Source organism: Mobula hypostoma, chromosome 5, assembly GCF_963921235.1.
Source record: "Mobula hypostoma chromosome 5, sMobHyp1.1, whole genome shotgun sequence".
NCBI classification, from domain to species: domain Eukaryota; kingdom Metazoa; phylum Chordata; class Chondrichthyes; order Myliobatiformes; family Myliobatidae; genus Mobula; species Mobula hypostoma.
The window spans coordinates 122,207,122-122,279,210 of record NC_086101.1 but is presented as its reverse complement, the minus strand read 5'-3'; the positions used below and the strand labels follow the sequence as shown (position 1 = coordinate 122,279,210).

Here is a 72,089-nt window from a genome sequence, read left to right as displayed (position 1 = left end):
TACATCCTTGCTTTTATACTCTAGTCGTCTTGAAATAAATGCTAACATCACACTTGCCTTCCTCACCACAGACTCAAACTGCAAATTAACCTTTAGGGAATATTCCAAAAGGTCTCATAAATCCTTTTGCACCTCAGATTTTTGTATTTTCTCTCTATTTAGAAAATTGAAGACATTTTCATTTATTCTCCTAAAATGCACTTGCACTTCCCAACACTGTCTTCCATCTGCCACTTCTTTGCCCAGTCTCCTAATCTGGAAGTCCTCTGTACCCTCTCTATTTCCTAAAAACTAACTGCTCCTTCACCTATTGTATCGTGTGCAAACTTTGCAACAAAGCCATCAATTCTATTACCCAAATCGTTGACATTTAATGCAAAGAAAGATTCAGTCTCAACACAGACTACTGTGGAACACCAATAGTCACTGGAAGACAACCAGAAAAGGCTCCCTTTTTTCCCACTCTTTGCCTCCTGCCAATCAGCCACTGCTTTATCCATGCTAGAATCTTTCCTGTAATGCCACGGGCTTGTAACTTGTTAAGCAGCCTCATGTGTGGCACCTTGTCAAAGGCCTTCTGAACATCCAAGTACACAACGTCAACCGATTCATCTTTGTCTATCCTGCTTGTTATTTCTTCAAGGATTTTGAACAGATTTATCAGGCAAGAATTTCCCTTAAGGAAACCATGCTGACTGTGGCCTATTTTATCATGTGCCTCAATTCTGGGGTGTACATCATCTGGTCCAGGTGTCTTATCTACCTTCAGTTTACAAAGTACTTTCTAGTAATGGTAACTTAACACACTTCATGACCCCTGACATCTTGAAATTCCAGCATACTGCTATTGTCTTCCACAGTGAAGACTGATGCAATTCATTTCATCTACCGTTTCCTTGTCTCCCATTACTACCTCTCCAGCATCGTTTCCCCGCAGTCCAATATCCACTCTTGCCTCTCTTTTACACTTAATGTATCTGAAGAAACTTTTGTTATCCTCTTTAATATTATTGGCCAGCTTACTTTTGTATTCCATCAGTAGCTTCTTAATGACTTTTTGCTACCTTCTGTTGTTATTTAAAAGTTTCCCAATCCCTAACTTCTCACTAATTTTTGCTCTATTATATGTCCTCTCTTTGGCTTTTATATTGTCTTTGACTTCTCTTGTTAGCCATGGCTGTGCCATTTTGCCTTTTGAATATTTCTTCCTCTTTGGGATGTATATATCCTGTGCCTTCCAAATTGCTTCCAGAAATTCCAGCCATTGCCGCTCTGCCATCATCCCTGCCAGTGTTCTTTTCCAATCAATTCTGGCCAGTTCCTGTCTCGTGCCTTTGTAACTTCCTTTACCCCACTGTAATACTGATACCTCTGACTTAAGCTTCTCCTTCTCAAATTTCAGGTTGAATTCGATCATATTATGATCTTTCCCCTAAGGGTTATTTTACCTGAAGTTCTCTAATCAATTTCGGTTCATTGCACAACACCCAATCCAGAATAGCTGATCCCCTGTTGGGCTCAACCATGATCTGCTCTAAAATGCCATCTTGTTTGCATTCTAGAAATTTCCCCTCTTGGAATCCCACACAAACCTGATTTTTCTAATCTGTTTGCATATTGAAATCCCCAATGACTATGGTAACATTGCCCTTTTGGCATGCATTCTCTATCTCCTGTTGTAACTTGTAGACTACATCTTTACTTCTGTTTGGGATCTGTATATAACTCCCATCAGGGTCTTTTTATCCTTGCAGTCCCTTAGCTCTATCCACAACAATTCACCACCTTCTGACCCTACGTTACCCCTTCCTAATGATTTAATTTCAGTTTTTTTTACCAACGGAGCCTTGCCACCCCTCTGCCTTCTCGCCTATTCTTTTACAGTGTGTATCCTTGGACATTAAGCTCCCATCTATGATTTCTTTCAGCCATGATTCAGTGATAATCAAGAATAATACCTCCTCTTTCAGAGGACCTGTCCGGGGGCCAACATTTAAGTGCAATTACGAAGAAAACATCGTAGCACCTCTACTACCTTTGAAGTTTGTGAAGATTCACCATGTCATATAAAACTTTGACTTACCTCTATAGATGCGTAGTGGAGAGTATATTGACTGGCTGCATCACTTTCTGGTAAGGAAACTCCAATGCCCTTGAACGTAAAATCCTGCAAAAAGTAGTGGATATGGCCCTCATTTGAGCATGATGAAAGACATTTGCTGAGACATTAACAAGTCCATCATGGTAGATCCCTACCCACCATTGAACAAATCTACACAGAGCACTATCACAGAAAGGCAGTATCCATCATTAAGGACTTCAACCACCCAGATCATGCTCTCTTGTTGCTGCTGCCATCAGGAAGAAGGTACAGAAGCCTCAGGACTCACACCACCAGGTATAGGAACAGTTATTACCCCTCAATCATCAGGTTCTTCAACCAGTGGGGAGAACTTCACTCAACTTGATTTGTCTCATCACTGAAGTGTTCTCACAACCTATGGACTCACTTTTAAGCACATTTCATCTCATGCTCTTGATATTTATAGTGTACTTGTTTACAAATCTTCTTTCTTTTTTCTTTGTTATTTGCACAGTTTGTTGTCTCTTGCACATTGGTTGTTTGTTCCTCCTTTTGGCTGTGGTCTTTCATTGATTCTATTATGGTTCTTGGATTTACTGAGTATGCACGCAAGAAAGCAAAGCTCAAGGTTGTAATGGTGACATACAGTGGCATGCAAAAGTTTGCAAAAGTAAGTGAGTAGAAGATGAACTGATCTCCAAAAGTCATAAAGTTTAAGATGAAACATTCTTTTCAACACTCTAAGCAAGATTAGTGTATTATTTTTGTTTTGTACAATTTTAGAGTGAAAAAAGGAAAGGAGAACCATGCAAAAGTTTGGGCACCCCAAGAGATTTGAGCTCACAGATAACTTTTACCAAGGTCTCAGACCTTAATTAGCTTGTTAGGGCTATGGCTTGTTCACAATCATCATTAGGAAAGGCCAGGTGATGCAAATTTCAAAGCTTTATAAATACCCTGACTCCTCAAACCTTGTCCCAACAATCAGCAGCCATGGGCTCCTCTAAGCAGCTGGCTAGCACTCTGAAAATTAAAATAAATGATACCCAGAAAGTAGGAAAAGGCTATAGGAAGGTAGCAAAGTGTTTTCAGGTAGCTGTTTCCTCGGTTCATAATGTAATTAAGAAATGGCAGTTAACAGGAACAGTGGAGGTCAAGTTGAGGTCTGGAAGATCAAGAAAACTTTCTGAGAGAACTGCTCATAGGAATGCTAGGAAGGCAAATCAAAACCCCCATTTGACTGCAAAAGACCTTCAGAAAGATTTGGCAGACTCTGGAGTGATGGTGCACTGTTCTACTGTGCAACAACACCTGCACAAATATGACCTCATGGAAGAGTCATCAGAAGAAAACCTTTCCTGCATCCTCACCACAAAATTCAGCATCAGAAGTTTGCAAAGGAATATTTAAACAAGCCTGATGCATTTTGGAAACAAGTCCTGTGGACTGATGAAGTTAAAATAGAACTTTCTGGCCGCAATGAGCAAAGGTATGTTTGGTGAAAAAAGGGTGCAGAATTTCATGAAAAGAACACCTCTCCAACCGTTAAGCACGGGGGTGGATCGATCATGCTTTGGGCTTGTGTTGTAGCCAGTGGCACGGGGAACATTTCACTGGTAGAGGGAAGAATGAATTCAATTAAATACCAGCAAATTCTGGAAGTAAACATCACACCGTCTGTAAAAAAGCTGAAGATGAAAAGAGGATGACTTCTACAACAGGATAATGATCCTTAATACACCTCAAAATCCACAATGGACTACCTCAAGTGGCGCAAGTTGAAGGTTTTGCCATGGCCCTCACAGTCCCCTGACCTAAACATCATCAAAAATCTGTGGATAGACCTCAAAAGAGCAGTGCATGCAAGACAGACCAAGAATCTCACAGAACCAGAAGCCTTTTGCAAGGCAGAATGGGCGAAAATCCCCCAAACAAGAATTGAAAGACTCTTAGCTGGCTACAGAAAGTGTTTACAAGCTGTGATACTTGTCAAAGGGGGTGTTACTAAGTACTGACCATGCAGAGTGCCCAAACTTTTGCTTCGGGCCCTTTTCCTTTTTTGTTATTTTGAAACTGTAAAAGATGGAAATAAAGAAGTAATCTTGCTTAAAATATTAAAGAAATGTGTCATCTTTAACTTTATGCCTTCTGGAAATCAGGTCATCTTTTACTCGCTTAGCTATTCACAGTAACAGAAATTTTGACTGGGGTGCTCAAACTTTTGTATGCCACTGTATATGTACTTTGATAATAAATTTACTTTGAACTTTGAAATATACTCAATAAATTGGAATCCATAACTGTTTTTGGCAATGAATTTCACGGATTCCTCACCCCCTGGCCTAAGTAATTCCTCCTCATCTCTTTTCCAAAGGTATGTCCTTTTAACCTGAAACAGTATTTCTCTGGTCCTAGGCTCGACCACTACTGGATACCTCCACTCCACATCCACTCTATTTATGCCTTTCCAGAAGATTAAATTGTATAGGATTTACGGTGACTTGGCCACTTGGATCCAGATTTGGCTTGCCCAGAGAAGACATAGAGACTTATTCTGACTGGAGATCCATGACAAGTCATGTTCCACAGGCATATATTCTGGGACCTTGGCTATTCGTAATATATTTAGTTGACTTGGTTGAAAGCATCGGTTTGTAGGTGTGCAGGTGACAAAATTTGGTGGTGCTGTGGGTAGTGTAGAAAAGCGCTAAAGGATATAATGGGATGTAATCAGTTAGGGACAGAAATGACAGATAAAGTTTAATCCAGTCAAATATGAGCATTGCATTTTGGAATATCACACATAAAGGAAAAATTCACATTTACTGGAATGATTCTTAACAGTATTGATCTACAGAGGGATCTTGGACTCTAGGTCCATAGATCCCTGAAAGTGGCAGCTCAAGTTTATCGTGTGGTAAAGAAGGTGTATGGAATATCTGCCTTTATTGGTCAAGGCACTGAGTTTAAGATCAGGAAGTTATGTTTCAGCTTTATAAAACTCCAAGAGTGACTACATCAAGAGTAGAGGTTCCCAACCTTTTATATACCTTTGACCATTAAGCAAAGGATCTGTGAACTATAGGTTGGGAACCCCCGATCTAGAGTATTGCATTGACTTCTGGTTGCCCCATTGAAGGCAGGATGTCAAGGCTTTGGAGAGGCTGCAGAAGATGATAATCCAGGATATTGCCTAGATTAAACGGCACTAAGGGATAATTGGACAATCTCTGGTTGTTTTCTCTGGTGTGTTAGAAGCTGAGGAGAGACCCGATAAAAGTTCATAGAATTATGAGAAGCGTGGATAGACACCTGGTATCTTTTTCCTGAAATGTATAATACTAGAGAACATGCACTTAAGGGGAGAGGGGAGAAGTTCAAAGGATACATACATGGCAAGCTTTTTTACACAGAGTGATGGATGCCTGGAATGCATTACCAGGGATGGTGGTGGAGGCAGATACAATAGAAGCGCTTAAAAGGCTCTGAAGTAAGCACATGAATATGCAGAGAATGGAGAGAAATAGAGTGCAGGCAGAAAGAATTAGTTTAATTAGGCATCATTAGGCTCATTGGTTTGGCAACAACATTGTTGGTTGCAGGGCCTGTTCCTGTGCAGTTTTGTTCTATGCTCTATGTTTTCTGATTCAGCGTTGGAGCATAGAAGGGGATCTTCAGCTCATCATGTCTGAACTGACATGGTGCCACTCTAATTAATTCCATTTGCCTGCATGGTTCATTTCCCTCTATTCGGTGCCTGTGCGTGTCTGCTTAAATGCTGCATGAAGATTGCTATCGTATCTGCTTCAGTCACTTCCCTGGCAACAGATTCCAGGCACCTAACAACATCTGGGTAAGTGAATCTTTATTTGTAAATCCACATTAAACTTTTCCCCAGATGCCTTACATCCTTTTGACATTTCCATCTGGGAATATGATTCCGACCATCTACATATCTAAGTCTCTCATTATTTTATATACTTTTATCAGGTCTTCCCCCCACCCCCCCCCCACTGCCCCACAGCCTTCAACACTCCAGAGAAAACAATCTAAATTTACCTAACCTCCTCAAACCAGGCAATATCCTAGTGAACTTCGTCTGCACCCTCTCCAAAGTTTCCATATCCTTCCTGCAATGAGGCAACCAGAATTGCACACAATACTATAAATGTGTCTACCCAAAGTTTTATACAGCTGCATAATAAGTTCCCAACTTCTATATTCAATTCCCTTGCCAACAAAGGCAAGCATGCCATGCACTTTCTTTGCCAGCCTATTCATTTATGTTGCCACATTCAACAAACTTGCATCCCAAAATCTATGTGTCCATGTTGTGAATGACTAAACTAAGTCATACAGGAGATGTAACTGGGAGATCTGCTGTCCTCCAATGATGTTTTACACCAGGGGTCCCCAACCTTTTTTGCACTGCGGACCGGTTTAATATTGACAATAAGCTTGCGGACCGGCCAACCGGGGTGGAGGAGGGTGTTCAAGTAGGGTTGCCAACTTTCTCACTCCCAAATAAGGGACAAAAGTAGCAGTCAAATACAGGACACTTGTGTTTACCCCGAGAAAGACTACCATGACCATGAAGCCTTGCACCGGCACCTGTGTGTGCATGCGTGATGTGCGCATATGTGACGTGCGCATGCATGTACGTGCCGATTTTTTTCTACAAATCGGTTTTGGCTTAATCTTCCCAATTCTGTTCAGTGAAACTACACTGTACATACATTACTTCTACTTTATATAGGTGTGTATTTATCATATCATTCCTGCTTTTACTATATATTACTGTTATTTTAGGTTTTATGTTTTTTGGTATGATTTGGTAGGTTATTTCAGGTTCAACAGTGCGTGACAGGGAATGTGAAAGGTGCAGTTGACTCATATCGTTTCATATCGCCAAATCATATCGTTTCCTTGTGGCCCGGTGGTTGGGGACCACTGTTTTACACCTTTTAAACACATAGAAAGTAGCAAATAATTAGCAATCGTTTCAGTGGTTATAATCAGTTACTTAACTTTAACATTCTGAATGTACATAGTTAACTTTGCAGAGTTACATATTTACAATGAGGGAACATCTTAAATGGCAGAACTCCTTTGAATATTCAATATTGATGCTTCTGAGTACAAATTCCAGTCACCCAAAATGTACCTCTTTTATTATAGTGTTGCAGATTGACTCCCTGGATATACAACTCACCAGAATATTAAGTGACAAAAGGGGTCAGTGCTGAACTACAAATGGAGTGACAGGGATATGTCTTTATCAATGTATTAATACAGGTGAGGGCCATACCTTCCCTGGTCTCATCATGAAGTTTTCAATGATCACCAATGAACATGAACAGTCATGCACTGACTTCCCCTGCTTTGTTTCAATGCGACAGAAGTAGAATGTTGCACACCCAGTAATTGATTTCAATAGTCTTAAAGTATAATTTGAAGTTAAGTAGTGAGCATGTTTTATTTTCTGAAGATCAGTTCTTATGTTTATTAATCCATTATAATGTTATCCATAATTTCATAACTCCAGAATAATCCCTATCACCTCCATAAAACAATGCTGTTAAATGCTTTGACCAGGTACTTTAATTTTGCATTTGACCTTCCAAAGTGTCTCACCTCACACTTGTCCAGATTAAACTCCATCTGCCTTTTCTCTGCCCAAGTTTCCAATTGTTCTTTATAGAGTCATAGTGCTGATCCCTTCAGCCCAAGGTGCCCCTACCAAGCACAGTGTTTATCCATCTAGTCCCAAATTCCTGCATTCAGCCCGTATCCCTCTAAGCCTGAATGTACCTGTCCGAGTGCTTCTTAAATGATGCTAGTGCACTTGTCTCAACCATTTTTTCTGGTAGCTCATTCCATGTACATGTTGTGTGAAAAATTATCCCTCAAATGCCTTTTAAAATTTTCTCTTCTTGCCCTAAATCTAAGCCATCTAGCTCTAGACTTCCCTATCCTGGGGAAAAGACCATTACCAATTACCACATCTCTGCTGCTTATGATTTTATAAAACTCTATAAGGTCACAACTCATTCTCCAAGGAATAAGTCATAGCCTGGCCAACCCTTCCCTACAATCAGGTCCACCAGGCTTGGAAATATCCTCAAAAATCTTCAGCAACACACATGCTGGAGGAACTCAGCAGGTCAGGCAGCATCTATGGAAATGAATAAAGTCATTTCAGGCTGAGACCCTTCTTTAGGACTGGAAAGGAAGGGGGAAGATGCCAGAATAAAAAGGTGGGGGAGGGGAAGGAGGCTAGCACATAGATTATAGGGAGCCAGGTGGGTTGGAATGAAAAAGGGCTGGGGAGGAAGGAATCTGATAGGAGAGAAGGGTGGAGTGTAGGAGAAAGGGAATGAGGAGGGACCTGGAGGTATGTGGAGGCTCATGGGATGGTAGGTATGGACAAGAAGAACTCTATCACTGTTAAGGCGATGGGAAGATGGGGTGAGCATGGATGTTCATGAAATGGACGTTCGTGAAATGTTCCTTCCTTCACCATTGATGCTGCTCTCACCTGCATCTCCTCCATTTCCCTCAATAAACACCAAGGATAAATACTTACTAAAAATCTCACCTACCTGCTGTTGCTCAAGACATAGGTGGCCCTGCTGAATTCTAAGAGAACCTACTCTCTCCTGAGCCAACCTTTTACTCTTGATATAGCTATGGAACCTCTTGGAATTTTCCTGAACTTAATCTGCCAGATCCATGTCATACCCTCCTGAATTCCCTCTTAAGAGTCTCCTAATCTCTTTATCGTCATCAAGGGGTTAACCCATCATTTATCCCCTAAACCCAAGATATGCTTCAATCTTTTTCCTGACCAGAGTCTCAATTCTTATTAGCCAAAGTTCCCTAAAGTAGCAGGTTTACCCTTCACCCTAACAAGAACACATAGCTCCTGGACTCCTGAAATTACTCTCGATTATCCTTCTGTATCCTTTGACAACCTTTCTCACTGTCTACAATGCCACCATTTTTTAATATCATCTGCAACGTTAATCAGGCAAGACCATAAGACCCTAAGACATAGGAGCAGAATTAGGCCATTCAACCCATCTAGTCTGCTCCGCCATTCCATCATGGCTGATCCCGGATCCCACTCAACCCCACACACTTGCCTTCTCGCCATATCCTTTGATGCTCTGACTGATCAGGAAATGATCAACTTCTGCCTTAAATATACCCACAGACTTGCCCTCTGCCGCTATCTGTGGCAGAGCATTCCACAGGTTCACTACTCTCTGGCTAAAAAAACCTACTTGTCATCCAGACCATTGATACATATCTTATATGTGTAGATGTATGTAGGTAGAAATGAGCACAATGATTTTGCGTGATTACAAAGTAAACCAAAGCAGAGCTTCAATTTGCCTGTATTATTATCGATGGATGGCCTGCTACACAATTGTGACATCATACAAAAGCAATTTATAGATCAGCTTTAATTACAGCAACACTGTTGCAACAGGCAATGACCTGTACTGACCTCAGCAGCCTAACTAGAACACAGGCTCACTTCAGTGCAGCAGCTTGTTCCAATTTTGGACTCATTATAAAGTCAGAAAGCAAAGTTTTATGAAAAACAGTCCACAAGCATATTTTCAATTCACAATGTACACGGAATACTTTTGGCAACATTTAGACTTTTATGGGAATCCAATCAAGACTTCTTTTTTTTGAAAGGTACTGTCAGAAATAGTTTCAGTTTAATTTATAGAACAGTACAGAGAGGAACAGGCCAATCAGCCCACAATGTTGTGCCAGACTAATTAAATGAGTAACCCATCTGCACGATGTCCATATCCTATCATTTACTGCACATTCATGTGTCTACCTGAGAGCCTCTTGAACGTTCCTATTTTATTTACCTCCACCGCCATCACCTCTGGCAATGTTTTCCAGGCACTCAACACTATGTACTGTATGCAAAAGCTTGCCCCAGACATCTCCTTTGAATTCAACCCCTCTTGCCTTCAATAGATGCTCTCTGGCATTAGATATTTAAACCCTGGGAACAAGATACTGGTTTTCTATCTATGCCTCTGGTAATCTTATAAAAATCTCTGACACATCTCTGCTCAGACTCTGCTGCTCCAACAGAAAACAACATCTCTTTGTAGCGTTATGTCCTATAATCCAGGCAACATCCTGGTAAACCTCTTCTGCACTCTTTCCAAAGGTTCAGCATCCTCTGCATGAAAGTCGCAATACTCTCAATGCGGCCTATCTAGAGTTTTATAAAGCTGCAATATAACTTCCCGACTCTTAACTCTAGTGTTTTCAATATTTGAGAAATGGTGCAAACATATTGTTTGATTGAGCGTTCTTTGTTTGTTACACAATTCATTGGGGGTCATATGTAAGAAATACATGAAAGGCACGTGTCGTTGTGCCACCATGTCATATGTGAGTGCCTCACTAAAAGAAAGGGGAAAAGAAAAACTTATGTTTTCTTTCCAATTAGTTTAGTCATAGAAAACCACAGCACAGAAACAGGTGCTTCAGCCTATCTAGTGCTGAACCATTTAAACTGCCTAGTTCAATTGACCTGTACCCAGACCAAAGACCTCCATAAACTTCCCATCCATATACCTGTCCGAACTTCTCAATTGAAATCACATCCACCACTTGTGTTGGCAACTGGTTCCACACTCTCAGGGCCCTTTGAGTGAAGACGTTTCCTCTCATGTTCCCCTTAAGCATTTCACCTTTCACCCTTAACCCATGACCTCCAGTTCTAGTCTCACCCAACTTCAGTGCAAAATCCCTGCTTGAATTTACCCTGTCTATACCCCTTATAATTTTGTATACCTCTATCAAATCTTCCCTTAATCTTCTACATTCAAGGGAAAAAAATTCTAATCTATTCAATCTTTCCTTATAATTCAGGTGCTCCAGTCCTGGCAATACCCTTGTAAATTTTCTCTGTACTCTTTCAATCTTAAGGCTGATTTATACGCCGTAACCTACACAAGTGGCCTACATGCATTGTGAGTATTTATACTTGTGCGTTGGTGTGTCTGCGTTGCTCTGCAATTCGTGCACATCACACATGCGTACACACCTGCCCCCACAAGGCTTCATGGTCATGGTAGTCTTTCTCGGGGTAAACAAGTTTAAAGCGAGTGTCTTTTTTCATAAAAGCGAAATGTGTCCTCCATAATTTCGGAGGTCCGTAAAGCTTTATGGAAAGCACTGCAGCCAGAGTTCCTTCCCCGCCCTTCAGTCGGCCAATGGGAAGCTATTGCAGTGTAGGAGGAAATGTGATGCTACCAGGCAGACCAATCACAGTTGTTGGGGTCTGCATTGCTGCAGTGCATAGTTACATTTTGGGAGAGGTGTGCGTCAGGCTATGGTGTAGGGATCCGCGTAGGCTCCGCGTAGGGTTTGCGGCAACGCCATACCTACGGTGTCAAGTTGACGCACAAGTATAAATCAGCCTTTACTTACATCTTCCTTGTAGATAGATGGCCAAAACTCAAAGGATTCAAAGTACATTTATTATCAAAGTATGTGTGTAGTATACAACCCTGAGATTCGTCTTCCCAACAGACAGCCACAAAACAAAGAACCATGGAACCTGTTCAAAGAAAAATCATCGAACCCCCCTCCCATCCATGCGCTGAACCCCTCTGCTCCCCCTCTGCACTTGCTTCGATGATTTAAATCTTCCTTGGTGCTTTAGTTGGTGCAATCGGCAAGAGATGGAGTTGATGATGGGCTCGTGCCCTGTCTCCAGGCTTCTCTTTTCCAGACCACTTGCTGTACTTGCAGCCTCGTGAAATCCTCTTGGAGACAGCAAAGCACCAGATCGGCCAGAAAACACAGCACCAGGATGTAGCTAGCAGGCTCTAACTGTAGCAGAACCACACTTGAAATACAATGAAGACATAGAAGAAGTGAATGGAGTTGTTCTGTGAATTCTCTTGAGGATGTTGCCTTTGTTTGTAGCATTGTTTGCTGGCACCATCTTCTTACGATACTGCACACAGTACTTCAAATTAGTCCTCACCAAATCTTACACAACTTCAACATAATCATAAGACCATAAGATATAGGAGCAGAATTAGGCCATTTGGCCCATCAACTTTTCTCCGCCATTTCATTGTGGCTGATTCAAATTTCCTCTCAGCCCCAATCTCCTACCTTCTCCCTGTATCTCTTCATGCCTGACCAATCAAGAATCTATCAAATTCTGCCTTAAGTACACATAAAGGCGTGGCCTTCACAGCTGCCTGTGGCAAAGGATTGCACAGATTCACCACTCCCTGGCTAAAGAAACTCTTGCTCATCTCCTTTCTAAAAGGACGCCCCTCTATTCTGAGGCTGTGTCCTCTGGTTTTAAATTCTCCAACCATAGGAAACATCCTCTCCACATCCACTCTATCAAGGCTTTTCACCATTTGAGAGACTTCAATGAGGTCATCCCTCATTCTTCTTACTTCCAGTGAATGATAGCCCAGAGCCATCAAACGCTCTTCACATGACAAGCCTTTCAATCCTGGAATCATTTTCGTGAACCTCTTTTGAATCCTCTCCAGTTTTAGGACATCCTTTCTAAGATAAGGAGCCCAAGATTGCTCATAATACTCCAAGTGAGATCTCACTAGTGCTTTATAAAGTCTCTGTATTACATCCTTGCTTTTATATTCTAGTCCTCTTGAAATGAATACGAACATCACATTTGCCTTCCTCACCACAGACTCAACCTGTAAGTTAAACTTTAGGGAATCCTGCAGAAGGACTCCCAAGTCCCTTTGCACATCAGTTTTTGCATTTTTTCTCCATTTAGAAAATAGTCAATCCTTTCATTTCTTCTACCAAAGTGCTTGACCATACATTTCTCAACACTGTGTTCTATCTCACATTTCTTTGCCCATTCTCCTAATCTAAGTTCTTCTGTAGACTCTCTACTTCCTCAAAACTACCTGCCCCTCCACCTTTCTTCATATCGTCTGCAAACTTTGCAACAAAGCCATCAATTCCATCATCCAAATTATTGACATAAAACATAAAAAGAATGAGTCCCAACACAGACCCCTATGGAAAACCACTAGTCACTGGCAGCCAACCAGAAAAGGCTCCCTTTATTCCCGCTCTTTCCCTCCTGCAAATCAGCCACTACTTTACACATGCCAGCATGTTTTCTGTAATACCATGGGCTTATTAAGCAGCCTCATGTGTGGCACCTTGACAAAGGCATTCTGAAAATCCAAACACACAACATCAATCAATTCTCCTTTGTCTATCCTACTTGTTATTTCTTCAAAGAATTCCAACAGATTTGTCAAGCGAATCCCAAATAACATCCCAATTCCTGTAACACGCACAAAATGCCAGACTGAGTCCTGCTGAAGGATCTTGGCCCAATTTGTCGACTGTCCTCTTTTCCATAAGTGCTACCTGGCCTGCTGAGTTCCTCCAGCATTTTGTGTGTATTGCTTGGATTTCCAGCATTTGCAGATTTTCTTTTGTCTGTGATCCCAATTCCTGTATTCAGTACTTTAATTTTTGAAGGCCAATGTGCCACAAGCTTTCTTTACGACCTATGTCACCACTTTCAATCAATTATGAGCCTATATTCCCAGATCTATTTGTTCTACCAAACACTCACTGTTCTACTATAGTTTGTCCTCCCAAAGAGCAACACCTCACACTTGTCTGCATTAAATTCCATCTGCCATTTCTCACCCCATTTTCCCAGTTGGTCCAGATCCCACTTCAAGCTTTGATAGTCTTCCTTGCTGTCTGCTACATCCCTAATTTTGGTGTCATCCACAAATTTGCTGATCCAGTTAACCACATTATCATCCTGATTGTTGATATAGATGACAAACAACAATGGACTCAGCACCAGTCCCTGCGGTACACCACTAGTCACAGGCCTCCAATCAGAGAGGCAACCATCTACTACCAATCCCTGGCTTCTCCCGCAAAGCCAATGTCTAATCCAATTTTCTACCTCATCTTGAATGTCAAGTAACTGAACCTTATTGACGAACCTCCCATGTGGGGACCTTGTCAAATGCCTTACTGAAGTCCATGTAGACAATATCCACTGACTTACCTTTATCAACTTTGCTGCTAACACCCTCAAAAACTCCATAAGTTTGGTTAGATATGACCTACCACGCACAAAGCTATTGCTGACTATCTCCAATCAATTCATGCCTATTGAAATACTCATCTATATGGTCGCTTAGAATCCTTCCAATAACTTTCCCACGGCTTTCTGGAGTTAGAAAATATAACAGTGGCAAAGAGGAAGTTTTAAAACAAACCCGAGATAACTACCAACCCTTTGAAGCACAGCACGTTTTTCTTCAAAAGGGGAGAGAGATGTTAGAGTTAAAAAAGGTCATGGGTTCATAAGCAGAAAGCAGTGGGGAGGGATGAACAGACAAGGGAGGGATGAACGGACAAGGAAGGAAAGCCCCTTCTTTGAAGAAGGAGAACATCTCATTAGTTCTGGAATGAAAAGCCTCATCCTGAGAGCAGATACGATGGAGACGGAGGAGTTGAGAGAAGGAGATGGCATTTTTACAAGTGACAAGTTGGAAAGAGGTACAGTCCAGTTTGCTGTGAGAGTCATCATTCTCTACACGTCTCCCTTGTCTGTTCATCACTCTCCGCTAATCTCCCTCCTGCCACTTATCCTCGCAAGCAGAACAAATGCCACACCTGCCCCTACACTTCCACCCTCACTACCATTCATGCCTCCCAAACAGTCCTTCCAGGTGAAGTGACACTTCACCTATGAGTCTGTTGGGGTCATCTACTGTATCTGGTGCTCCCGATGTGTATCAGGAGACTGCTTTGCTGAGCAGCTATGCTCTGTCCACCAGAAAAGGCGGGATCTCCCAGTGGCCACTGATTTCAATTCTGCTTCCCATTCCCATTCCAACATGTCAGTCCATAGCCTCCCCTACTGCTGTGATGAAGCCACACTCAGGTTGGAGAAACAACAGCTTATAGTCAGTATGGATACCCTCCAACCTGATGACATGAACAACAATTTTTCAAACTTTCAGTAATTGCCCAGCCCTATCTCCTTCACAATTTCCCTTTCCCATTTCTTTGTCTCATCTTATCTCTTCACCTGCCCATCACCTCCCACTGGTCCTCCTCCTTCCCTTCCTTCCATGGCCTGTTGACACCTCCTATCAGATTCCCCCTTCTCCAGCTCTTTATTTCTTTCACTAATCAACTTCCCAGCTCTTTACCACCACTCCCCCTCTCCCGGTTTCACCTATCACCTACCACCTTGTACTTCTTCCTCTCCTCCCTCCACCTTCTTACTCTAATCTTTTCTTTCAGTCCCAAAGAAGGGTCTCAGCCCAAAACATTGACTGTTTAATCTTTGCCTGGCCTGCTGAGTTCCTCCGGCATTTGGTGAGTATTACTTTGACTTCCAGTAATTGCAGATTTTCTCTTGTTTGTCATCCGGTGAAGCTTGCCTGATATGCTTTGCCTATGGTATAGATCAGTGGTCCCCAACCACCGGGCCGCGGACCGGTACCGGGCTGCAAAGCATGTGCTACCGGGCCATGAGGAAATGATATGAGTCAGCTGCACCTTTCCTCATTTCCTGTCACACACTGTTGAACTTGAACATGGGGTTGCCAACGGTCCTGTATTTGCTGGGACATCCTGTATGTTGGGCTAAATTGGTTTGTCCCATACGGGACCGCCCTTGCCCCATATTTCCCCCGCTAAGGTAGAGTGTTCCTATGAAACCTTTCATGCCGAAATGGTGTAAAGTGAAGAAGCAATTACCATTAATTTATATGGGAAAAATTTTTGAGCATTCTCAGACCCAAAAAAAACCTACCAAATCATACCAAATAACACATAAAACCTAAAATAACACTAACATATAGTAAAAGCATTAATGATATGATAAATACACAGCCTATATAAAGTAGAAATAATGTATGTACAGTGTAATTGGGAAGATTAAGCCAAAACCGATTTGTGGAAGAAAGATCGGCACGTACGCGCACATGCACATCACATATGCGCACATCACGCATGCACACACAGGTGACTGCGCAAGGCTTCATGGTCATGGTAGTCTTTCTTGGGGTAAACACAAGTGTCCCGTCAACACACACAAAAAGTGCTGGGGAACGCAGCAGGCCAGGCAGCATCTATAGGAAGAGGTACAGTCGACGTTTGGGCTGGGACCCCTCGTCAGGATTTGACTGCTACTTTTGTCTCTTATTTGGGAGTGAGAAAGTTGGCAACTCTAACTATAAAAGACATGTTGAGGTGAGTTTAACCCTACTTGAACACCCACCCTCCTCCCCCGGGTCGGCCTGTCCGCAAGAATATTGTCAATATTAAACCGGTCCGCGGTGCAAAAAAGGTTGGGGACCCCTGGTATAGATGCAGTCGTGTCACATGTTTTAATTGGTGGAAGCCCCACAATGTTGGCCCTCCCGTTTGTACCACATACAAGCCCAATGTTGTATCTCACTGTTACAAATGTCTTTCCCACAGGAGTTTTCTTTTCTCCAGTACAAGTTCTTAGCTGGATATCTGCAGGCTTCAGTTCAGTATCTTTGAAATGTCGTTTAAAGGAATTTTGTGGAATGGCTTTTGCATCATATTCCCTTATCATTGCAGAAAAAAATTATACACAGATTGACAGAGGTGCTTTGAGTCTGGTTTGGTGTATAAAATGTTTCTACAAGTATCGGTATGGGAGAGAGTTTACCCTCACTATTGATCATCAACCACTAGTATCCATTTTCAATACACAGAAGGGTGTTCCACTAACAGCAGCAGCATTAATACAGAGATGGGCTCTGTTTCTTGGAGGACGCAAATACAAGATTGAATTCAACAGGACAACTAACCATAGAAATGCTGATGGATTATCCAGTTTACCCTTGGAAAAGGAAATACATGAAAAATTAACAAAAAAAGATACTCCTCTTGACCTATTCTTCCTAATGCAAATTGAAAGTCCCCGTATTTCGGCAGAGATGATCAAAAGGAAAACCAGAAAAGATCTGACACTGTCACAGGTCTACATGGCAACCCAAAATGGCAGGACTGTGGGGAGTGGGAGGAGGAGAGTTGATGCTTCTGCTGCTCTTTGTGTGTGGGAGGGGGAGGAGGGGCTTTGTAGTTCTGATGTTTCTATCATTTATTCTATTGGGTTTCTTGTTTTGTGGATGTCTGTGAAGAGTAAACAGAGAAAACTACGGATCCCATCCAAAGACAATCGTGAACTCCCGAACAAAAAAATAAATTACGCAAACAGCAACAAGAAAATCGACCACCCCCACACGCAAAAATAACAAATTGTGCAAATGGCAACAAGAAAGAATGAACAAAAACGCAGAAAATAAAACATAAAATCTAAGGAGTCTGTAGTTCAGTGGTCAATAGTCCAATCCACAAACAGTAGACCCAGGGCTCTGGTACCATCCTCCGACAGCACTGAGAGAGAGAGAGAGACCATTCAAACACAGGGACCTTCCCTCAGGAGCAACAAGCGAGAAGGAGAGAGAGACCACAACCTGCAGACAACTTCCTCTGGCAGCAGCAAATGAGGGGCTGGTATACATCTCTGAACATTCACTCACCTTCCACACTCGCCTTGATGTTTCTGTCTTCCTTGAAGCTTTAATCGGTGACATCATCAAGAAGTGGAGTCGATCATGGGCACGTGCCCCATCTCTATGCTTCTTAGCCTCAAGGCCACTCCCTCCTGAAATCTTCTCGGGGATAGCAAAGCGCCAAATTGCTCAATTGGCCTGAAAACACACCATTTAACTGTAGACCACAGGCTCTACAGGATCAGAACCACATTTAAAAGAAAAAGAACATGAAAAAGAAGTGAAATAAATTACTTCATGGACCATCTGGAGAATTTCACCCATGGTAGCATTGTTCGCTGGTGCCATCCTCTTCTGAATCATAGTATGGTAGAATTCACCCTGCAGTTTGAGAGAGAGAAGCTAAAATCAGATCTAGCCGTTTTACAGTGGAGGAAAAGGAGTTATAGAGACATTAGAGAAGAGCTGGCCAAAACTCATTGGAAGGGGACACTAGAAGGAATGGTGGTAGAACAGCAATAGCTGGAGATTCTGGGAGCAATTCGGAAGGAACTGGATAGATTTAACCCAAAGAAGAAGTATTCTAAAGGGAGGTTGAGGCAATTGTGGCTGAGAAGGGAAGCCAAAGACAACATAAAATCTAAAGAGTGGTCATATAATATAGCAAAAATTATTGGGAAGCCAAAGGGTTGGAAAGCTTAACAGAAAAAAAAGCAATAAAGAGATAAAAGATTAAATATGAAGATAGGTTAGAAAATAATATAAAAGAGAATACCAAATGTTTTTCTTTAAATATATTAAAAGTAAGAAGGAGGCGAGAGTGTGTATCAGACCACTGGAAAATAACGCTGGAGAGGTCGTAGTGTGTGTGGCGGGGGTGGGGGGGGGACAGAAGAATGGTAGTCAAGCTCAATAAGTACTTTGCATCAGTCTTTACTATGAAAAACACCAGCAGCATGCCAGAAGTTCAAGACTGTCAGAGGCAGAAATTACTATGGTCACTATTACTAAGGAAGAGGTGCTTGGGAAACTGAAAGGTCCAAAGGTAGATGCTGTAAGTCACATAGAACAGATGGACTACACACCAGGGTTCTGAAGGAGGTAGCTGAAGAGAATGTGGTACATTAATAGTGAACTTTCTGGATTGATTCTGGAGGTCTGTAATTTTGGAAAAATCACTCCACTCTTTAAGAGGGATGGAAGCAAAAGATAGGAAATTATACTCTCGGTCTGTTAGCCTGACCTCAGTGGTTGGGAGGAAGTTGGAGTTTATTATTAAGGATGAGGTTTCAAGTTACTTGGAGTCACATGATAAAGTAGGCCAAAGTCAGCATCATTTTCTTAAGGAAATCTTGCCTGACAAGTTTGTTGCAATTCTTTGAGGAAATAAGAAACATGGTAGATAAAAGTGAGTCAGTGGATGCTGTTTATTTGGATTTTCAGAAGGTCTTTGACAAGATGCTGCACGTGAAGCTGCTAAACAAGATATGAATCCATTGTATTACAGGAAAGATTCTTGCATGGATAAAGCATTGGCTGGCTGACAGGAACCAAAGAGTGGGAATAAAGGGAGCCTTTTCTGGTTGGCTGCAGGTAACTAGTGGTGTTCCACATGGGTCTGTGTTGAATCTGCTACTTTTCACATATTTGATGGCTTTGTGGCTAAGCTTGTGGATGGTACAGAGACAGGTGGAGTTGCACGTAGTTTTGAGGAAGCAGGGTATCTGCAGAAGGACTTAGATTAAGAGAATGGAAAAGAATTGGCAGATGGAATACAGTTTAGAGAGGTATATGGTCACGTACTTTGGAATAAAGGCATAGACATTTTTCTAAGGGGAGAAATTTCAGAAATCAGAGCTGCAAAGGGACTTAGGAGGCCTTATGCAGGATTCTCGAACGGTTAACTTGCAGATTAAGTCTGTGGTAAAGAAGGCAAATGCAATGGCAGCATTCATTTTGAGAGGACTCGAATACAAAAACAATGCTGAGGCTTTATAAGGTACTGATGAGGTCTCACTTGGAGTATTGTGAGCAGTTTTGAGCCCCTTGGCTATGAATGGATGTGTTGGCATTGGAGAGGGCCCAGAGGAAGTTGATGAGAATGATCCTAGGAATTAAAGGGTTAATATATGAGAAGTGTTTTATTGCTCTGGGCCTGTACTCACTGGAGTTCAGAAGAATGAGGGAGGATCTCATTGAAACCTATTGAATATTGAAAGGCTTAGATAGAATGGACATAGAGAGGAATTTTCCAACAGTGGGGTAGTCTAGGACCAGATGGCACAGCCTCAGAATACAAGGATGTTCCTTTAGAACAGAGATGAGGAAGAATTTCTTTAACCAAAGGATGACAAATCTATGGAATTCATGGCTGCAGACAGCAGTGGAGCCCAAGTCATTGGGTATATTTAAAGCAGAGGTTGATAGGTTCTTGATTAGTAAGGGCGGCAAAGATTATGTGGAGAAGGCAGGGACTGCAAGTTTGCCCTATTAACTGCCTGTCCTTCCTCACAGTCTCTCCACATGCTGCATCTAGCTGTACACCTATTGTGTATCACTCTAGCTTCCATCCTTCTGTCAAACTAGTTTTAAACCACCCGCCCCCCACCAACAGGTCTAGCAAACCTACCTGCAAATTTCCCTGAAGTTCATGTGTAAACCATTTGTTTTGTACAGGTTATATCTTCCCCAGACAAGATCCCAATGACCCAGAAATCTGAAACCTGCCCCCGGCACCAGTTCCTCAGCCACATATTCGTCTGCCAATTCATCCTTTTACCTCTGGTGCATGGCACAGGTAGCAATCAAGAGCTTACTACTCTTATATTGTATTCCTTTTTCTATTTGGGTAGCCTCCAACCTGATGGCATGAACATCAATTTCTCGAACTTCTGGTAATATCTCCTTCCCCCGCCCTTCGCCATTCCCGATTCCCATTTCCCTCTGTCACCTTATCTCCTTACCTGCCCATCACCTCCTTCTGGTGCTCCTCCCCCCTTTTCTTTCTTCCATGGTCTTCTGTCCTCTCTTATCAGATTTCCCCTTCTCCAGCCCTTTATCTCTTTCACCAATCAACTTCCCAGCTCTTCACTTCACCCCTCCCCCTCTCCTGGTTTCACCTATCACCGACTACCTTATACTTCTTCCACCCCTCCCCCCACCTTCTTACTCTGATTCCTCATCCTTTTTTTCCAGTCCTGATGAAGGGTCTCGGCCCGAAACATTGACTGTTTTACTCATTTCCAGAGATGCTACCTGGCCTGCTGAGTTTCTCCAGGATTTGTGTGTGCTGCTGCTCTTGAGCTCCTGCATTTCAGATTCCTATCTCACTCCCTTTATTCTCTCTTCAGAACCTCATCTGTTTTCCTACCTATGTCATTTGTATCAATATGTACCACAATGATTTGCTGCTCACCCTCCCCTTTTAGAATGCTTTGGACCCAAGCTGAGATGCCCATGACACTGGCACCTGGGAAGCAATGTGTCTCTTTCATGTCCAGAGAATCTCCTGTCTGCTCCCCTAACTACTGAATCCCCATTCATCACTGAATTCTGCTTCTCCCCACTCACCTGCTTCCCTTCTGAGCCACAGAGCCAGACTCACTGCCGGGGACCTGGATGCTACGGCTTTTCCATGGTATGTTGCCACCCCCTCCCCAATAGTATCCGAGGCGTATGCCTGTTATTGAGGAGAACAGGCAAAGGGAGCTCTGCACTGTCAGTGTATTCCCATTCCTGCCTGTCTCCTGTAACTTAGGTGTGACTACCATCCTATGGCTCCTATCTATAACCTCCTCATTCTCTCTTGAATGGGCCGACTTATTCCCTAGTTATCTTCTTGCTCCTGATGTACGTATAGAATGCCTTGGGATTCTCTTTAATCTTACTTGTCAAGGAATTTTAATGGCCCCTCCTGACTTTTCTAATTCCCTTCTTGAGTTCTCTTCTGGCTTCTTTATAATCCTCAAGGGCTCTGTTTGATCTTATATTCTTAAACCTTACATACACTTTGTTTCAACTGAATTCACCCTCTCTCTTGATATCCAGGGCTCCCCCACCTTTCTGTCCTTGTCCTTCCTTCTTACTGAAACATACCTGTCCTCCACTCTGTGGAATTGGCCACCCACATGTCCAACCCACTGCAAAACAAGTCTAGCCTCTCTCGAATAAAACTTCTCAGACAAGATATTGGTTGCTCTCTACTTAAGATGCAACCCATCCCTCTTGTACAGGTCATCTTTGCCTCAAAAATGATTCCAATGATCCAAGAACCTGAAATCCTACTTCTCGGGTCAGTTCCTCAACTACACGTCCATCTGGTCTGTCTTTCTATTCCTGCCCTGACTAGCACGTGCAGCAGGAGTATTGCAGAGATTAATACCTTCCAGGTCCCGCTTTTCAGCGTCTTTCCTAAATCCTTATTCTCACTGTGCAGAATATTTTGCAGTTGCTCTGGGGCATCCGCGCCCCTTGCACCTGCGAGGAAATGCAGTACCCTGGTGTCTCTTTCACTGCCTCAGAATATCGGTCTCCCTATCTACTGAACCTCTGATGACAATTTCCCTGCCTAACTTTACCCTTACCTGCAGAGTCTCAGAGCCAGCGGTTTGCAAAGAGGTACACTTGCTGTTGAAGGGAATGGCCACAGGGACACCCTGCACTAACTGGTGACCCCACTTCCTTCTCCTGGTGGTCACCCATCAATCTGAAACCTGCACTGTGGGTGTGACCATCACAGTGAAATTTTCAACCCATGAGTTTAGATGGGTTGCCACATGGAAACTCCACGTCAAATTGACCCGATTAGTTCCATCCATATTGAAAATAAAACATGATTAGTTCTGTTAGCTTATTTGGAAGGATATTAGATTTCTGGCATATGAAATGGAACACTTTTTGAGTCCTGATTTGAAGAAACATGCTGGCTCATCACTGACAGTCACTAAACAGTGCCCTTATGCTGCCAGAAATATGCTGTCATTTTCTGTGCAACAGAGAGATTTCAAGTGTCAACGATTGCACTGAGATATTGATTAAAGGTTTGAACAACAATATAATTGTCACTCACTTCAGGTGTTGAGTGCACTTGCTGAGAGTCTCAATACATGTGCCACAGACACCTCGTCATTCTTGGTTTTCCTCTGATAATCTGTCCCTATGTAGAGTTTGTATCTGCCACTGTAACTACCAACTTCTTTCTCGTACCACAACCTGTGCTTATTCTTTGGCTTTCTATATGTCAATATCTTTCACATTCATTTCCTAGTTTTAGTTCAGTCTCAGTCTGATGTCCTGAAAAGTTGCCAATTCCTTTCCACCCATAGACACGGTTTGACTCACTATGTTTCTCTAGCAGATTGTCTTTTGCTCCAGATTTCAGCATCTGCGCTCTTTTGTGTGTCTGACTAATTTCTTTATCCTAGCTTCACAGGTTTAAAAACTACTATCTACACCGATACAGGTCTGTCATGTGGATGTCACTAGATCACTTTATCAGATTCATTGTAATGTTCCCCAAACTTTGTAATCATTTCCTGTTGGAAATTAGATAAATGCAGTTGTTTAAAAAAATCAGAATTATTTGGACTCATTATATCTGAAGACGTACATGCAATTATCTAGTAACACACACAAAACGCTGGAGGAACTCAGCGGATCAGACAGCATTTATGGAAATGAAAATAGTCAATGTTTCAAGCCGAGACCTTTCATCAGGACTGGAAAGGAAGAGGGAAGAAGCCAGAATAAGAAGGTGGGGGGAGGGGAAGGAGTACATGCTCGAAGGTGATAGGTGAAGCCAGATGGATGGGGGAGAGGGAATGAAGTAATAAGCTAAGAGGTGATAGGTGGGAAAGGTAAAAGGCTGAAGAAGAAGGAATCTGATAGGAGAAGAAAGTGGGCCAAATAAGACAGAGAAAGAGAAGGGGATGTGATAGGCAGGTGAGAAGGGAAGAGGTAAGGGGGAGCCAGAGTGGGGAATGGAAGAAGAAGGAAGTGGGAGGGAGAAAAATTACCAGAAGTTAGAGAAATCAATGTTAATGTCATAAGGTTGGAGGCTACCCAGATGGAATATGAGGTGTTTCTCCTCCAACCTGAGAGTGGGCTCATCATGGTCCACAGTCTGACACGTCAGAAAAGGAATAGGGATTGGAATTTAATTTGATGGCCGCCGGGAAATTCTGCTTTTTGCATATGAAGCACAGATGCTTGACAAAGCTGTCCCCCAGATCTACATCAGGTCTCATTAATGTAGAGGAGGCCACATTGGGAGCACCAGATGCAGTAGACGACCCCAACAGATTCTCAGGTGAAGCGTTGCCTCGTCTGGAAGAACTGTTTAGGTCCCTGAGTGGAGGTGAGGGAGGAGGAGAATGGGCAGGTATAGCACTTCTTCTGCTTGCTGGGATAAGTCTCAGGGGACAGGTGTGGGGAGGGATGAATGGATAAGGGAATCACAGATTTGTTAGGATCCCATTGAAGATGGCAGATGTTGCAGAGAATTATGTGCTGGTTGTGGAGGCTCATGGGGTGATAGGTGAGGGTTAAGAGGAACTCTATCCCTGTTAAGCAGGTGGGAAGATGGGGTGAGGGTGGATGGCTGGGAAATGGAGGAGATAAATGTGTCAGCGGAATCAGTGGTGGAGGAAGGGAAGCCCTGTTCTTCGAAGGAGGACACCTCCGAAGCTCTGGAAGAAAAAGCCTCATTCTAAGAACAGATGCAATAGTGACAAAGTAACTCAGAAAATGTAGAACTGAGCCATGCAATTCACTGTGTTTTTGGAGCCTTGGACTGGATACAATTGGCAGTGGACATACAGGTTTCCATGTTGCATCTTCAAACATGCAAGCCCAATTTCAAGTCATATTCCACCTTGGAGGAAGCAAGGGAAGACATCCTCCTCAATTTTACAGTCTGTCCTGAGCAGCATGTCTTGACCATCAGTGGCCAACTTTACAATTACGCCCACCTGGACAAGCCAGCGAGCACTGTGAGGGTCATGTTTTTTGACTTCTCCAGTGCGTTCAACACCATCCGCCCTGCTCTGCTGGGGGAGAAGCTGACAGCAATGCAGGTGGATGCTTCCCTGGTATCATGGATTCTTGATTACCTGACTGGCAGACCACAGTACGTGTGCTTGCAACACTGTGTGTCCGACAGAGTAATCAGTAGCACTGGGGCTCCACAGGGGACTGTCTTGTCTCCCTTTCTCTTCACCATTTACACCTCGGACTTCAACTACTGCACAGAGTCTTGTCATCTTCAGAAGTTTTCTGATGACTCTGCCATAGTTGGATGCATCAGCAAGGGAGATGAGGCTGAGTACAGGGCTACGGTAGGAAACTTTGTCACACAGTGTGAGCAGAATTATCTGCAGCTTAATGTGAAAAAGACTAAGGAGCTGGTGGTAGACCTGAGGAGGGCTGAGGCACCGGTGACCCCTGTTTCCATCCAGGGGGTCAGTGTGGACATGGTGGAGGATTACAAATACCTGGGGATACGAATTGACAATAAACTGGACTGGTCAAAGAACACTGAGGCTGTCTACAAGAAGGGTCAGAGCCGTCTCTATTTACTGAGGAGACTGAGGTCCTTTAACATCTGTCGGATGATGCTGAGGATGTTCTATGAGTCTGTGGTGGCCAGTGCTATCATGTTTACTGTTGTGTGCTGGGGTAGCAGGCTGAAGGTAGCAGACACCAACAGAATCAACAAACTCATTCGTAAGGCCAGTGATGTTGTGGGGGTGGAACTGGACTCTCTGACGGTGGTGTCTGAAAAGAGGATGCTGTCCAAGTTGCATGCCATCTTGGACAATGTCTCCCATCCGCTACATAATGGACTGGTTGGGCACAGGAGTACATTCAGCCAGAGACTCATTCCACCGAGATGCAACACTGAGCGTCATAGGAAGTCATTCCTGCCTGTGGCCATCAAACTTTACAACTCCTCCCATGGAGGGTCAGACACCCTGAGCCAATAGGCTGGTCCTGGACTTATTTCTTGGCATAATTTACATATTACTATTTAATTATTTATGGTGCAACTGTAACGAAAACCAATTTCCCTCGGGATCAATAAAGTATGACTATGACTAAAAGGACCCCCAGCTCTGCAAACTGATTTAGTGTGTTAGTTAAATCCACCTCAGATCCCATCAGCATTTCCTCTCTCAAGCCACCAGTATGGAGGGTTACTTTTTGCTTGTCCATTGCACTAGTACCACAATTATAAGCTTTGCAGTTTGACTCAAACGCTGCTTGGAAGTGAGTCCCACATCCTCCCCCTACCACTGGCATGTATAGAGAGCACTTCTCCAGAACTCTTTATTCAATTTACTAGTGACTTTTCTGTATCTTGCTCATTGACATTATATCTCTAAACCCAGTAGCACCACTTTAAAGAATGCTTTAAACTCAACAAGAGCAAGCCACCTCTCTTTAATAAGATTCAGCTGAAAAATATCCCACTCACTCTGACTTAAATGCAGCAAATGTTTTATTACGTGGGGAATCCAAAGTTCATTCTTTAATTGTCACTTTGCCACTGCACGTTACACAATGGTGAAATTTGTGGAACATCCAACCTCAAGCTGCATTAATACAGTGGTTGAGAAAAATGATACAAATAGGAAGAAGACTACACAATGCTGGTAGTGAGGTAGCAAAGCAGCAGGGATGCTTTAGGTGAATCAGAACTGGAATCTTCCATAGAGAGAATCAGAATGAGAATCAGGTTTACTATCATCGATTTATGTCATGCATTTTGTTGTTTTGAGGCTGCATTTGTGGAAGAAATACGTAATAAAAAGAAAAAAGTATGAATTACAATAGGAAATATACATATAATTAAGTGAAATAAGTAGTGCAAAAAGAAAAAAAAAGTGAGGAAGTTTTCTTGGGTTCATTGTCCATTCAGAAATGAGATGTTGGAGGGAAAGAAGCAGTTCCTAAAATGTTGAGTGTGTGTCTCCTGGATCTTGTACCTCCTTCTTGATGGTAGCAATGAGAAGAGGAGACGAAGGCCTGTCCTGAGAGACTGGGGTCCCTATTGGTGGATGCTGCCTTTTTCAGGCATTGCCTTTTGAAGATGCCTTCGATGCTGCGAAGACTTTCATAACAACAGGTTTGTTCTCTACATGAAGTTTCCTCCCAGTTCCCTTCTTTTCATCCATCAGCATGCCCTTTGCCTCCTTATGTCCACTTTGAGCTTCCATTTAAGTGCTTCTCTGCAATTCGTCCTCAACCACTTTACTGTACAGGAAAAGAAGCTTCTTCTGAAGCTCCTATTCAATTTATTTGTAACTATTCCACGTCTAAGGTTTCGCACAGAAGTAAAAGCATTTTTCCTTTCAACCCCGTCATAGATTTACTGACACGCATAGTGTCATTTGCGTTTAAAGCAGATTCAGAGGAAAGAGGGGTGAAGAATTGGTGCAAGGGGCAGGGTTTCAGATTTCTGGAACATAGGGATCTCTTCTGGGGAAGGTATGACTTGTACAAATGGATGGGTTACACCTGAGCTTGAGGGGGACCAATATCCTTGTGGTCAGGTTTGCTAGAGCTGTTGGGGAGGCCTTAAGCTAATTTGGCAAGAGGATGGGAACCGAAATGACAGGGCTGAGGATCTGGCAGTTGGTATACAAGATGATGCATTGTGTAGAGAGACTGTGAAGAAGAACAGGCGGATGGTAGGACAAGATTTCTGTTGGTGGGATGAGTAGAAGTGTAACATGGGGACAAAATCGAAAAGGGCGATGAATACAGGACTGAAGGTGAATTTGAATACACACAGTATATGGAATAAAGTAGATGATCTTGTAGTGTAGTTAGAGATTGGCAGGTATGATGTTGTGGACATCACTGCGTCGTGGTTGAAATAAGATTGTAGCTGGGTACTTAACATCCAAGGACACACTTTATATCGAAAGAACAGGCAGGTAGGCAGAGGAGGTGGCACGTCTCTGTTGATAAAAAATGAAACCAAATCCTTAGAAAGAGCTGACGTAGGATCAGAAGATGTAGAATCCTTGTGATTTTTTTGACCAGGTCATTTCCTTGGACGGTTCCTTGAAATTTAATAACATTTGGATAGGACTGTGGACGTTGTCTGTGTGGGTTCAGCAAGGCCCTTGATAAGGTTGTCATGGCCGCATAGTCTGGAAGGTTAGGTTGAATGAGATCCAGGGGACGATCACGAGTTGGATTCATAGTTGGCTCACTGGAAGGAAACACAGGGTGATTGCTGAGGATTATTTCTTGGACTGGCGGCCCGTGTCTAGTGGAGTGCCACAGGATCAACATTCAGATCTTTGTTGTTTGCAATTGACTTCAATGATTTGGATGTGAATACACAAGCATGGTTAGTAAGTCTGTGAAAAGTTTACTGATATTGCAGAAAGTTATGAAAAATTACAGAGAAATATTGATTAGTTAGGTATAGAATCATACAGGCAAAAAAAGTACAGCACAGAAGCATGGCCTTTGGCCCATTTAGTCCATGCCAAACCAATTGAACTGCCTAGTCCCATTGAACTGCACTGGAACCATAGCCCACCATACCCCTCCCATCCACGTACCTATCCAAACTTTTCCTAAATGTTGAAATCGAACCTGCGTCCATCACTTCCACTGGCAGCTCGTTCCACATTCTCCCCACACTCTCAGTGAAGAAGATCCCCTCATGTTTCCCTTAAATGCTTCACGTTTCACCCTTAACCTATGACCTCTACTTCTTGTCTCACCCAACCTCAGTGGAAAACGCCTGCCTGCATTTACCTATTTATACCCCTCATAATTTCATATACCACAATGTAATCTCCCCTCAGTCTTCTGCATTCCAAGGAATAAGGTCCTAACCTATTGAATCTTCCCTTATAACTCAAGTTGCCCAGATCCAGCAACATCCTTGTAAAGTTCCTCTGCACTCTTTCAACCTTGTTTACACCTTTCCTGTAGGTAGGTGACCAAAACTGCACACAATACTCCAAATCCTCACCAATGTCTTACACAACTTCAACATAACATCCTACTTCCAATACCCAATATTTTGACTTGCGAAGGCCAATATGCCAAAACCTTCCTAAAGACCCTGTCTCCCTGTGCCACCACTTTCAATGAATTATCGATTGTATTCTCAGATCTCTTTGCTCTACCGCACTCCTCAGTGCCCTACCGTTCACTGTGTAAGACCTACCTTGGTTGGTCAACCTCACACTTGTCTGCATTAAATTCCATCTGCCATTTTTCAGCTCATTTTTCCAGTTGGTCCAGATCCCACTGCAAGCTCTGATAGTCTTCCTCGCTGTCCACTGTACCCCAATCTTGGTGTCATCTGCAAATTTGCTGACCCAGTTAACCACAATATCATCTGGATCATTGATGAAGATGACAAACAACAGCAGACCCAGAACTAATCTGTGTGGCACTCTACACTAGTTACAGGTGTGCAGTCAGAGAAACAACCCTCTGTTTGGCTTCTCCCGCAAAGCCAATGTCTAATGCAATTTACAACCTCATCTTGAATGCCAAGTGACAGAACCTTCCTGACCAAGTAAGATGCGGACTGATCCAAAGGCACTGTCAAAGGCCTTTCTAAAGTGCATGTAGACAACATCCGCTGCCTTGCCTTCATCAATTTTTCTGGTAACTTCCTTGAAAAACTCTATAAGATCGGTAGACAAGACCCACTACGCACAAAGGCATGCTCACTATCCCTAACCAGTCCCTGTCCAAATACTCATATATCCGGAACCTTAGAATGCCTTCCAATAACAGTTACACTACTGATGACAGGCTCATTGGCATTTAATTTCCTGGTTTACATTTAGAGCCTTTCTTAAACAGCGAAACCACATTAGCTATCCTCCAATCATCTGGTACCTCACCTGTCACTAAGGATGATTTAAATATCTTTGTTAGAGCCCCTGCAATTTCTGCACTTGCTTTCCACAGGGTCTGAGGGAACACCTTGTTAGGCCCTGAGGATTTATCCATCCTAATTTGACTCAAGACAGCAAACACCTCCTCCTCTGCAATCTGTACAAGGTCCATGATCTCAATGCCACTTTGCCTCACCTCTATAGACTCTGTGTCCATCTCCTGAGTAAATACAGTTGCAAAAATACATTTAAGATCTCCCCCATCTCTTTTGGCTCCATGCATGGATTATCATTCTGATCTTCCAGAGGACCAATTTTGTCTCTTGCAATTTTTTGCTCTTTTCTGTGGAATCCCTTAGTATTCTCCTTCATCTTGTCTGCTAGGGCAAATTCATGCCTTCTTTTAGCCCTCCTGATTTCTTTATTAAGTATTCTCTTGCATTTATTATCCTCCATAAACACCACATTTGTTCCTACCTGCCATGTGTCTAATTTTTCTTCTTAACCAGGGCCTCAATATCTCTTGAAAACCAAGGTTCCCTAAACATGTTATCTTTATCTTTTATTCTGACCATCACATACAAGCTTTGTACTCTCAAAATTTCACTTTTGAAAGCCTTCCACTTATCAAGAAAACCTTTACCAGAAAAAAACCTGACCCAATTCACACTTTCTGGATCCTTTCTGATACCATCCAAACTGGCCCTTCTCCAGTTTAGAATCTCAACCTGCAGACCAGACCTATCTTTTTGCATATTTACTTTGAAACTAACAGCACTGTGATCACTAGATGCAAAGTGTCCCCCTACACAAACTTCTCTTATTTGTCCTGTTTCATTTCATAATAGGAGACTAAGTATCGCACACTCTCTCATTGGGACTTCTGTGTAAAAGTGAAAACGAAGCAATCTAAATTAATTACAAATATAAAGCACAAAATAATTGATTGCATAAGTATCCACCCCATTTAATATGACACCTGAAATCATCACTGGTGCAGCAAACTGGTTTCAGAAGTCACATAATTGATTAAAAGAAGATCACAGTGTGCAGTCAAGGTGTTTCAATTGATTGTGGTAAAAATGCACCTGAATCTGGAAAGTCCAATTGCTGGTGCGTCAGTACCCTGACAAAAACCACACCAAGAAGATAAACAAACACTCCAAGCAACTCCACGAAAAGGTTATTGAAAAACACAAGTCAGGAGATAGATAAAAGAAAATTTCCAATTCACTGAATATCCCCTTGGAGTACAGTTAAGTCAGTCATTAAGAAATGGAAAGAATATGGCACAGCTGTAAATCTGCCTAGAGCAAGCCATCCTCAAAAACTGAGTGACAGTACAAGAAGGGGACTAGTGAGGGAGGCCACCAAGAGACCTATGACAACTCTGGAGGAGTCACAAGCTTCAGTGGCTGAGATGGGAGAGACTGTGCATAGGACAACTGTTGCCCGGGTGCTTCACCAGTCACAGCTTTATGGGAGAGTGGCAAAGAGAGAGCCACTGTTGAAAAGAAATATATGAAATTTTGGCTAGAGTTTACCAGAAGGTATGTGGAAGACCCTGAAGTCAGCAGGAAGAAGGTTCGATGGTCTGATGAAACCAAAATTGAGCTTTTTGGCCATCAGACTAGATGCTATGTTTGGCGTAAGTCAAACACCACACGTCGTCAAAAACACACTATCCCTATAGTGAAGCATGATGGTGGCTGCCTCATGCTGTGGGGATGCTTCACTGCAGCAGGCCCTGGAAGGCTTGTCAAGGTAGAGAGTAAAATGAATACAACAAAATACAAGGAAATCCTGGAAGAAAACCTGATGCAGTCTGCAAGAGAACTGTGACTTGGGAGAAGATGTATATTCTAGCAAGACAATGACCCCAAGTATAAAGCCAAAGCTACACAGGAATGGCTTAAAAACAACAAAGATAATGTCCTGGAGTGGCCAAGTCAGAGGCCAGACCTCAATCCAATTGAAAATTAATGGCTGGACTTGAAAAGGGCTCTTCACTCATGATCCCTATGCAATCTGACAGAGCTAAGCAGTTTTGTAAAGGAGAATGGGGAAAAATTGCAGTGTCTGATATGCAAAGCTGATAGTGACCTATCCACACAGACTCAAGGCTGTAATTGCTGCCAAAGATACATCTACTAAATACTGACTTAAAGGAAGTGAATACCTATGCAATCAATTATTTTCTATTTTCTATCTGTAATTAAATTAGATCCCTTTATAGAGATCTATTTCCACTTTGACTCAAGAGTTTTTTTCTCTTGATCAGTGTAAAAAAAAGCCAAATTAAATCCACTGTGAAACAATAAAACATGAAAGCTTCCACGGGAGTGAATACTTTTTGTAGGCACCGTTCATGGGATGACGAAGTAAATGTTTGGCTTGCTGGCCTTCATCAGTCAGAGCAATGAGTACAAAAGTTAGGAAGTTATGTTGCAGTTATGTAAGACATTGGTGGGGCCGCGCATAGAGTATTGTGTACAGTTTTGGTCACCCTGTTACAGGAAAGATGTTAATGAACTAGAAAAAGTGCAGAAAATATTTACCAGAATGTTGGCAAATCAGACCTTGGGGCCTGAATTACAGTACAAGAAGAGGTTGTATAGGCTAGGATTTCTCCAGAATATTGGAGATTGCAGATGGTCTTTTTTCCTAGAGAGGAACTGCAATAAAAGGCAATGTTTTAAGATCGGGGCGAGAGATTTACAAGGGCCACTAGGATAGCTCCTTCATGCAAACAATAGTGTGCATTTGGGATAAGATGCCAGGAACAGTGGCTAAGCACACTAGCAACATTTAAATGCCATCCAGATAAGTACACGGATGGGAGAGGTTTAGAGGGTTATGGACCAAGCCTGGACAGAGAGAACCAGAAAACTGAGCTGAAGGGCCTGTTCTCCGCTAGGTGTCATTGTGTTCCATTAGTGGAGAGCAAGTTTGCTGGAATCTCCATCAAGTCCGTCTGAGATGAAGGTCAGCTGCACACTCATTCTGTCAGAAAAGTGGCTCCTAGATACCAGCTCTGAAGCAACCTTCCTGCTAGAGGGTTTCACCTCTTTTCGAGCTGAGAATTCCCAGGATCTCTGGCAGGACCCACAGTGGAGGTTGATCTATCTATTTTAAGGAGAACTGGTGTGCGAGTACTTCAGTAGAGACAACCCACGGTTCACCTGTGGTAGAGTTCTTAATTCTGTAATGATGACTTGCAAACTGCACACCCTGATGGTTTCTTTATTGTTGTTGGCAACTTCAACCATGCTAACTTAAAAAGAGTCCTGCCTAAATACTATCTGCATGTTGACGTTGCTCCCAGAGGTATTAGACCTTGTTTACACCAACGTCCCTGGTGCATACAAAGCTGCTCCCTGCCCCCACCTCAAACACTCTGTCCACGTATCTGTTATGGCACTGATTCGACCAGTTAAACCAGTTCACAAGGGAATAAAGATCTGGCCAGAAGGAGCAATCTCAGCATTGTGGGATTGTTTTGAACACATGGACTGGAACATGTTCAGATACCTGGCTACCTATGACCGTCATATTAACTTTGATGAATATATGAGATCTGTGCTTGGCTTCATAGAGAAGTGCATTGATGATATCACTGTTATTAGACACAACCATGTGCGGGGAAATCAGAAACCACGGGTGACAGTAGAGGTCCAGGAGCTCCAGATATGGCTGAGAGACCTGACTGCTGCCTTCAGGTCAGGGCATAAGGCAGCTCTCGGTTCAGCAAGAGCCTAAGACTCTTGCCCAGTACTGTAGTAATTTTATGTATTGCACTGTACTGCTGCCGCAAAAAAAAACTAATTTCATGACGTATGTGAATGACGATAAACCTCAATCTGATGTGGGTCCCTGCTGTAGACAGAGAGTGGGAAGGGGTCAGGGAGAGGGGAATCATGGCTGGGAAAAGGGGAAGTGAGAAGGGAGGGAGCAGGAAGCTTCAGAGAGATATTCTGTAATTATCAATAAATAAATTGTTTGGAACCCTGTGCCCTTGCCCGGTGTCTCAGGGCTGGGTGTGTCTGCACCTGTACCACCCTCTGCCCCTGGCATTCTCTGCCACCCGTCCCACCCCCCTCCTGTGGCACTTCACCATTCCCAACATCCTTTGTTCCTGCCAGATTTACAAACTCACTCTCTGCTCCTCATTGACAAATACAGTATTGTGCCAAAGTCTTAGGCCCCCAAGGTATTTACATGTGCCTAAGACTTTTGCAGAGTACTGTACAGCCATTTCAGTGACACCAGAGGCATGAGGTACATTTGGCAGGGCATTCAGACCAGAACAGGCTACAAGTCCACCCTGCGCACCAGCAACAGTGACGTTTCTCTTCCAGATAGGCTGCGTGTCTTTTACACTCGGCTTGATGCACAGAGCGATGTGCTGGAAAGGAAGCCCCCCCTGCCCCCACAGATACTGTGTGTGTGGCCACAGCTGATGTGGGGAAGATCCTAGCCAGGGTCAACCACGTCAAGATATTGGGCCTGATAATGTATCTGGTCAGTTGCTGAGGGACTGTGCAGCCCAGTTAACAGAAGTTCTAGCAGACATGTTCAACATCTCTCTGGAAGTGCCCACTGTCCCCATAGGCTTCAAGGTGGCCTCCATCATCCTGGAACCCAAGAGGGTGACAGTAACCTACGTTAATGACTACCTTCCAGTGGCACTGACCTCAACAATAATGAACTGCTTTGTTCAGCTGGTCATGAATCACATTAAATCCCATTTTCCTGCTACATTGTACCCATCCCAGTTTGCTTATCGCTCACATTGGTTCACTGATGATGCCATAGCCTCTGTACTACGCACTCCACTCTCTGTCCTGTCACATTTCTACCCCCCCCCAACTTCTAACCAATTTTTATAGGAGTACCATTGACAGCGTCCTGACCAACTGCATCACCATCTGGTACGAATTTGTAAGGCATCTGGCCACAACTCCATACAAATGACTGTGAGAACTGCTGACAGAAACATTGGGGTTTCCCTTCCACCCATCAGAGATATTTATCAGGAGCACTGTGTACACAAGATCCTTAGCACTGTCAATCATCCCTCCCTACCGTTCAACAATATCTTTGACCTCCTACTATTAGGCAGGAGATACTGTAGCATTAGGATGAGAACTGTTTGGATGGGAAACAGCTTTGTCCCCCCACACCATGAAGCTACTGAACTCCCTGCCACCAGCCAGGTCACATTGTGCATGAAGCACCAGTAACATTATGTAGTTTACTTTTTAGCTGGTGTTATTGTCTGTTAATTTATTTGTGGTAATGTTACTTTGTGTGATACGTGTGTGAATTATACTGTACCATGTTGTGCAGCTTGTTCTGTATTGTTTGGCGGTGTACGGTTGAATGACAATAAACTGAACCTGTATCGTGTTGGGGATTCTGCCGTCCGAACGAGGTGATACCAGCCTTAAGATCAGAGACTCTTTACAGGTGAATGGAGAAATGATGAATCTGAGGGATGAGTATGAGATAATTTATGTACATGAATAAGTTTTGTTTTAATGTTTGATTACCTGTAAGTGCTTCATTATGGGACCTAAATTGCAGTTTTTTTGATTATTTTAATATATAGACATTTTAAATCTTAAAATTTACAAGACATATTTCAATATTTCTAAAACCCTTCATTGCTCAATTAATTTGCGATAGTTTTAAAGGATGTCAAGGATATGGAGAAGATTTAAGGTCCCTGACAAGGTTGAACATGGGCTGAGCCTTCATTTGCTTTTTTATTTATTGACCAAATTGATGGGATATTTGACCTTGCTAGGTCTAATACTGCCGCACTCAGCAGAAAGGGTACCCAGCCTTGAACTCCAGACCTAACCTCCAGCTGACCTACTGGGCTAGATTCCAGGCCACCCAACAACCTGGCCGAGGTCTAACCCTACCCACCCAGTGGTTCAGATTCTCAGCCTGGATCCCCCACTATCTAAAAATCTATAGATCGCTGCCTTGAGTATGCACTGCGACTGAACTTCCACAGTCCCGTGAATGAAGAATTCCAACATTTGGATTCCGGTAGGACGGGGGCGCATTCGGACGCAGCGGCCTCTCTGGTTCCAAACAAAGGTGCAGTTGCTCGTCCGTTATATGTTTCTTATGATTGAAAGACACTGCTGGGTATTAAGAGTTTTAAGTATGGGGGGTGTCTATCCCACTAGCGAGTTTCTTGATAACGGCGGAGCTGGACTTATTGCACACCGTGTTGCAGCCTGCTTCAGCCGCCGGGGGAAAACGGCAGCAAAGGTGGTGTGCGGAGGCAGTGCATCATCCAGCAAGTGATGGAAATGATCGGCTTGGACGGTTGTATTGTGATCGCAGGACCCTGTTGGGCATTGGTAATGTGGAATACTGCTGGTGTGATTCATTGGTTCATTGCTGAGACTGATGGCAGTGGTGGGGGGGAGCTGTGTGGCCACAGGGTCGCCCGTTCAGCCGCTGGGGAGGGAGGAGCCAGAGCTGACTGTGTGCGGCTTGATCCCATACTGGGTTGGGGGTCACCCCTCCCATCGGTGCTGCTCTCCAGTTTTCGCTCGTTGGAAGACAAGCTGCACTGTGTTCATCTGCAACTGCACTTGCACAAGGTGAGGAACTGCTGGATCTTGTTTTCGCAGAAATATGACTCCATCAATCAATAGGCCATGGCGCTCAGGGTCCTGGGCTATATGATGATTATTTTAAATATTTTTTGTCACTATGTTTTTCTGCTGTCATAACTGCGGCCCCGGCAGCATGGCAGCTAGTGGGAGGCTATTACAGCGCAGGGTGTCGGAGTTCAGGGTTCAATCCTGGTGACAAATGCAAGGAGTTTGTACATCCACCCCTGGAATGTGTGGGCTTTCTCCGGGTGCTCCGGTTTGCTCCCACAGTCAAAAGATGTACCAGTTAGAAGATTAATTGGTCATTGGAAATTGTCCTGTCACTAGGTTAGGTTTAAGTCAGGGTTTGCTGGGCAGTGTGGCTCGAAGGACCAGAAGAGCCTATTTTGTGTGGTATCTCTAAAATAAATCATTGTATGTGCTGTGTGTTGTGTGTGACTGCTGGAACCATGCTTTGCACCTTGTCCCCAGGGGAACGCAGCCTCGTTTGGCTATATTCATGTGTATGGTTGAATGACAATTAAATTTGAACTTGAAAGTTACCACCCTCTGAGTAAAGGAATCTTCTTATCTTAGTCCTGAACGACTGGCTCTCCATTTTTTGACTATGACCTTTTGCCCTGGCATTTAATCATCAAACATTAATCCTGATCCATTTAAGAACTTACTTTCTTTCCACTGAGATTGTCATCCATTGTTTGAGCCTACTGAGAGTGCAGGCCTGTCTGTTGGCCCTCATCCAAGGAATCAATCTGGTAAAGCTTTGTTGCTCTTACTCTTTCATAGCTCTATCCTTTCTTAGTAGGGAGTCCAGCCCAGTATATAGTATTCTAGGTACAGTCTCAGTATAATTGAAGCAAGCTATCTTTCCTCTGTACTCTAATCCTCCTGCAATAAAGGCCATATACTCTACCATTGTTTTTCTCATTGCCTCCTGCACCTACATGCTCACTTACCGTGACTCATCTTAATATTTTTAAAATAACATTACCTTTTTGCCTTTTCTGCTAAAGTGGATGACCTTGTATTTTTCCACATCATATTCTATTTCTCATATCTTGATCATTCACTTAGTCTATCTACTACCTCCTGAAGCTTTTCTTAATCTTCCTGATAAGGTACATTGGCTTTGTGTCATTAGCAAAGCGGGATACATTTTGTTTGATCGCCAATTAGGGCCAATATTAGATACTGCAAATTCTGGAGGACACAATCACCCTCATAGTTATGGTGTTGCACGGCACAGAAACACGCAGTTCAGCCCACAAGTCAATGCTGACCTTCAAATATCCATCCATACTAAACCCATTTTGCACAGCCTTCTATGTTGATTCAAATGATTATCTAGGTATTTTTTAAGTTTAGTGACTTTGTCTCCAACCCCTGTCACGCTCCATTAATAAGTTGCGCTCTAAGTTGCAAAGGGCTCCAATGGGAGTGTGAGATGGGCCCTCAATCTGCACTAGGCATGTTCTTTGCCTCACAATTGATTTGCCAAGAAGACATTGTAACTATGAGATGACCTTTGAATGAAATGTTTCTGGAAGTGTTTCTGACAATCCCCAAGCTAAGAACCTTTTCTGACATGCTGATGAAAAACCAGTAATATTCCCATAAACTCTGACCCAAATTTTGCACAAATAGACGTGTCCTGGTCCTCAGTGATAAAGAGGGCATTCAGACAACACACTGAAGAACTATGACCCACCCTTCACCTTTATTTTGATACCTTATAAATTTCACTTGGGTGAGTTTTCTTTTGACTCGTCTAGTATCCGGGTCATATTTGTAATTATGTGATGATTTTCAGTCTTCAGCTATGTTTCCAGTTAAGTAATGGTTTCAATTTAGCTGATCATATTTAGCAGATGCTCAAAAACCACATCAGAAAAAAACTGACTTTTTAATTTGACCTTTGTTAAAATGGCAGACCTCACTAGCCTGACAGACCTGCCACAGATTTTTAATAGCCCTTCCTTCAAAATATTTGATTTACTTATTGCTGTTCAAAATAATCCTGTTTAATAATTGTTCTGGGGGAAGATTCCCTTTGTGTGTAATGTCCAACAAAATCATAATAATTTATAAAGAATACTTTGAGGATTTTTTTATGTACAGTACATGGAGGAAATCTTTTCTCTTGCATTGGTTACATCAATTAGAAGAGGGTAGTCACAGAGCATCACTGCAACAAAACATTTTCTATGTTAAGTAAAGAATTGCGTATTTTAACAATTTAAATACTATATAAATTCAGATAGGTCTTTCAAGAAATCTGCTCAATATACATAGCCAGCTTCTTGAATCTTCAAAGGAGAATAAAAAGGGACAGATATGTTATATTGAGTCAAAGGTACAATTACAGTTTAAATCTTGTTTTGTGTTCATTTAACCCAAATGATCTTTTCACTTTTTCACTATCTCATCCCAAACTGCCCACAATACCGAGGGCAATAAATCTTTGTCAAGAAATCACTTTGTGGGGTGAATAACCAGCATTGACGCCGATTCCCTACAAAAACTCATTTCTGGTAACGTGAGATCAGCTGGGGACAGTCATGTCAACTTATCAGACTTTTTACTCTCCAGTATTGATCCTGTTCTACACCGGTGTAAGTCATATTGCTGGCTAATGCTATTGACTAACTATCAGTCTTCCTCCAGAAGTGTAGAGGTTTGCAGCTCTTTCTAAACCACAGAAACCCATCAATGGACATTGATGGAAAGGCTACAAAGATGCAAGCACAGCACTGAGTACATCTCTCATCAAAGATGTTAAAAAGAGATTTGTCCATATGGCCCTGTTTGTTCACTTTCACAGTATGTATGACAAGTATGCAATAGACTCATTGGTTAAATATTCCTCAATAGCAGTTATCTACGGTCAGTGACTGGTGACTGGTCAATTGAATGGATAATGTTCACTACAATTAACCCTGCAGCTGCATAATGCCAGTACTACAATTAGTAGCCATTGCTAAGGCATGCAAGACCACCTATTTAGTCTATTAAATGCATTCCACCCTTCAATGAGATCCCATCTGATTGTAAACCGAAACTAGATTTTGTCTGCATTTGCTTAGCGTAAAACTATTCGGTTGTGGATTTGGAATGATTAACTAAGCTGGGGGATCTATTGTTTCTAACGTGAGGAAGTTCCATTTGTTGTGAGGAAATTTGCTTCTTGGTGTTATTCTAGTATGGTTCAGTGCTGACTTTATGTCATGCTCTCTTGTCCGAAGTGCACTCTCAGTTTAAATTGTTTCTTTCTAACAACCTCACCAGTTCAATTCAAACCATCCCTTATTTGGTCTCATGTTCCAATTAATGCAGTTTTATAACCTCTTCTCATGATCTGCCAAATGTGCTTTGATAGCTTCTCATTGTCTCAGTAATTCCTGTTTGGGTTCACCCATTCAATAAACAGATGATCAGATGTTAATCTCAGATTCAACACAACTAAATCACGGGATCAATTAATTTTTATTGTAAGATCTTAATTTTTTTCCACTGTAACTTGATTCAGAATCAGGTTTTGTTATCACTGTTTTATATAAAACATAGAACTTAGAAATCTACAGCACACTACAGACCCTTCGGCCCACAATGTTGTGCTGACCATGTAACCTACTCTAGAAACAGCCTAGAATTTCCCACCCACAGAGCCCTCTATTTACTGAGCTCCATGTACCTATCCAAGGGTCCCTTAAAAGACCCTATTGTATCATGAAATCTGTTATTTTGTGGTAGTAGTAGAGGCAGAGACATAACATTACTGCAGATGACAAAATAAGTAAATTAATAGTGCAAAGAAAAGGAATAATGAGGACAACAAACAACAGGAATTCTGCAGATGCTGGAAATTCAAGCAACCCACATAAAAGTTGCTGGTGAACGCAGCAGGCCAGGCAGCATCTCTAGGAAGAGGTGCAGTCGACGTTTCAGGCCGAGACCCTTCGTCAGGACTAACTGAAGGAAGAGTGAGTAAGGGATTTGAAAGTTGGAGGGGGAGGGGGAGATCCAAAATGATAGGAGCAGACAGGAGGGGGAGAGATGGAGCCAAGAGCTGGACAGGTGATAGGCAAAAGGGATACGAGAGGATCATGGGACAGGAGGTCCGGGAAGAAAGACAAGAGGGGGGGCCCAGAGGATGGGCAAGGCATATATTCAGAGGGACAGAGGGAGAAAAAGGAGAGTGAGAGAAAGAATGTGTGTATAAAAATAAGTAACAGATGGGGTGGCGGGGCACTAGCGGAAGCCAGAGAAGTCGATGTTCATGCAATCAGGTTGGAGGCTACCCAAATGGAATATAAGGTGTTGTTCCTCCAACCTGAGTGTGGCTTCATCTTTACAGTAGAGGAGGCCGTGGATAGACATGTCAGAATGGGAATGGGATGTGGAATTAAAATGTGTGGCCACTGGGAGATCCTGCTTTCTCTGGTGGACAGAGCGTAGGTGTTCAGCAAAGCGGTCTCCCAGTCTGCGTCGGGTCTCACCAATATATAAAACCCCACATCGGGAGCACTGGACGCAGTATATCACCCCAGCCGACATACAGGTGAAGTGTTGCCTCACCTGGAAGGACTGTTTAAGGCCCTGAATGGTGGTAAGGGAGGAAGTGTAAGGGCACGTGTAGCAATTGTTCCGCTTACACGAATAAGTGCCAGGAGGGAGATCAGTGGGGAGGGATGGGGGGGACGAATGGACAAGGGAGTCGCGTAGGGAGCGATCCCTGCAGAATGCAGAGAGAGGTGGGGAGGGACAGATGTGCTTAGTGGTGGGATCCTGTTGGAGGTGGTGGAAGTTACGGAGAATAATATGTTGGACCCGGAGGCTGGTGGGGTGGTAGGTGTGGACCAGGGGAACCCTATTCCTAGTGGGGTGGCGGGAGAATGGAGTGAGAGCAGATGTACGTGAAATGGGGGAGATGCGTTTAAGAGCAGAGTTGATAGTGGAGGAAGGGAAGCCCCTTTCTTTAAAAAAGGAAGACATCTCCCTCGTCCTACAATGAAAAGCCTCATCCTAAGAGCAGATGCGGCGGAGACGGAGGAATTGCGAGAAGGGGATGGCGTTTTTGCAAGAGACACGGTGAGAAGAGGAATAGTCCAGATAGCTCTGAGAGTCAGTGGGCTTATAGTAGACATCAGTGGATAAGCTGTCTCCAGAGACAGAGACAGAAAGATCTAGAAAGGGGAGGGAGGTGTCGGAAATGGACCAGGTAAACTTGAGGGCAGGGTGAAAGTTGGAGGCAAAGTTAATAAAGTCAACGAGCTCTGCATGCGTGCAGGAAGCAGCGCCAATGCAGTCGTCGATGTAGCGAAGGAAAAGTGGGGGACAGATACCAGAGTAGGCACGGAACATAGATAGATAATGAGGAAGTGTTTATGGTTTCATACACCGGTCAGAATTCTGCTAACACCAGGGAAGCAGCTGTTCCTGGGGCTTCAGGCTCCTGCACCTCCTCCCTGATGGTAGTAACGAGAAGAGGGCATGTGCCAGATGGTGAAGGTCCTTATTGATAGATGTTGTTTTCTTGAGGCTCTGCCGCTTGAAGTGTCCTCAGTGATGGAGTGAGTTGTGCCCACGATGGAGCCGGCTGAGGCTACAACACTCTGCAGGTTCTTGTGACCCTCGCACCGGAGTCTCTAGACCAGGCCATAATGCAACTCAGAAGAATGCTCTCCACCGCACAGCTATAGAAATTTGCAAGCGTCTTTAAGGACATACCAAATCACCTCAGACTGCTAACGAAGTGCAGTCACGGGTGCGCCTTCTTCATGATTGTATCAATGGGGTGGCAGGGTAACGTAGTGCCAGCGATTAGCAATCGTGGTTCAATTCCCGCTGCTGTCTGTAAGGAGTCTGTATGTTCTCTCCATGACCATATGGATTTCCTCCAGGTGCTTCCGTTTCTTCCCACATTTCAAAGACGTACGTTGGGGTTAATAAGTTGTGGGCATGCTATGTTGGCACCAGAAGCTGGCAGTATTTGTGAGCTGCCCCTAACCCATCCACGGACTGTGCTGGTTGTTGTTGTGAACAACATAGTTCACTGCATGTTTCCATGTTTAAGTGTGTCTCAGACAAATAAAGCTCTTCTTATGTGTTTGACCCAGGACATATCCTCAAAAATGTTGACACGCGGGAACTTCAAGATGGTCACCCTTCCCACCACTAATCCATCAATGAGGATTTGTGCGTGCTCTCCTGACTTCTTCTTCCTTAAGTCCACGATCATTCCCTTGGTCTTGCAGACACTGAGTACAAGGTTGTTGTTGTGAAACCACTCAACTAGTTGATCTACCTCATTCCTGTTTGCCTCCTTGTTGCCACCTGATACCTTACCAATAACAGTAGTTTCATCTATGAATTTATAGATGGCTAGCCACACAGTCATGAGTGTAGAGAGATTAGAGCAGTGGGCTAAGCCACCATCCTTGAGGTGAACGTGTTGATTGCCAGTGAGATGTTATTACTGATCCGCACTGACTGAGGTTTCCCAATGAGGAAGTCAAGGATCCAGCTGCAGAGGAAGGTCCAGGTTTTGAAGCTTGGTGATTAATACTGAGGGTACGATGGTGCTAAACACTGAGCTGAGCTGTAATCAATAAGCCTGACATATATTTCACTGTTGTTAAGGTGCTCCAAAGCAGAATGGAGAGCCAGTGACAAGGCATCCACTGTAAACCTGTTGCGCTGTGGGCAAACTGCAATGGGTCCAGTCCCTGCTCAGGCAGAAGATAATTCTTGCCATAACCATCCTCTTGAAGCACTTCATTATAGTAGATGAGATGACTACCGGTCAATCATCACTGAGGCAGCTTACCCTGCTCTTCTTGGGCACTGGTATGATTGCCACCATTTTCACCTTAGACTGCAGCTAGAGAGAGATTGAAGAGGCTTTGGAACACTTCAACAAGTTTGTTGGCACAGGTTTTCTGTAACCTATCAGAAACACCATCAGGGCCTGATGGTTAGTGAGTGTTCACCCTCTTGAGGGAAGTTCTGACATTGACCTCAAGACAGAGTTCACGGGGTCACTGGATGCTGCGGGAATTCACATAGGTGTAGAGTTATGTTCTCTTTCAAAGTGTCCTTAAAGGCTTTGAGTTCATCAGGAAGTATCACTGTCATTTATGCTGTTAGTTTTCGCCTTGTAGGAACTAAATGGGATGCAAACCCTATCACAGCTGTCGCGCATCCGATTGTTTCCCTAACTTCACACGGAATTACATTTTTGCTCTCACAATGACCTTCTGTAGGTCACATCTGGATTTCTTGCAGGATTCCAGATCGCTGGACCTGAATGTCACAGATCTTGCCCTCACCGGGCTGCAAATCTCCTGGTTCATTCACGACTTCTGGTTCAGGGAAATTTGGTGTGTTCTCGAATGCACAACCTCACTCTATATCATAACTATTTGTACAAATACATGTACTGAAGGCAAACTATTCAAAATAACAATGTGTCCAGGGAAACTAAGATTGAATTTAGATCTTGATTATCTGTTGATGGGAACCTCTTTGTGCTTATGGTCTGAATATTTTATTTTATTTAGAGATACAGCACAGAAGAGGACCTGCCAGCCCTTCGAGCCACACCACCCAGCAAGCTTGATTTAACCCTAACCTAATCATGGGACAACTTACAGTGACCAATTAACCTACTGGTACATCCTTTGACTGTGGGAGGAAACCGGAGCACGCAGAGAAAACCCACATATTCCTCTGGGAGGACGTACAAACTCCTTACAGAGGACACCAGGATTGAACTCTCAACTCCGACATCCCAAGCTGTAATAGCGTCGCTCTATCCACTACGCTACTGCGGTGCCCTGTTCTTCCTGCTAAGAGTTGGCCTTGGCTCTAACAAAAGAACAATTGGATTTCTATAGCACCCTTTACATCCCTAAGAAATTCCGGAAACCTTTTGCAGCCAAAAAAGTGAAGCATAGTTGCTGTGGATTGCGGGAAACACAGCTGTTGTTTTGTGACCAAGATTCTGCAATAAATCCTGCCTGAGCAACCTGACGTGAAGATGTAACAAGTGAAAACTGTCTGTCAAACTATGAACACACCCGTCTGGTTGACAGGACTTCATCGTAGTCAGGTGGAAACGGTATGAAATGCCTTTTCAAACAGCTTCAAAAAAGTGAACTGAGTTGGAACATGCCATTAGAAAACAAAGGAACAATATTTGAAATGTTGTTAACAATAACCTTGAGGACCAAATGGAGTAACATAAATTGCTCCACTCCTGGCAAGCATGGACAGGATGAAGTGAATGGTGGTCTTCTATACAAATATTTTCCATAATTGTGTACTGGAATTCAAGTTACAGGATTTCAATTGTTGATCTGAACACTTTAGTTCAAATTTCACCATGGCAATTGACACGAAAACGCACTAAGTGCAACATGTGAATTTTGTTTTCTTACTTATTCATTTTGTATTCACAGGCAAGATCAACATTTGTTTTCCACCCCTTGAGAAGCAGATAGTGTATATGAAGTTCTGACGAAGGTACTTTCACAGTGTTTTTGGATTGGAAATTCCAGGATTTAGTTCTGTTAATACTCTATAGCAATAGTAATATGTTTCCAAATCAAGACTTGGAGGATAAATCACAGGTGATGGGGTTCCCTAGCTGTTCTTGTCCTTGAAGGTTTGGGAACAGGTTTCAGAGGAACTGCAGTGCACTTTGTAGGTTCTAGACACTGCAGCTAGGGTGCACTGCTAGTGGAGGTATTGCATGTTTAGGGTAGTGGAAGGGATGACAATCAAGTGGATTTCCTTGGACTGCATGGTGTTGAGCTCTGTAAAAGTTATTGCTACTGCACTCATCCAGAAAAATGGAGGTGAAATCATCAGGCTTAGATTGTAAGGTTGGGAACCACCTGATGACATCTGCTCCTGGCTGAAGGCTACGGTTACCTTATAAGGTAACTGGAGAATGCACCCTAACAGGCGTATGTAACAAGTAACAAGTAAAAGACCTTCAGGTGTCAGGAGGTATAACCGGTTCTGACTCTGACCTGCTCTTGTTGGAGTTGTTTATGGATATGTACAATAATCACTCAATATTCCCTCTGACTTTATGATGGATGAAAGAGCTGGAGTTGGTTGGGCCTAGGAAATTCTGTGATGCACCACAACTATTTTCCTTAGCACAAGGTATGACTACAACCACTGAGCGTTACCTCTTTGATATCAGATTTACCAGGGCTCTTTCATGGTATACTCCAGAGTTACCTTGATGTCCCCCACAACCACCTCCACATTTCCCAACATGGAAGAATATTGCTGGATTGAGATGCACTCTGGGGCTCCCTGTCCACCTCCTTTCATCAGTTTGGAAGTTAGATATTCATTCCCACTTCGACTGCATTTCTTTGAACTGTGGTACGTCCCCTTGTAGACATGTGCTATCCATACCATGCTTAATCTTGTGAACACACTGTGGTGTTTCCAGGTAATATAGAAGCTTCGAGATTTGGTGCTCACCCTAGCCAGATTGGATCTTCTCCCATAAATGTGCTCATTCGGCCCAGAAGGGCCATCTTGAAATTCAGTAATCCAAACAAAAAGGAATTCCTGTAAAATTAAGTTCCAAGTCATCAACACCACCCCATTACCTTTAGTTAAAGAATATTAGGGTCCTCATTCCACCACAAATACTATTTACTATATTGCAAAGTCTTTATTTTATATTTATTAATGAATTGTGGGAGCAAAAATAGCAGAAATGCCCCCCGATTCGAATTACAACTCACACTTTAAGGAACTGCTCACAGTTTGTGCAGATGTTCCCACGCAGTATTGAACTATAAAAGTACTAAAGGCTCACTACCCACCTACAGGCCTGGCACCATATCAAACTGTCAAACCGAAGGTTTCAATCCCATCAAGGAGGAGGCTATGTAGCGTCCACACCAAGACCAACAGATTCAAGTTACTTTCCCCAAGCAGTAAATCTGATCAAGAACACCTCTACCCACTAACCCATTGCTCCACACTCCCCACCATGACTACTTGATCATTTCCTGTCAGCCATCTTATGTACCAGCATTCCTATGCCTGGTGTCACTTTATGGACAAACAATCAATCTACCTGCATAGACTATATGTGTATTTATATTTACTGTGTTTTTTAAAAATTATTGTGTTCTTTATCTTATTGTGTTTTCTTTTGTACTATCTGGAGTAACAATTATTTTGTTCTCCTTTACACCTGTGTACTGTAAATGACATTAAACAATCTTGAACCTTGAATCTTAAAGGCCTCGTCTAAGAACCTCTCACGGATCCTATTCACTGTCAACCCTTTAATACTCAACATGTACAGCACTCCAATAGCCATTGTTGATAAACCACACTGTGAGTACTTCAGTCTTATCTTTGGTACTCATGTTCTGTGCCCTGCCATCTTTGTGGATGTGGATATACTTCGAGACTCTTTCTCCTGTTAATTATCCGACAACATTCACAACCAGGCTGCAGGTTCGGAACTCCACAAAGTTGGCAACACAAGCAGAAGTGGTGCATAGAAAGTGTCCGGTAAGCTTGCCTTCATCGTTGCCATTATGTTTAAGAGTCAGGAAATCATGTTGCAATTGTATAAAATTTGTTTAGGCCACATTTCGATTATTGCCTTTGGTGGTTCTGGTCACCCTTTTACAGAAATGATGTGAAAACTTTGAAGAGGGTGTAGAGGAGGTTTCACCAAGATCCTATCAATTTACCTCCTGAGTGGCTGTTACCTGTACTCAATACACTGACTTATGGAGGCCAGTCTGCCAAAAGTTCTTCTTATGACCTTATCTTCTTGTGATGTAATTTTCAAGGCATTATGGATCTATATTCCCCAATCCCTTTGTTCTACCGCACTCCTCAGTGCCCTACTTCACTGGGTAAGTTCTACCGTGGTTTGTCCTCCTAAAATGCAACACCTCACACTTGCCTGCATTCAGCCATTTTTCCCAACTGGTCCAGATCTCACTGCAAACTTTGATATACTTCCTCACTGTCAACTATGCTCCCAATCTTGGGTGTCACCTGCAAATTTGCTGATCCAGTTTACCACATTTTCATCCAAATCATTAAAAGAGAACAGCACTGATCCCTGTGGCACACCATTAGTCGTAGGCCTCCTTTCAGAGAGGCAACTATCTACTACCACTCTCTGACTTCTCCCTGTAAGCTAATATTGAGTCCAATTTACCATTCATCCTGAATGCCAAGCAACTGAATGTTTTGGACCAGTCTCCCATGAGGGACTTTATCAAAAGCTTCGCTAAACGTCCATGTAGTCCACTGCCTTTCCTCCATCAATTTTCCTGGTAACCTCCTTGAAAAACTGTAAGATTGTTTAGACTCTACCTACTACACATAAAACCATGTGGGCTATCTCTAATCTATACTCAAAATACTTATATATTCTGTCATTAGTTATTGTCTAGTCCTCTGGCACTTCACGCATGATTAAGGATATTTTAAGCACCATTGCCAGGGTTCTTGCAATTTATGCACAAGCCTCACTCAAGGTCTAATGGGCACCTTGTCAGGCCTTAGGGACTTATCCTAATTTGCCTCAAGACAGCGAGCATCTCCTCTTCTGTAATCCAGATATGGTCCATGACATCAGTATTGTTTTCTTTCAGTTCAATAGACTCCGTGTCCATCTCATGAGTAAACGCAGATGCAAAAAAATCCATTTAAGATCTCTCGCATCTATTTTGGTTCCATGCATAAATGACTATACTGATCTTCAAGTGGACCAATTTTGTCCCTTGCTATTCTTTTGCTCTTAATTTATTGGTAGAAGCCTTCAGAATTCTCCTTCACCTTATCTACCAAAGCAACCCCATGCATTCTTTTTGCCCTCCTAATTTTCCTCTTAGCTACTCCCTTGCATTTCTTGTACCACTCAAGCGCCTCATTAGTCCCTTGCTGCTTATAAATGCCACGAACCTCCTTCTTCTTCCTAACCTTTAATGGATAGATGACATTAAACCGGAAAATGTGCTGAAGATATTTACAAGCACGTTACCTGGACTGAAGGGACTGATTTATGGAAAGTGTTTGAGACTTTATTCACTGGAGAGCAGGAGAGAGAGGGGTGATCTCACAGATGTGAACAGAATCATATGGGGCATAGACAGACTAAATGCACAGTCTTAATGCATAGACTAACTGCAGAGACAGTCTTTTCTCCAGGGTTGGGGGATCAAGAACTAAAGGGTATGGGTTTAAAGTGAGAGGGGAGAATTTAATAGGAGCCTAAGAGGCTACTTTTTTACTCAGAGGGCGGTTATTATCTGGAAAGAGCTGCCAGAGAAAGTGGTGGAGGCAGGCACATTAACAACATTTAAATGGTTCAGGGGCAGGTCAATGTTCTGGAAAGGTTTAGAGGGATATGGGCCAAAAGTGAGCAAATGGGGCTAGTTTAGATTTAATATGGGTTGGCATGGGCCATTTGCCCTGAAGGGTCTGTTTCTATGCTACCTGACTCTGCGTTTCTATGATTCTTCTTTAATGAACACTCCTTAGAAGCAGATAGGTTGGCTGCTCATTTCAATCAGTTATTGTCTGTCATATTTTTATTCACAATAATGTCTGCTGTCCAGAAGCAATCAAATGTGAATGGAATTTAATAAATATGAGGATCATTATTTCTTTCTCAATGGCAATGTAAGTTGTAGAGTTCTCAGCGTTGCCCCCAAAGCTGACAGCTCTTCTCGGGAAATGATGTATCCTGAGTTAGCAAGTTCTTGTAATGATAGCCTGTGAACTAAGTTCCTCTTGCAATGATTAGTGAGATCAAACAGCACTTCTCCTCAATAACCTGAGAACAGCAGTGCCTTGCAGGAGCTGATTCCTCCGCTCCTCCATCTACCACGCTCAGTTTGTGATTTGTGTGTTGTGATCTTTGATCTGCTTACAGGCAAATAACATCATCTCAAAACTCCTCTAATTAGATTTTCTGCAAAGGGTTGATTCCAGGAACTGATGAACTGAATAGCCCCACTGAGGAATACTAGATTTTCCACTTTTTCTCAGCTTATCATCGGGAATTTGGTGCTGAAGACTGAAGGAAATGGAGTTTCCTAGCAGGCTGAGAAATGCAGGTGCACAACTTCACTCTCCATCATGTGGTGTTGCTGGTACTGCTGAAAAGACCAGCACAAAGGGATGAAAACTTGGATAAAAAATGAAAAAAGCTAGCATTTGAAGCTTTAGTTTTTCTTACAGTATGAGCTGAAAGCCTGTCGTTGATAGACTAGGTGACCAATTGAACAGGTTGTAAGGTAATTGACTGCCTTGATAAGGCAATCACAGCATGCTGAGTGTTTCGATCCAAGGAACCATTCCATAGTTTTAACCTTGTTTTCTTGTACTAATACTGGGCTCAATTTACGTACAAGAATGTTTAACCAGCAGAGCAGATTGTGTCTTTTTCCTTCATGATTCAGATTCAGATTCAGTTGTTTTTCACATGTACATTGTGTAGTGAAATGAGTCGTTTGTGTTAGCAACCAACACAACCCAAGAATGTGATGGGGTCAGCCTGCAAGTGTTACCTAGACCATAGAAGAGTACAGCACAGGAACAGGCCATTCAGCCCACAATGTTGTGCTGAACCAGCTAGGAAGCAAATCAAAAACACCCAAACACTAATCCCTCCTACCTACACCATGTCCATATCCCTCCATGTGCCTATCCAGACATCTCTTAAAAGCCTCTAATGTACCACCACACCAGGCAGCGATTCTAGGCATCCACCAGTCTCTGAGTAAAAATACTTACCCCTCACATCCCCCTTGAACCTACTCCCTCTCACCCTCAATGCATGCCCTCTGGTATTAGACATTTCGACCCTGGGAAACAGATACTTTCTGTCCATTCTATCTATACCTCTGTGTAACATCAAACAGTACCACACAGGAACAAGCCATTTGGCCCACAATGTTGTGCTGAACCAGCTAAAAAGCAAATCAAAAACACCCAAACACTAATCCCTCCTACTTAAACCATGTCCATATCCCTCCATCTTCCTCACATCCATGCGCCTATCCAAATGTCTCTTAAAAGACTCTAATGTATTTGCCTCTACCACCATACCAGACAGAGCATGCCGGGCATCCGCCACTCTCTAAGTGAAAAACTTACCGTTTACATCTCCCCTTGAGTCTACACCCTCCCTCACCTTCAATGCATGCCCCCTGGTGTTGGTCATTTCAACCACACATTCTGACACCAACACAGCATACCCACAACGTTCGGCAGAACAATACAAGCAACAGCAATAATGGAGTTCCAGCATCTGCAGGATCTCTTGTGGTTAACAAAAACACACCTTTCCCACCTTTGCATACACCCACCCACCCACCCACCCACCCACCCACGCACAGACAAACTTCCAAACCCAGGACCGGCCTCCTCCAGGGCTCCTCCCTCTAGAGTCCTTAGCCCCAGATTCTCAGGCTCACAGACTCACCTTTCATTCAGTGTCCAGAAATAGATACATCCCAAATTTAAGTACACTGTCATATGTCCATTATTTTGGATTGACCTTTGACCTACATCACTGATTTTCCATCATATTCATCCCCATTCAATGAATTGATCCCTTCGGATATTATTTTTAAAAAATAATTAATCTTTCACAATTGTAGGTTAATAATTGTGTCACAATATACAGTGCCATGATTAACAGCACCTAGTCTGACAGGAAAAAGATTAAATGAACTTGATGCTTGTATTAAACTTACAGCAAAGATCTTACAATGAAGTCCTGCTGAAGGGTCTCAGCCCAAAATGTCGACTGTACCACCTCCCGCTGTGTGAAAAACTTACCCATCAGGTCCCCTTTAATATTTCTCCTCTCACCTTAAACCTATGCCCTCTGGTTTTCAGCCTCCTTATCCTAGGATAAGGGCTGTGACCATCCACCATATCCACAGTACTGTGCAAAAGTCTTAGGCACATACATAGATTTCAGGTAAGGAATACTTTTGCACTGTACTGAATTTATCAATGTGGAGCAGAGAGTGAGTTGTAAATCTGGTGAGAGCAAAGGATGCTGAGAATGGTGATGGTGGAGTGCCATAGGAGGGCTGTGGGACAGCTGGCAGACAGGGAGTGCCAGGGGTCGGGGTGGTGTGGATGCAGATGTACTAGCCCTGAGGCACCACAAAAGGTCATTTGATCCCAATCAATTGGTTTATTGATCATTACAGAATGTCTCGCTGGTGCTTTTCACTCATTCCCCTCTCCCTTTCCATTTTTCCAACCATGATTCCCCTCTCCCTGCCCCCTTCCCACTCTTAGTCCACAATAGAGACCAATATCAGAATCTGGTTATTCATCACTCACATATGTCGTGAAATTTGTTTTTTTTTGTGGCAGCAGTACGGTGTATATATAAACACACTGGGTGTACCTATATATATATATGCCTAAGATTTTTTGCACAGTTGTGCATGGAACCCACAATTTCTCACATTGTTCCAAGTGTGGCCTAACTGATGCCTTATAAAGCTCAGAAGGATATCCTTGCTTTTATATTTTTGACGTGATATATACATGCCATGTGCTACCACACTCAAGGACAGCTTCTATCCCACTGTTATAAGACTATTGAATGGTTCCCTAGTACAATAAATTGGCTTCTTAACCTCACCGTCTTCCCCCTCATGGCTTTTCACCTTGTTTGTCTGCACTGCACTTTCTCTCCAACAATAATACTTTAATCTGCATTCTGTCATTCAATGCACTATTGTAATCAGATGGGTCTCTATCTTGGTACTGTAAGAATAATAAACAAATTTATTAAAATGCTGGACCTCTGAAATGAATTCTAACATTGTATTTGCCTACTCTGCTGCTGAATCAACCTGCAAATTAACATAAAAGGAATCCTGCATGAGGACTTCCAACATGAGAAAATTTGCAGATGCTGGAAATCCAAGCAACACACACAACATGTTGGACGTACTCAGCAGGCCAGGTTGCGTCTTGGAAAAGAGTAAACAGTTGATGGTTCAAGCTGAGACTCTTCATCAGGACTGGGTAAAAAAAGATGAAGTCAGAGCAAGAAGGTGGTGGGAGGGAAGTCTGAAGTACAAGGTGGTAGGTGATAGGTGAAACCGGGATAGGGGGAGGGGTGAAATAAAGAGCTGGGAAGTTGGTTGGTGAAAGAGATAAAGGACTGGAGAAGGGGGAATCTGGTAGGAAAGGGTAGAAGACCTTGAAAAAGGGAAGGGAGAAGAGAACCAGAGGGAGGTGATAGGCTAGTGAGCAAGGGAAACTGGAATGGGGAATAGCAAAGGAGAGGGGAGGAGCAGCAATTAGCGGAAGTTAGAGAAATTGATGTTCATGCCATCAGGTTGGAGGCTTTCCAGACAGAATATAAGGTGTTGCTCCTCTAGGCTGAGCTTGGCCTCATCGCGACAGTAGAGGAGACCACAGACTGACGTGATTGTGTGGCTAAGTATAGTTCCAATGCCATATTTCAGTTTGCTGATGACACCACTGTTGTTGGCCAAATCAAAGGTGGTGATGAAACAGCATATGGGAAGGAAATTGAAAATCTGGCTGAATGGTGCCACAGCAAAAACCTCTCACTCAACGTCAACAAAACCCAAGGGCTGATTATCAACTACAAGAGGAAGAAGTTGCAAGTCCATGAGCCAGACCTCATCAGGGGATCAGATGCGGTGAGTGTCAGTAGCTTTATATTTCTTGATGTTCTCCTATCAAAGGATCTTTCCTTTGACTTGCACATAAGTATCATCACAAAATAGGCATAATAGTGCATCTACTTTCTTAGAAGTTTGTGTAGATTGTACCGGTCACCAAAAACTTTGACAAACTTCTATTGATGTACAATGTAGCGTATCCTGACTTGTTGCATCATGGTCTGGTATGGAAACACAAATACCCAGGAATGGAACATGCTACAGAAAGTGGTGGATGCAACCCAGTTCAAGACAGGGAAAGCTCTTGATTATGTTTATAAGGAGTGCTGACATAGGAAAACAGCATCCAACATCAAAGACCTCCACCATCAAAGCCATTCTCTCTTCTCACCACTACCATCGGGCAGGATGTATAGAAGCCATAGGTCTCTCACCACCTGGTTGAGCAATAGGTTTTATCCTACAGCCATCAGGCCCTATGACCTACAAACTTTCAAGGACTCTTTGCAAATCATGTTCTCAGTATTATTTTTCTATTTGACAATTTGTCTTCTTTTGTACATTTATTGTTTGTCAATCTTTGTTCATGTATTTTTTTGTAAATTCTATTGCATTTCAATATTTTCCTATCAATATCTGCAAGAGAATGATAATAAATTTTACCTTGATTTTTTTCATTAACAGTGCCCCACTCATTGTCATCCAAATTTCTCCCTGGTCTTCCATAGCAGTTTGGAATTTATGCTAGTGGGCTCAGGGATTTTGAGACATATTGCAGAGAAGTGGCCACCCAACCACCAAGTATCCAATCTCACTCATTCTTTTAAATTTTCCCATTACTTCCATCTGCTTATCCCTCCTAGCCTTTTCCCTCCTTCCTATTCCCCATCTCGATACAGTGGGTAATCAACTACCAAAATTTTGGGATATGTATGGAAACTGAAGCACTTGCAGGAAAACATAGAGTCTCAAGGAGCACATGAAAGCTCTACACAGACAGTATTAGAGATCTGGATTTACCATGGGTCCTTGGAGCTGTGAGGCAGCACTTCCACCAAATGTGCCACTCTGCCAGCTAGTGAATACAGATGAGAACCCACCTGTGTCTCCCAGCTCAATGCACAGATTGCCTCTCTGCCAATGGGAACAGTTTCTCTCCAACTACTCGTGATTGTAAAGACTCCCTCACAATCGACTCTGTTCCAAGGTCAAAGATCCCAGTATCTCTAATCTGTCCATATCTCAGAACTCCCTCATTCCTGGAATCCTTTCAGTAAACATCTTCTGCAACCTCAACACAATTGTCATATATTCTAGAAAAGACTGATCTGTAGAAATTGGGTTTGTTTCTTTATCGACAAGGATGTGACATTTTTAATTCTCCAGTCTTCAAACACTATCCCTTGAATGTTTGGAGACCATAAGACATAGCAGTAGAATTAGGCCATTCAGCCCATCAAGTCTGCTTCACTTCTGCAATCTGTGGTTTACCAATGATAGAACAAAGTCATCTGCCCTCCTCAGCTTCTCGGATGATTGCTTTTGTTACACTAATGGCTAGAAGATCCATATTATTCAACTGGAAAGAGATTTATCCTCCTACTACATTTCAATGGTTTTCTCAAACTATGTCTTGTTTAAGTTTAGAAAAATTTAGGGGGGTCATTTATGACCCTTCTATTAAATTTGAAGATATTTGGAGACCATTTATTCAATACTTTCATATGATGTAATTTGACCCTTTCCAATTCTATTTTGTTACTCCATATACGGGGAGAGGAGCGGAGTTAATGAGACTAATGGTCTTATCTGAGGTATCAGAATAGCCCACTCTTTTTCTTTTTTTTTCTTTTAGTTTAGTTTTCTTCTAGTTGGTTTAGATTTTTTTTCTTTTGGGGTATTTTTTTTCTTTTTTCATGATATTTCTATATTTTCACTTTATATTTTCCTATATTATATTTGTACTTTTTGAGATTTTGGGAGGCTCATTAATTATGTGTCAATTGAGTTTATACTTGTATAAACTATTTATCAATAATGTAATCCCAATTGCTCTGTATCTATTTTCTGTAATTTTTATGATGCTGAAATTAATAAAAAGATTGAAAAAGAGAAATCTGCTTCACTATTCCACATGGTTGATTTATTAATCTCTTTCAGCCCCATTTTCCTGTCTTCTTTCCATAATCTTTGATGCCCTGACTAATCAAAAACCTATCAACCTGCATTTTAAATATACCCAATGACTTTGTGGGCACAAAGGTCGTTACCCTGTAACCCCAGTAAGTTCCCCATGACGACTCTGCCAAGTGCGTGCTCCACCACATGTGAATTTACTCGCCTGCCGGGTGAATTTCAAACCTCACTAAGCCCACATTTTCCACTGCACTCACAAAGCACGGGGTCCAGTATCATGTTTCTACAACTGGTTTGCCAGTCCATGCCTGTGTCGATTGGACTCAGAAAAGCTGGCCAGCGCAAAGGCTGAGTTTGCCAACATGGAACGCTTGGCATTGTGCACAGGTCGAATAGCCCTTGGGCTTCACCCCTCCACATGGTTTCTAAGCCCGATGGTGGTTGCCATCCATGTGGCAATTAGTGCCGCCTTAACAAGGCTCTTTCCACAATTCTCACCTGCCCCCACATATTCAAGACTTTCTGGTACTTAGATAATTTTTTCTAAAGTGGACTTAGTCAGGGGCGACCATCAGGTGCCTGTGTGTGCTGTGGATATTCCCAAAGCAGCTGTTATATCTCCGTTGGCCTATTTGAATTCCTGTGGGTTCCCATTTGGGTTCCGGTTGTTTTATCTTCTATCTTATTCATTTTTGTCAGCCATGATGTACATCAGCACCCCTTTAAACTCCCTTACAATGGCTCGTTCTGTGTTTTGGAATGGGGTGAAAGACTTACTGTAGATAGGAAGGGTAAACCAACCCACTAAGACCTGGATGGTACTGCTACCATATCCCCTACATCACAACATGGCCATGTGTGCTTCAGCACACTGTTAGACAAGCCAGAGGCATCTGCTATTACTCCAACCGAGGCAAATAGGACCCAAGTCAGGGGGTTCATATGAGCTCCAGACAGAGTCACAATGCCAGTTTTGGTAGATTCTAGGGAGGCCTGTGTAGAGTAATATAACGGGTGACAGATGGCATATATTGTTCATAATAGAAAAGACTATACAAACACTGTCACTGAGTCATTGTGTTCGCTTTAAAAAACGGTGTCTGATGTAATGACTTCAGTGTAAGGTGACTGTTCATTGGTTTGTTCGTAATGTAAGGACTGCAGTTTTTGTTAAGCACATAAGACGACTCTTGCATGTTTTATTCTCAAAATTCTACAAGTGAGATTCTCCCTACGTGCATTGCCTTTGTTGCTGTGCATTCAGAATTTGACACAGCTAGGAAAAGTTTTTGAAATGTGAAAGATTTTCTTTGTTGTACCGAATTTCTTTATACCCCTCAATTAATACATAAAATCAAAAGTACATGATCTTTCAACTTTCATTCTAAATAGTCATAGTAAGCATATATACCACAAAAAAATTTAAAGTGTCACGCAGTTTTCAGGCCATGTGAAAATTTCCTGCTCAAAGCAATGGTTGGTCCATGAGGGGACATTGATTGTAGTATTAAAAATTTAGTTATGTAGTTCTATTGTATTTTTGAATGTTTCTGTTTGTGCATTTTCATCCACAACAAGAAGGGAAAAAGATGTGTTAATCTTTGTCAGGAAAGTTTCATTTTGATTTTTCTTTGTTCCCTTCAGTGATCAAAGGATGACACAAAATAAAAATGGTTTTGCACTGTTGGGGTCATCTATTGCATCCGGTGCTCCCAGTGCGACCTCCTCTACATCGGTGAAACCCGACACAGACTGGGGGACCGCTTCATCGAGCACCTCCTCTCCGTCTGCCATAACAAACAGGATCTCCTTGTAGCCACCCACTTCAACTCTGCTTCCCATTCCCATTCAGATATGTCCATACATGGCCTCCTCTACTGCCATAATGAGGCCAAACTCAGGTTGGAGGAGCAACACCTCATATACTGTCTAGGTAGTCTCCAGCCCCTTGGTATGAGCATAGAATTCTCCAACTTCTGGTAATTCCCTCCCCCTCCCTTCCCCTATCCCTATGTCACTCTGCCCCCTCCCCCAGCTGCCTATCACCTCCCTCATGGTTCCGCCTCCTTCTACTACCCATTGTGTTTTCCCCTATTTCTTCTTCACCTTTCCTGCCTGTCACCTCCCTGCTTCCCCTCCCCCACCCCTTTATCTTTCCCCTTACTGGTTTTTCACCTGGAACCTACCAGCCTTCTCCTTCCCACCCTCCCCCCACCTTCTTTATAGGACCTCTGCCCCTTCCCTCTTCAGTCCTGATGAAGGGTTCCGGCCCGAAACGTCGACTGATCATTTCCACGGATGCTGCCCGACCTGCTGAGTTCCTCCAGCATGTTGTGAGTGTTGCTTTGCACGTGGAAAGGTGCTTGGTGAAAGCTGCTAAAAGTGAGTCTTGTTTTATTCCCTGTTTACACACCTGGAGCAATGCCATTATGACATTGTATATTCTATGTCTCTGAACTAAATATCCTTAACTAATCCAATTGGCATGTCTATTAGTAGAGAATAGTGCTTTTGATGTTACTCAGCCCTGTTATCAACTTGATATTGCTGAAGTTAATGTAGCACTGGTGCTTGTTAGGACATGATGGCCCAAAGCTGTCCACATTTTTACTGAGTAATGGTAGCACATGATTGGCATACAATGAAGGCCTGATAGAACATAGAATTGTACAGCAGAGGAATAGGCCCTTCAGACCACAAAGCTGTGCCAAATGAATTAAGCTAATAACACCTCCCCTTTTCTCTGTTATTACATAATAAAGAATTTCAGTTCCCGGTGTGCAATGCAGGCAGTTCAGCCGGAACCGGAAGGGACGTGGTGAATTGGGAGCACACAGTAAGTGTGGAGGTAGATGCCATGATTATTAATAAATAGTTCTAGTGTTTGAAAACCCATTCAAAGTTAGTTTTTTATCAAGAACAAACAAAACATGATGTCAGAAGTCAGTGTGAGGCCTGAATAGGAAGCGTAGCTGAATACCGCGAACAAGTAAGAAAGAGACACTAGGTTCTGATGGGAAGAAGCTGCCAGCAAGAGAACACACTATCTCAAAGTTCACCAAGAGATTCAAGTGAGAGAAGCCCAAAAAATTCAGTTATGGATAACCTAAGTCTACCCGCACCTATATAGCTGACCGGCAGTCTAGATGATAGTAGGAAACTCTTCAAACAGCAATTCAATGTATATTTGGCAGCATATAGAGCCAGAGGCACAGAAGAAAAAATGAAAGTGTCTGTCTTTCTACATGTAATTGGTGAAGGTGCTTTGGAGGTCTAGAACATCTTTCGAATTGATGACACAGCTTTTACATTAGAGACTCTGATGACAAAATTTGAGGAGTATTTTGTCCCAAGTAAAACCATCACATTTGAAAGATCTAAGTTCTTTTCCTGTGAACAGAAACAAGATATTAGCCTTGACCAAAACTTAGCTGAGCTTCTCACACGGAGTAAATCCTGTGAGTTTGGAGATTTGAGAGACTCACTAGTCAGAGACAAAATGATTTGTGGAATCCCAGATAATGGGCTCAGAGAAAGCTTGCTCTGTGAAAAAGATAAGACGCTAGAAAAGGCTGTGGACATGTGTAGGGCAGTGGAGACCACACAAGCCCAAGCTAAGGAGCTGCACAAAGCAGAAACAACAGTGCATGCTGTGAAAAGCAGAGGGGCAGAGCACAAGATGTTTCCCAAAGCAACAGCATAGCAAAGAGGTAGGATCAAGGAGTAAATGCAGCAAATGTGGAGGCAGACACATCCCAAAGAAGTGTCCTGCTTATAGAAAGTCCTGCAATAATTGTGGAAAGAGGAAGCATTTTGCAAAGTGCCTCAAATCTGGGGCTAGCAAGAGAAAGGTGCACACGGTTTCTGAAGAAATGGGAGAAGTCTTTGTAGATTCTCTGCAGACTGCTTGTGCTGGTAAGACAGAATAGATTGTTCCAGTGACTGTGAATGAAACAGTAATTCCATTCTAGCTTGACACTGGAGCCCAAATAGATCTGTTAACCATGGATGATTACTAGACTCTCAAAGTAAAAAGCAAGATTTACCCAGTGAAGTTAAAAGTGACAGGTATACTGGAGAGAATGTTCCAGCGAAAGGGAGCGTATAGTGATCTTCAAATACAAAGGGCAGAACCTAAAGGCACGGCTCCTGATTATGAAAAGAGAGTACAGCCAATATTAGGCCTGAGTGCATGTGACAGGCTCAACCCGGTGAAAAGAGTTTTCATAGTGGCTTTACAGACCAAAGATGACTTATGGCAGATGTCTTTGAGGGGCTGGGATGCTTACCAGGTGTACACAAGGTTCATGTGGATGAGGCAGTGGCTCCTGTTGTCCATGCATGCAGGGAAGCTCCATTTGCACTTAAGGACAAACTCAAACAAGAACCAGCATGCGTGGAATGGATAAATGTCATACAGAAAATTGAAGAGCCAACAGATTGAGTGAGCTCACTGGTCATTGTGCAAAAGAAAAGTGGCGCAACGCAGACATGTATAGACCGGAGAGATCTCAATAAAGCCATCAAGAGAGCGCATTTTAAATTGCCAACACAGGAGGAGATCTTGTTCCAGTTTGCAGGTGCCAAGTGCTTTAGCGAACTTGAAATTGCGTCAAGGTATCGGCAGATGAAGCTTGATGAGGCAAGTTCAAGTCTCTGTACTTTTAACACACCAGAGGGAAGATATCACTTTCTTCAGTTACTGTATGGGATCCTGTCTGCACCATAAAACCATCCACATGATCTTTGAGGGCATACCTCATATTGCTGGATGACATCATCGTCTGGGGGTTCACCAAGGAAGAACATGATGCAGGTCTGAGACAGGATCTAGATATGACACGGAACGTCAACCTGAAATTAAGTAAAGAGAAACGTGAGGCTGGTGTTAAGACAGTGTATTGCATAGGAGATGTCATGGCGGAAGAGGAAGTGAAGCATGACCCAAGAAAGACATCAACCATAGAAACATGGAGTAGCCCCAAAACAAAGAGGAGGTGAGCCATTTCCTGGGGATGGTGACTTACCTGGCTAAGTTCATCCCTGGACTGTCCACTGTGTCAGCACCACTTAGGTCACTCCTTGAGCAGCAGAATGAGTGGATTTGGTCTCACAAGCAAGAAGAGTGTTTCCAGAGGCTGCAAAAAATCCTTATTGAAGAGCCCGTGCTGAGGTTTTACAACGCAGAAATGTGTGCTAGGATCTTGATCGATGCGTCCTGGTACGGCCTTGGAGCAGTACTACTGCAGCACCATGATGTCATGTGGCAACCTGTGGCCTGTGCATCATAGGCTTTAACAAGCGCGGAAGCCAAATATGCACAGATAGAAAAAGAGCTTCTTGCCAGCACACATGCATGCAAAAGGTTCCAGCAGCGTATTTATGGACAAGGTTTCAAAGTGGAGATGGAACATAAACCATTGGTCCCAATTATGTCCAAGCCACTGAATGACTGTCTTGTGAGGATACAGCGCATGTTGATAAGGCTGCAGAAGTATGACGTGAAGATGATCTATACACTGGGAAAATATCTGTTTGCTGCTGATGTGCTGTCTGGAGCAGTCAACAAGAAAGAAAAGAGTGATCAAGAGATTAATGCTGATATACAGATCTATGTCGACATGATTGTCACCTCCATTTCAGTATCTCCCAACAGAACAGAGAGGATGAGGGCAGAATCAGTATCAGTTTTAATATCACTGGCCAATACATGATAATATGGAAAAAATAAGTAAATTACATTAAGTATATATGTATATTAAATAGTTGCATTAAAAATAATGCAAAGACAGAAATACTATAAAAAAGTGAAGTAGTGTCTTTGGGTTCAATGTCACTTTTAGGAATCAGATGGCACAGGGGAAGAGGCAGTTCCTGAATCACTGAGTGTGTGCCTTCAGGCTTCTGTACCTCCTTCCTGACAGTAACAATGAGAAGAAGGCATGTACTGGGTGCTGGGGGTCCTTAATAATGGACGCCACCATTCTGAGGCACCGCTCCTTGAAGACATTTTCGATACTATGGAGGCTAGTAACCAAGCTGAAGCTGACTAGTTTTACAACTTTCTGTGGCTTCTTTTGATCCTGTTCAGTAGACCTTCCCACCCCATACCAGATAGTGATGCTTTCCATGTAGAAGTTTTTGATTGACAAACTAAATCTCCTCAAATTCCTAAAGAAAGAGAGCCAATGTCTTGTCTTCTTTATGGCTGCATTGATATGTTGGGTTAGATCCTCAGAGACCTTGACACACAGGACCTTGAAGCTGCTCACTCTCTCCACTTCTGATCCCTCTATGAGGATTGGTTCGTGTTCCCTCGACTTACTCTTTCTGAAGTCCACAATCAGCTCTTTGGTCTTACTGATGTTGAGTGCAAGATTGTTGCTGCAACCCCACTCAACTAGCTGGTATATCTCTCTCCTGTATGGCCTCTCGACTTCACCTGAGATTCTGCCAATAACGGTTGTATCATCAACAAATTTATAGATGGTATTTGAGCTATATCTAGCCACACAGTCATGTGTATATAGGGAGTACAGCAGTAGCTAAATGTACACCCCTGAGGTGCACCAGTGTTGATCGTCAGCGAGAAGGAGATATTATTACTGATCTGCACAGATTGTGGTCTTTGTTTAGGAAGCCAAGGTTCCAATTGCAGTGGGAGGTACAGAGGCCCAAGTTTTGTAGTTTATCAATCAGGACTGTAGGTATGATAGTGTTAAACGCTGAGCTATAGTCAATGAACAGCATCCTGACATAGGTGTTTGTGTTGTCCAGGTGATCTAGGGCTGTGTGAAGAGCCATTGGGATTGTGTATGCCATTGACCTCTTATGGTGACAGGCAAATTGCAGTGGGTCCAGGTGCTTGCTGAGGCAGGAATTGATTCTAGCCATGAACAACCTCTCAAAGCATTTCATCACTGTAGATGTGAGTGCTACTGGGCCAAAGTCATTAATGCAGTTCTCTCTACTCTTCTTGGGCACTGGTATGATTGTTGTCTTTTTGAAGCTGGTGGGAACGTCTGACTGTAGCAGCGAGAGGTTGAAATGCCCTTGAATACCCCCACCAGTTGGTTGGCACAGGTTTTCAGAGCCTTACCAGGTACTCCACTGGGGCCTGCTGCCATGCGAGGGCTCACCTTCTTGAAAGACAGCTTGACATTGGCCTCTGAGACAAAGATCACAGGGTTATCGGGTGTTATTTTTCTCCCTTTCAAAGTGGGCATAGAAGGCATTGAGCTAATCTGGTAGTGAAGTATCGCTGCCATTCGTGCTATTGGGTTTCGCTTTGTAGTAAGTAATGTCCCACAAACCCTGTCAGAGTTGACTTGCATCCAATGTTGCCTCCAATCTCGCTCAGAATTGTCTCTTCACTCTTGAAATGGCCCTCCAACAAGTTATACCTGTTTTCTTGTATAGACCTGGGACACCAGACTTAAAGGCCACAGATCTAGCTCTCAGCAGACAACATACCTCCTAGTTCATCCATGGCTTTTGATTTGGAAACGTATAGCAAGTTTTCGTAGGCACACACTCATCCATACAGGTCTTAATGAAGTCGGTAACAACTGTGGCATGCTCACTCAGATATGAAGATGAATCCCTATATATCAATTCGAAGCAGTCCTGTAGGCACTCCTGTGCTTCCCTTACTTTACTGGTGCTGCAGTCTTCAGTCTCTGCCTATACTCAGGGTGTAGAGATACAGCCAGATGATCAGACTTTCCAAAGCGTGGAGGTGGAATAGCACAGTAAGTACTCTTGACGATGGTGTAACTGTGGGCCAGTGTGTTATTTCCTCTGGTACTACATGTGATTTGTTGATGGTAATTATTTAGTGACTTTTTCAAGCTGGCCTGGTTAAAATCCCCCAAAATTATGGCGAAGGCATCAGGATATGATGTTTTGCGCATGTTGGTCACATTGCTCGGATCATCTACAGCTTGTTTGATATTGGCCTGAGGTGAAATTTCACCGCTCCCAAAATGATCGCTGAAATCTCCTGTGGCAAGTAAAATGGCCGACACTCCTTCGTGAGATATTCCAGGTCTGGTGAGCAGAATTGGGACATGAAGCACCTCTGCTCGAGAGAGACTTGACAGTCCTATTGTGATGGTATATAGTGAACTTGTCAATCTGAATCGTTGCATCCAGTACAGAGGGAGTTAACCAGGATTTCGTGAAGCAGAGGACGCACACTGTCCTGATGTCCCTCTGATACAGCACCCTAGCTCTGAGATCATCAATTTTATTTAATAGAGACTGTATATTTGCCAGCAGTACTAGAAATCAAAATCCCCATTTGTTAACGAACTTGTAACAGCAGCAGGGACAGATGAAACAATGAAAGTACTCAAAAAGACAATACAAAAAGGATGGTCAGCAACTATGGATGACTGTCCAATGTGTATTCAGGATTATTGGGCATGCAGAGCGATATTCTCAGCAGTGGAAGATCTGGTCTTCAAAGGGTACAGGTTCATGATTCCAGTGTCACTACACCAGGAAATGCTCCAGAAGATACACAAAGGGCATCTTGGTAGGAAAAATGTAAAAAAAAGAGCTTGTGAAGTGATGTAGTGGCCAGGAATGAACCAAGAGATCAGCCAGATCACCACTTCATGTGAAATATGCCTTACCTACAGACCAAAGCAGCAAGCAGAACTGCTTACACCATACATAGTACCAGACAGACCATAATTCAAAGTTGGAGTGAATTTGTTTGATTCTAATAAATAGATCTAGTGTTTGAAAACCCATTCAAAGTTTGTCTTTTATCAAGAACAAACATAACACTTTCTGCCTACACGTGCTCAATATCCCTTCCTCCTCTCCAGATTCATTGCCCATCTAAGAGTCTCTTAAATGCCTCTATCTTATCTGCCTCTACTACCACCCCTGGCAGTACATTCCAGGCACCCACCATTCTCTGCCTCACATCTTTTTTTAACTTTCCCCATATCACCTTAAATATATGGCCTCTAGTTTCAGACATTTCAACCCTGGGAGAAAGATACTGTCTGTCTACCTTGTCTATGCCTCTCATAATTTTATAGGTTTCTATTGTTTCCCATCAGTCTTCAATACTCCAGAGAAACAACCCTGTGTTGTCCAACTTCTCCTTATAGGACATGCCCTCTAATCGAGGGCAATCCATCGCCTCCACATCTTACTTATTAAATGGTGGCCTGAATTGAAAATAATACTCCAAATGCAGTCTCACCAGAATTTTATAAAGCTGCAACATAATCTCCTGAATTCTGAACTCAATGCTTCGACAAACAAAGGCAAGTATGCCATATGTCTTCTTTACCACCCTATTGACTTATGAGGACACTTCCAGGGAGCAACGAATTTAGATCCAAGGATCACTCTGTACAGCAATGCAGTTAAGGGTCCTGCTATTAACTGTACCCTTTCCCTTTTATATCTGATCTAGTGCAACACTCACATTTTGCCAGGGTAAACTCCATCTGCCATTTCTCCATACATATCTGCGACCTATCAAATCTGGTGTATCCTTTCTACACTATCCACAATGCCACCATTCTTTGTGTCATCTGGATTATGGTGGGGTATAGTACATCCAATTATGCAAGTGTTCACTTGTAATCTCTTGGACTGCTGTGCAATTGTGTGCAAGCTTCTGTCAAGCCACAACAATACAAACAGCCACAAAATACCCGAAGCACTTGAATTATGGGGAATCCTTTTCAGACCCTGTTGTGCCTACTGCTGGCCTATTGGAAAAAAGTGTGAAGTTGCTTGCCTACTTTCATCAGTTTTTGCTGAATGCCTTAAATAAACTAATGTTCCTGTATATGGCCTGGCAACTTATACAACTCATATAGCTTGAGGCGGGAGGAGAAGATGGTGGCGTGACGCAGCGCACGTAACCTCTCCGGTGAAATATTGTATTGTTATATAGGGGCCATGCACAATCCGAATTTGATGGAGACAGCCGTGAGAGCACGGAGGAACATCTGGAGTAACTTCTGAAATGCCTGGTTCACTGCCGCTGCTACAGTGCGATCGAGAATCTCCGGAGGGAAGGCCCCAAAATCCTCGGCTTTGCCTGCTGTTGGCAGCCAGGGCTGGGGTCGAAGCGTTCGGCAGAGATGGTGCTCAGTGCTCGGTATTGGAAGGCCGGACTGAGCTCAAAGTTTTCGGACGACTCTGAGTCAGACTGTGGTTGGGTATGGCAGGGAGAATTTTCTTCCTTCTCCCGTCTCGTGAGATGTGGGACTTTCGAGAGACTTTGAACTTTTTACCGTGTTAATGGCCTGTTCTTCATCAAGTTACAGTATAGCTTGCACTGTTGTAACTATATGTTATAATTATGTGGGTTTTGTTAGTTTTTCAGTCTTGGTCTGTCCTGTGTTTCTGTGATATCACACCGGAGGAATATTGTATCATTTCTTAATGCATGCATTACTAAATGACAATAAAAGAGGACTGCGTGTCCTCATAATGTAAAAAACTTAGAATGTGCTAAATTCAGGATTCTAAAGCCTTTGCATCGGTTGTAATCGTGTGGAGATCAACATTAAGCTCCTCAGTGGTATCTTTGTAACTCTCCTTGTACATGCCACTGGTATTTCTACTTGTAATAATCACTCCTGATACAGCACATTTTGAGAGCCATACTAATTCTGAATGTCCTTGAACAAGGTGATGCCAAGTCTGAATTAATGTTTGAATGAAGGTAAGTGTAGGCAGGGTCTGTGGTCAGAGGGTACTGTGGTACACCCGGTTGAACTTCTGCGCGACAGGATAATTTGGGTTGCTAGGGGTCAGACAGTTCTAAGTCTCGTTACTGTACATTTGTTTATTATATGCTGTGTTATATGACGTGGGTGATCATGGTCTTTCCATGACCATGATTGTTCTTGGCAAATTTTTCAATAGAGTTTGCCATTAGCTTCTTCTGGGCAGTCCCTTTACAAGATGGGTGACACCAGCCATTATCAATACTCTTCAGAGATTGTCTGCCTGGCATCAGTGGTCGCTTAGCCAGGACTTGTATTATGATCCAGCTGCTCATATGACCATCCATCACCTGCTCCCATGGCTCTATGTGACCCTGATTAGTGGGCTAAGCAGGTGCTACACCTTGCCCAAGGGTAACCTGCAGGTTGGCAGTGGGAAGGAGCATAATACACCTCTTTTAGTAGAGATGTATCTCCATCCCACCACCGAATTGTTTCTATATGATCCAGAAAAATAATAAGAGTTCCTCCCTGCTCTTATTCCCCTAGCTTTCCAAGGCATTCCCTTCCATTCAGTAAAGTTGATGTGGCTATAATCATTCATCTGCTTTGCATATGATCAATACACATTTTAACATATCTACAAAGGCATTCTCCTCCTCAATAATGTGAAGGCCCAGTGTCTACATATGTCAGACCAATGCTTCAGTTGAAAATGAATCTGCACATTGAGCCAATTAGCCAAAAAATTGGCCAATAGCATTTCCTCAGTTTTAGGGCTGAACAAGCAGTTACACCCTGAAATCATTTGGAAATGCTTCCAGAAATCAATACCCAGGCAGTTCCACTAATCTGTAGCACCCTCTCCATCTGGACACAATTTGGTGAATATCCTCCCACTTTGTGATTGACTGTAAATACCATATGGAACTCTCCACAAATTCCATCTGTACCCTTGAGGAACTCATTCATCAGCAGTAAGAATGCACATTCAGCAATTTCACTGGATTCCATAAAAATCCATTGGATGCACATAGGGAAATGAAGTGACAGCATTCCCACTAAGAGACAGTGCCAGGCTGTTCAACCAATCATCTTGGTTCCAGTTGCGATAGTTTACTAATAATTGAAAAACCCCATAAATCCCTTTATTGGCATCCTACTCAAAATGCTGTGGTTAATTGGATTTTGGATTTTGGATTGATTCCATACGGAGCTGTCAAATTACAACTCTAGTTATTTTACAGTAAAGAGCTGCACACAGCAGTCATGTTAAAGCTGATCGGCTCTGTTTGTTGTGCAGTATGCAGTAAAATAGCCTTTGCCTTGTTGTGCAAAGGAGGTCTTTTCATCAATTGTGGAAAGAGATCATGGGATGAGGGAGGGATTTATAGGGAAATAGTAGTCAGCAATGCTCTGGATGCTGATAAGGTGAGATATCATCAGAGAGAGAGGTGTCAGGTTGGGGAGGTCAGCCACTCCATCAGGTTGTGGTGCTGGTGGACACTGGCCCATGGAGCCTTCAGACACTATCGTATTGGGACTTAGTTTGGCACTGGGCACAGGACGCTGAAAGGCAGCAACACTGCAACAGACACAAAATGCCAGAGGAACTCAGCAGGTCAGGCAGCATTTATGGAAATGAATAAACCATCGACGTTTCGGGCCGAGCCCCTTCATCAGCACACCACTGGGTGGTGTGGGTGGGAATGAATATCACAACAACACTGAGTGGGTGGGTGAGAATGAACATGAAAGGAGCAGCTGAAAGAGGCTCAATGCATTTTGATCTCTGTGGCAGTGGGCCAGGTAAACTCAGTACTTTTAAAACTGAATCAGGCTTCCACGTCAAGGCTGCAAGGTATGCGAGCTCTTTTATATTCAAAGGCTTTTCAGAAGCAGAGGAATTTTGGGCAATGCTGTCAAGGTGAAGTGCATACAGTTTGACACCAGTTTTCTTCCTGAGTGTGTACATCACCTGTTCCTAAGTGGAAATGCTGGGAGTGTGTTGCATGTGGTGAAGCAATCACGTTTCAGATAATTTTTACATGCAGAGCATCCTTAAAAGCCTCACTCTGAAGAGAATAAATACTTTGTCGTCTAAATGAGAAACAGAGTTAGCATTACACCTTGGTGGGTTTTCTTCAGAAGTGTTCTCCACAGGTTCCGCCTGACCCACAGAGAGTATTTCCAGAATTTTCTTTTGCCTCTTCAGAATGATATCATTGACTGTTACATGCTTTAAGAGATCCTGAGGCTGTGAGAATTATTGTGGGAATAAAGTCGTTTTTGCTAGATTTGGTGACTCATATCCCCGCAAAACTAATCAGTAAACTCCAATTCCTGGGCCTCTATACCCCCTTGTGCAATTGGGTCCTGCATTTCCTCACTTTTAGACCCCAGTCAGTTTGGAATGGCAAAAAAAAACTCTCCTCCACGATCTCCATCAGCACAGGAGCACCGTAGGGATGTGTTCTTAGTCCCCTGTTCTACTTGCTTTACACCTCTGACTGTGTGGCTAAGTACAGCTCCAACACTATATATAAGTTTGCTGTTAATGGGCTGTATCAATGGGTGGTGATGAATCAGCATATAGAGGGAGATGGAAAACTTGGCTGAGTGGGGTAATAACAACAACCTCTCACTCAATGTCAGTAAGACCAAGGAATTGATTGTAGATTTCAGGAGAGGGAAACCAGAGGCCCATGAGCCAGTAGTCATTGGAAGGTCAGAGTCAGAGAGGTTTAGTGCCAGTGGATTATCGGCACCCAATTGCCCACCATCTACTAGAAACACTGCCTGGACAGGGCGAAAAGCATTATCAGGGATGCATCTCACCCTAACCATGGACTTTTTACTCTCCTCCCATCCAGTAGGCGCGACAGGAACCTCTGCTCCCGCACCAGCAGGCACAGGAAGAGCTTCTTCCCTGAGGCTGTGACACTGCTGAACCTCTCATCACAGTGCTAAGCAGTACTGCATCCGTATTGTACTGTCTCAGTATTTTTACATTTGTGTGCTGTAGCACTTCTTTTATTCATAATTATTTTGTAAATAACACTATTCTTTGCATTTCTGGTCAGATGCTAAATGCATTTCATTGGCTTTATATCTGTACTCCGCACAATGACAATAAAGTTGAATCTAATCTAATCTAATCTAATCTAAACTATATCAGAAGACCTGTCCTGGACCCATCATAGACAGTAAATATAACCGTGAAGAAAGCATAACAGTGCCTCTGCTTCCTCAGGAGTCTGTGGAGATTCAGTATGTCATCAAAAACCTTGGCAAACTTCTGTGTGGTAGAATGTGTGCTGTTTGGCTGCATTATGGTCAGGTATGGGAACACCAATGACTCTGAGAGGAAAATCCTACAAAAGGTAATAGATTTGGCCCAGTACATCACAGGTAAAATCCTCCCAACCGTTGAGCATATCTACCGTACATGAAATGCTGTCATAGGAAAGCAGTATCCATCACCAAAGATCCTCACCACCCAGGCCATGCTCTTTTCTTGCTGCTGCCATCAGGTAGAAGGTTCAGGTGCTTCAGGACTCACATCACCAGCTTCAAGAACAGTTACTACCCCTCAACCATCAGGCTCTTGAACAAAAGGGGATAAATACACTCATTTAAGGACTCATATCTTATTATTTCATGCTTGCTATTAATTGCTATTTATTTATATCTGCATTTGCACAATTTGTTGTCCATTGATCCATTGTCCACTGTTTACAGTTACTATTCTATAGATTTGCTTAGTATGTCAACAGAAAAAGAATCTCAGGGTTGTATGTAGTGACATGTATGTACTCTGATAATAAATTTTACTTAGACTTTAACTCTCTTTCAGAGTTGTGGCAGTCCACAGTGCTACATTATCCCACAGCACACCCATTTTTTCAACAAAGATGATTCTCTCTGAGGTTGAATTCTAACATTCCCGTAAGTTTCTCCCCTTCATTTCGTCCTATATTCAACCCCACCTTGCTCCCTGGTCATAGCACCTGGCATATTTTCATTCTCCCTTCTGATCTTCTCATCTCTGCTCCCTAACAGACCTGAGCTGCAGCCCTTATAAATGCCAGAATAAACTCATTTGATGCCTTTATTTCCATATCATGTCTGTGGACAGGAGTGAACACCTCAATGTGTCGACTTTTTCTCCAAATTTCAGAACTTCTTAATCTCCAGGACTATTCATTGTGAACTGCTCTATAATATTAATCTTCCAATGATTATACATGTCCTTCTCTACATTTGTAGCACTCTGATAAGTTGTGCGTATATGGTCCAAGTGCAGAAAAGATACTGAAGTGGATCAACTGTTCACTGACTTCAAATTGAAGGAAAAAGGATAAATGCTTGGCAACAGTGCAGTTAACTAAAACCCTCAAACTGGAAGTTAATACCAACACTGTAACTGGAAGCAATAATTAAATACTAGATGAACACCACTCTTTTACAGTGTCAATCCAAACTGCAGTCTTCCTTCCTGCAAAGGATGAGGGTAAGCAGGGAGTGTAGACGTTGCTATGATTTTACTCACGTCTCAACAAGTGTGGAATGCGAGGAAGGAAGTTAAATACTATCACAATTTAACACCAATTTACTGGTGAGCACGATTTCCGAACCTGACTGTGTGGGCACGTAGACGCTGCAGCAGAGTCCATGGCTGTAACAACTCTGCAGACTAATGACACTCTGTTAACAAAGACAGAGCTGTTGTTCGGAGAGTGACCACTATAACACTGATGTCAAACTTGGACATTTCATAAAACTTCTCTCTGGACCTTGATCCCACCATTAAACATATAATAATTGTGTCCCAAAAAGTCACAGGGCTCAATTCCTCAGGAGGTCATCCTCCTGCAGTTTATAATCCTTCAAACCAGCAGAGCCTGCTTTTTCCTCCTCCACAGGAGGTTGACCCTCGCTTCAGTCACACTTGTACCACAGAATCAACTTCTACCTACTCTGCCATTTCTCCCCTTCTCCTGCCACTTTCTACCTATATCAACGCTGATCTCACACTCTCCAATAAGTTCTAATTCATTTTCTCCATGAACGCCCAGTTCCTCCACACCCTCAATCCACAGCAGATGTTCTGAAAGTAGACACAAAGAGTCTGCAGATGCTGGAATCTGTCAGGGGAACTCAGCAGGTTGTACAGTGTTTGTGAGAGGGAAGAATTTGTTGACATTTCATGTTGAAACCCTACATCAGGATCTTATAACTTTCATCATCCCTGTTGCTAGTTTGTGTGCATCTCTGATTCTTACGTTTCTTAGCTTCTCTATCTCAATTTTCACAGCTAATACCCATGGCAAACCCACAGACCGTATCAGCTACCTTGACTACATTTCTCCCGCCTACCTCCTGTAAGGACGATTCTCCTATTTTTTCCTTCTTAGTCATATCATTTCCAACAACTGCCTTCCACTGAGCTTTTCAAGTGCCTTTCTTTTTGTGCTCGACTTTTTCCCCATCTATCACAGTTGACAAGGTATCATGGACACAAACCTCCCCACCATTGAGGACATCTTTGAAAGGCAATGCCTCAGGAAGGGGACATCCATCATTAAGAGCTCTCACCGCCTGAGCCATGACCTCTTCTCGTTACTACCATCAGGAGGAGGAACAGGAGCCTGATGACCCACACCCAACATTTTAGGAGCAGCTTCTTCCCCTCTTCCATCAGACTTCTGAATGGTCCATGAACCCATTAATACTAACTCACTATTACTGTTCTGTGCTATTTATTTATGTAACTTATTTGTTATGGAAGTGTATAGCTGCCATAAAAACAACAAATTTCAATAATTTCGAATGACAATAAACCTGATTCTAATTCTGATTCTGAAATGAGCCTGCTTCATTTTCTGTATCCTTACTCTCTGTGTCCCCTTGTGCTCATCTTCCAGTTCATCAACATCCATGTTTAATGTGTTGACCGTAAGTTCTGACACCTCCTTTCCCCTCAGCCGCTGAAGAGATTATTTCCTTTGCTTGTAGTGACGGCACTACATTGATTGGCCTTCTCTCAAACAATAACGAGGTGGCCTACAGGGAAGAAGTCATCTCTCTGACACAGTGGTGTCAAGAAAACAACCTCTCCCTCAATGTCACAAAACAAAGGAGCTGGTTGTGGATTAGAGGAGGAATGGCGACGGGCTAACTCCTATTGACATTAATGGATCTGGGGTTGAGAGGGTAAACAGCTTTAAGTTCCTCAGCATCCACATCACCGAGGACCTCACGTGGTCTGTGCACACCAGCTGCGTAGTGAAAAAGGCACAGCAACACCTCTTTCACCTCAGACGGTTGAGGAAGTGTGGTATG

At 42.9% G+C, this 72,089-nt stretch overlaps 1 long non-coding RNA gene across 1 annotated transcript; it reads left to right on the top strand.

The window, feature by feature from the left end:
• The first annotated feature begins 14,627 nt into the window (after positions 1–14,627).
• LOC134346288 (uncharacterized) lies at positions 14,628–43,786 on the top strand. The gene is made up of 3 exons (XR_010017895.1): positions 14,628–14,674; positions 15,428–15,502; positions 43,759–43,786. It is a non-coding gene; the product is annotated as an uncharacterized LOC134346288 (long non-coding RNA).
• The last annotated feature ends 28,303 nt before the right edge of the window (positions 43,787–72,089 follow it).